Source organism: Bufo bufo, chromosome 6, assembly GCF_905171765.1.
Source record: "Bufo bufo chromosome 6, aBufBuf1.1, whole genome shotgun sequence".
In the NCBI taxonomy this organism is placed as follows: domain Eukaryota; kingdom Metazoa; phylum Chordata; class Amphibia; order Anura; family Bufonidae; genus Bufo; species Bufo bufo.
In genome coordinates, this window is record NC_053394.1 from 92,997,314 (window position 1) to 93,069,402 (window position 72,089).

The window sequence follows — 72,089 nt, forward strand, 5'->3', positions numbered from 1 at the left end:
CCCTGGCCGTGCTTACTGGTCCACGTATCTGTGGTTAGGTGGACCTTGCCACAGATGGCGTTGCGCAGTGCACACTTGATTTTATCGGATACTTGGTTGTGCAGGGAAGGCAAGGCTCTCTTGGAGAAGTAGTGGCGGCTGGGAACAACATACTGTGGGACAGCAGGCGACATGAGCTGTTTGAAGCTGTCTGTGTCCCCCAGCCTGAATGACAGCATTTCATAGGCCAGTAGTTTAGAAATGCTGGCATTCAGGGCCAGGGATCGAGGGTGGCTAGGTGGGAATTTACGCTTTCTCTCAAATGTTTGTGAGATGGAGAGCTGAACGCTGCCGTGTGACATGGTTGAGATGCTTGGTGAAGGAGGTGGTGGTGTTGGTGGTACATCCTGTGTTTGCTGGGCGGCAGGTGCCAACGTTCCTCCAGAGGCGGAGGAAGAGGCCGAGGCGGCGGCAGCAGCAGAAGAGGTAGCAGGGGGAGCCTGAGTGAGTTCCTTGTTTCTAAGGTGTTTACTCCACTGCAGTTCATGCTTTGCATGCAGGTGCCTGGTCATGCAGGTTGTGCTAAGGTTCAGAACGTTAATGCCTCGCTTCAGGCTCTGATGGCACAGCGTGCAAACCACTCGGGTCTTGTCGTCAGCGCATTGTTTGAAGAAGTGCCATGCCAGGGAACTCCTTGAAGCTGCCTTTGGGGTGCTCGGTCCCAGATGGCGGTGGCCAGTAGCAGACGGACTCTCTTGGCGGCGGGTGTTCTGCTTTTGCCCACTGCTCCCTCTTTTGCTACACTGTTGGCTCTGTCTCACCACTGCCTCTTCCTCCGAATTCTGAAAGTCAGTGGCACGACCTTCATTCCATGTGGGGTCTAGGACCTCATCGTCCCCTGCATCGTCTTCCACCCAGTCTTCCTCCCTGACCTCCTGTTCAGTCTGCACACTGCAGAAAGACGCAGCAGTTGGCACCTGTGTTTCGTCATCATCAGAGACGTGCTGAGGTGGTATTCCCATGTCCTCATCATCAGGAAACATAAGTGGTTGTGTGTCAGTGCATTCTATGTCTTCCACCGCTGGGGAAGGGCTAGGTGGATGCCCTTGGGAAACCCTGCCAGCAGAGTCTTCAAACAGCATAAGAGACTGCTGCATAACTTGAGGCTCAGATAGTTTCCCTGATATGCATGGGGGTGATGTGACAGACTGATGGGCTTGGTTTTCATGCGCCATCTGTGCGCTTTCTGCAGAAGACTGGGTGGGAGATAATGTGAACGTGCTGGATCCACTGTCGGCCACCCAATTGACTAATGCCTGTACCTGCTCATGCCTTACCATCCTTAGAACGGCATTGGGCCCCACCAAATATCGCTGTAAATTCTGCTGGCTACTGGGACCTAAGGTAGTTGGTTCACTAGGACGTGTGGCTGTGGCACCAGAGTAAAACTAACCCTAAAATGTTCTTCAATTATATAAATGTTAAAAAGTATAAATCTGAAGGTGTCGGCCCTTTAAAGAGTAATGAGGGGGGAGTCGCAGAGAGCGACGAGGAGAAAGCAAAGCTGTTAAATATTTTTTTCTCCAATGTATTCACTGAGGAAAATAAACTGTCAGATGAAATGCTGAATGTTGAAATAAATTTGCCATTAAAAGTGTCCTGTCTGACCCAGGAAGAAGTACAACAGCGACTTAAAAAGATCAAAATAGACAAATCGCCAGGACCGGATGGCATACACCCCCGTATCCTAAGGGAATTAAGTAATGTCAAAACCAGACCCTTATTTCTGATATTTGCGGACTCTGTACTGACAGGGAATGTCCCACAGGATTGGCGCATAGCAAATGTGGTGCCAATATTCAAAAAGGGTCCAAAAGCCTGGAAACTATAGGCCGGTAAGTTTAACATCTGTTGTGGGTAAACTGTTTGAAGGTTTTCTGAGAGATGCTATGTTAGAGCATCTTAACGGAAATAAGCAAATAACGCCATATCAGCATGGCTTCGTGAGGGATCGGTCATGTCAAACTAATTTAATCAGTTTCTATGAGGAGGTAAGTTCTAGACTTGACAGCGGCAAATCAATGGATGTCGTGTATCTGGACTTCTCCAAAGCATTTGACACTGTACCACATAAAAGGTTAGTATATAAAATGAGAATGCTCGGACTGGGAGAAAACGTCTGTAAGTGGGTAAGTAACTGGCTCAATGATAGAAAACAGAGGGTGGTTATTAACGGTACACACTCAGATTGGGTCACTGTCACTAGCGGAGTACCTCAGGGGTCAGTATTGGGCCCTATTCTCTTCAATATATTTATTAATGATCTTGTAGAAGGCTTGCATAGTAAAATATCAATTTTCGCAGATGACACTAAACTGTGTAAAGTAATTAACACTGAAGAGGACAGTATACTACTAAAGAGGGATATGGATAGATTGGAGGCTTGGGCAGATAAGTGGCAGATGAGGTTTAACACTGACAAATGTAAAGTTATGCACATGGGAAGGAATAATGCAAGTCACCTGTACATACTAAATGGTAAAACACTCGGTAACACTGACATGGAAAAGGATCTAGGAATTTTAATAAACAGCAAACTAAGCTGCAAAAAACAGTGTCAGGCAGCTGCTGCCAAGGCCAATAAGATAATGGGTTGCATCAAAAGGGGCATAGATGCCCGTGATGAGAACATATTCCTACTACTTTACAAATCGCTGGTCAGACCACACATGGAGTACTGTGTACAGTTCTGGGCTCCTGTGAACAAGGCAGACATAGCAGAGCTGGAGAGGGTCCAGAGGAGGGCAACTAAAGTAATAACTGGAATGGGGCAACTACAGTACCCTGAAAGATTATCAAAATTAGGGTTATTCACGTTAGAAAAAAGACGACTGAGGGGAGATCTAATTACTATGTATAAATATATCAGGGGGCAGTACAGAGATCTATCCCATCATCTATTTATCCCCAGGACTGTGACTGTGACGAGGGGACATCCTCTGCGTTTGGAGGAAAGAAGGTTTGTACACAAACATAGAAAAGGGTTCTTTACGGTAAGAGCAGTGAGACTATGGAGCTCTCTGCCTGAGGAGGTGGTGATGGTTAGTACAATAAAGGAATTCAAGAGGGGCCTGGATGTATTTCTGGAGTGTAATAATATTACAGGCTATAGCTACTAGAGAGGGGTCGTTGATCCAGGGAGTTATTCTGATTGCCTGATTGGAGTCGGGAAGGAATTTTTTATTCCCCTAAAGTGAGGAAAATTGGCTTCTACCTCACAGGGTTTTTTGCCTTCCTCTGCATCAACTTGCGGGATGACAGGCCGAACTGGATGGACAAATGTCTTTTTTCGGCCTTATGTACTATGTTACTATGTTACGACCATGTCCGCATCCGCGTCCCTTACTAGATGTTTTCCTCATTGTTACCGTTCACCACAATAAGTAAAAAATTATTTGGCCCAATGTATTGAATTCAAATTCAGGCCTTTTTTTACAGGCACCTAACACTATCTGGCTATCTATTTAGGTACCGTATTACACTAATACAGGCACAGCAGTAACGACAGATTTAGCTGAATATAAATTGTAGGCCTAGTATTTAGGCCCTGGATGACCGGTATCCCTTTTACGGACAGAATTATACTGGTAGCATGTGAAGTTATTGAGGATGACCCTATCCGCACCTTCAATCTTTTATGGATTTAACCTTGGCCTGATAGAGCAGAAACCACAAATTTAGGGAATTGCTAAGTTGGGAATTGTATTCAACCCAGAACAAAAACTGTGCTTCAGCAGACAGTATTGCAATTGGCTAGCCATAGCTGAAACACCAGACTTAGGGTACTGCTATTTTGGCAATTGTATTTTACCCCTCAATAAAATAGCAAGCACAGCCAAGCCCCTGATGTAGGATATAGCAAAAAAAAAAAAAACACTATTGATGGTTAAAAATTGACTTGGTGGCAGCTTGTGCTGGCGCACCACAAGACACAAAATGGCCGCCGATCACCCCAGAAAAAAGTGACTGAAAAACACTCTGGGCAGCCTTAAAACAGTGAGCAATTGAATAGCAGAGGCTGTATGATACACATCTGTATATCGATCACTTCAGTAAATAAATCCCTGCCTAATCTCGCCCTAACAGCAGCAGCTGCATCCTATCCCTACACTGATCAGAGCAGAGTGACGTGTGGCGCTACGTGACTCCAGCTTAAATAGAGGCTGGGTCACATGCTGCACTGGCCAATCACAGCCATGCCAATAGTAGGCATGGCTGTGATGGCCTCTTGGGGCAAGTAGTATGACGCTTGTTGATTGGCTGCTTTGCAGCCTTTCAAAAAGCGCCAAGAAAGCGCCGAACACCGAACCCGGACTTTTACGAAAATGTTCGGGTCCGTGTCACGGACAACCCAAAATTCGGTACGAACCCGAACTATACAGTTCGGGTTCGCTCATCCCTACTCAATACGTAGATTGCTTTGAGGGTAGAAGTATCTTTATTAGATGAAACTGTCGACATGCCAACAAAATATATTTCGTAGTGACATACAACGCCAGGCGCGTTTCGGAGCTCCAGGCTCGATCCACAGTGGCTGTATGACATGTGAATTACCTTGCTGATTTATATTTCATAATTACTCAAAGTCTGGACTGGAATCCTTTGCCAATAGGTTCACATAAAAAACCCGTAAATGTTAACCAGTTTCATCGTTTGAAACGCAACTGTACTCTAGATACCCAATTTGAAGAGGAAGCGAGACAGATGACTAGTGAGTTTAATAAATATTCTCCACAGAGTGTAATTCAAACATCTTTAGACCGGGTTAGAAAGATGAACAGAGATACATTCTTTACTACAAAAAGTTCTGATAAACAAGTAGATGAAATAGTGAGAAGGATTCTCCCATTTAACTCTCAATATACAGGGTGGGCCATTTATATGGATACACCTTAATAAAATGGGAAAGGTTGGTGATATTAACTTCCTGTTTGTGGCACATTAGTATATGTGAGGGGGGAAACTTTTCAAGTTGGGTGGTGACCATGGCGGCCATTTTGAAGTCGGCCATTTTGAATCCAACTTTAGTTTTTTCAATAGGAAGAGGATCATGTGACACATCAAACTTATTGGGAATTTCACAAGAAAAACAATGGTGTGCTTGGTTTTAGCGTAACTTTATTCTTTTATGAGTTATTTACAAGTTTCTGACCACTTATAAAATGTGTTCAATGTGCTGCCCATTGTGTTGGATTGTCAATGCAACCCTCTTCTCCCACTCTTCACACACTGATAGCAACACCGCAGGAGAAATGCTAGCATAGGCTTCCAGTATCCGTAGTTTCAGGTGCTGCACATCTCGTATCTTCACAGCATAGACAATTGCCTTCAGATGACCCCAAAGATAAAAGTCTAAGGGGGTCAGATCGGGAGACCTTGGGGGCCATACAACTGGCCCATGACGACCAATCCACTTTCCAGGAAACTTCATCTAGGAATGCTCGGACCTGAGACCCATAATGTGGTGGTGCACCAAGTTTGATGTGTCACATGACCCTCTTCCTATTGAAAAAACTAAAGTTGGATTCAAAATGGCCAACTTAAAAATGGCTGCCATGGTCACCACCCATCTTGAAAAGTTTCCCCCCTCACATATACTAATGTGCCACAAACAGGAAGTTAATATCACCAACCATTCCCATTTTATTAAGGTGTATCCATATAAATGGCCCACCCTGTAGAATGTTGGAAAAAATAATTAAAAAAAACACTGGCATTATTTACTTAAAGACAAAACAATCTTAAAGACAAAACAATTCTTTATTACCAAGAATTCCGAGTATTACTTACACTAGAGCCTCGTCAATAGGCATAAAAGTAACTCCAACTATAAAACTTCAGAATAGAACAATGATTCTCTCCAAATGGGTGAACCTGAAAGGTTTTTATAGGTGTGAAAGATGTGGGAACTGTAAAACAACTGCGGGCCCTAGGAAGGTGGATTTAGTATGGTTTTCAGAAAATTCTCATAAGTGGGAAATCAGAGAATTCCTAACCTGTAATACAACCAATGTAATTTATATGATTCAATGCAACTGCAATAAGCAATATAAAGGAAGAACAAAACGAACTCTAAAAAAAAGAATATCAGAGCATATAACTAATATCCGGAATGGTTGCGAAAAACATACTGTCTCTAAACACTTTAAAAAGTGTCATAGCAAAGACCCTAGGGGTCTAACTTTTACAGCAATAGAAAGCATTCAGCGGAATTGGAGAGGTGGCAATCATGTTGCAAGTATGTCTCGGGCTGTATCTAGGAGAATTTTTGATTTTGAAACATTAACTCCACAAGGATTGAATGCTGATATGGAACTCTTTGGCTTTTTGGGATAATGGGGTTTGGGCCCTGGACTGATGAGACATCAGGGTCCGGCTGCTTTATTTACCAGCACCCTGATCTCTGCTCGGGTTCGGGCTCTCGACCCCTTCTCATTATCTGAAGGTTAACCACATCAAGCAATCAATTCCATAAAGTTGAGCGACTATTGTGAATAGCTTTTTTAGATATAAGCACGTAGAGGGCATGAGAAGATAAAGTAATGATATGGATTTTTTCATTTATTGTATATAATTTCTGTATTGTTTGGTCCAAATTTATATTAAGGCAATGTTTGTTCTTAAATAACCACTGAGGAAGAAAAAGGGATCTATTTCGAAACACGTCAGGGACCTAAGGTTTATTCACAAAGAGTCCAGTATTTCAGCATGGCCATGCACTATTGAAAGAATATCTACGAAAAGACCTTCACGATAAAACGAGTGAAGACTCACTGTGGATCGAATTTACCTACGGCACTATACGAAAGTAAGGCAATTTCCTACTTCCGAGATTTTTAGCCTTTTACATAACTTACGAAAGAAAGGCAACAGTTCATCTCGCGAGAACAAGAGCAACTCATCGGGCTCCGATCCATGTTATCATTGAGCAACTATATTCTGCCGTATGTACCTGATCCATTCCACATCGAGGTAAGCGCTTTGACACGTGGGACGCCACAAGTACGCGCACTACCAAACAGTGAGTACCTAAGAGTCATATAATGTGATCGATTGCTACGAACTTTACCAAATAGGACTTACCAGCATAATAGGACTTACCAATATAGCGGGACGTCATCTTTATTCCTGCACATCATACTTGGTATATATCAAAGCAGCTGCAACAACGTACAGATTAGTATGTGGCATTGCGGATTCCATTTATGAGACAGCTCATCTACGATCCCATATAGGAGACTGCACATTTAGTATCCCACATTGATGTTAATGTATGTTTTATGCCAATGAGTTTTATTGAATAATAAATTGCATCGTATTTTTATTATATATCTGCTTGGTCTCTCACGTGAACCCATTTGTTTGAGTGCCGGTCTATTTTAGTATAATGATATGGATTTTTTTCATTTATTGTATATAATTTCTGTATTCTTTGGTCCAAATTTATATTAAGGCAATGTTTGTTCTTAAATGTGACTTGATACAATGTTTGGGAATAATAAAAGGGAAGCATTCCCTAAAAAATGCATGTGTAAAGAAAAAACACAAAGAAAAAACACATCAGAATCGCATATATAAAGAAATTGTAAAAAAACAACTTTTTTGCTATATATTTCAACTATATGATTTTAAACATGATCGATACAGAAGAATAAAAAAGAAAAAGAGATAAATATGGGAATATTAAAGGGGTTGTCCGAGTTATGAAAAAAATAATAATATAGCACTGAAAATTTTATATATAACTGAGCTAAGCAAGTTTTATGCAAAAAAATATATATATATTTCCTCATTTCCCTGGTTCTTTTCTGGCCCTTTGTTTACATGCAATAAAAACAATCTATGCCCCTCCCCCCTGCTCTGATATGGTAGTGGCTACAAGAGCTGCCCTGAGTGACATGTCTGCCTGCTGGGAGAATCAGCAGCATGTTGTATGTGTAGAACTACAAGTCCCACCTGTATAATGACACTGCTAAGGGAGTGGCTACAAGAGCTGCCCTGAGTGACATGTCTGCTTGCTGGGAGACTCTGCATCATGTTGTATGTGTAGGACTACAAGTCCCAGCTGTATAATGACACTGCTAAGGGAGTGAATACAAGATCTGCCCTGAGTGACATGTCTGCCTGCTGGGAGACTCTGCAGCATATTGTATGTGTAGGACTACAAGTCCCAGCTGTACAATGACACTGCTAAGGGAGTGAATACAAGTGCTGCCCTGAGTGACACATCTGCCTTCTGAGAGACTCTGCAGCATGTTGTATGTGTAGGACTACAAGTCCCAGCTGTATAATGACACTGCTAAGGGAGTGGATACAAGAGCTGCCCTGAGTGCTGGGAGAATCAACAGCAACTTGTAAGTGTAGAACTACAAGTCCCAGCTGTATAATGACACTGCTAATACACATAGGATCTTCCCCCTACCTTCTTGTGCAATGCTCTCTCTAGTATGTCAGCTCCAGTGCCCAGAATTGTCTCCTCACTGCCTGCAGAGCTACCCAGTCTGTGCAGCTGAAGGGGTTAAGAATCCTAGCAGAGAGTAGACGGCAGTGAAGGGGGGGGGGCGTGGCCAACACAGTGACTCTGGTTTACAGGCTTGTAAACGACCTTTATCAGAGCAGGGAGAGAAGCTGACATCAGAGGTCATGTGACCCTCAGTGAAATCTGATAAACCAGGCACTGGAGATAAAGTGAGTTAATTGGAAAGCTGTTACATTTGCTTAGTTAGGAACACAGAAAGAACAAAAAAATAACTCGGACAACCCCTTTAAGTAGAAAATCTGATCCATTTACGGGTTTTTTATGTGAACCTATTGGCAAAGGATTCCAGTCCAGACTTTGAGTAATTATGAAATATAAATCAGCAAGGTAATTCACATGACAAACAGCCACTGAGGAAGGAGCCTGGAGCTCCGAAACGCGCCTGGCGTTGTATGTCACTACGATATATATTTTGTTGGCATGTCGACAGTTTCATCTAATGAAAGATACTTCTACCCTCAAAGCAATCTACGTATTGAGCGCTGCAGCGCTGCAACCTTGGAACAAAGTATCCACCTGGTGAGCAGTAGGAGAAAGAGAGGGAAGATACTAAGTACCACCCATATGCTCACACATGTACTCATAGAAGAACGCCATGCGCCATTTATACCACTTACAAGTCCTTCCAAAGAGGATACCTAAAGGTAGAGGTAAGTGCACAGCCCCGGATACCTCAATTTGTGGTTCAGAAAGTAAGCGCTACAATGCGTTGCTGTTGGAATCTTTTACAACATTCAATTAAGCAGTGTATAATATAAGAGTGAAACTGGATCGCACATCCTCACACCTGTTCACATGGTGCAGGGCTGCGTGGCGGCCATTGTTGCTTTGGTGCTGTGCTGGTGGGGCCCAGTGCCAGGGTGGCTTTGCCAGACAGCGGGAGTGCTGTTTGACTGCTGGGTCCCGCTGCCTGCTGGAGCAGTGCTGCGGAGCCGGTGGTGCAAATTTAGAGTAGGTTCCCATTCAAAGAGGCAACCTTGTCGTGGTGAGTGGGCCTATGATTTTTGATCCAATTGTATACTAATGCCTCATGTACAGCATGCAGCATAGGGGTAGGTATATGATAAATTGCACTGAGAAGCGATGTTAATTATGCTGAGAAGCAGTTAGATAAAAGCATAGTATTGAGGATGTGCGATCCAGTTATATTTTACACATTCAATTACGCAGTGTCTGCAGTATTATGCACCTATAGACGTCATTGTTACTTGACAAATCGATAGAGTGGAGCTTTATTCATATTGAGTGACTCAAATTATATTATTTCGCTCCAAAGACTCTGAATTCACTAATCCCCATATCTGAACTATGTAATATATAATCATGAAGATCTATTACTAATTATGTTTACAAAGATCAAGTATCGATCATGTTTGTGGGAATTTAAATTTTTTATACATTTTTTTGAATAAACTTTTGGGACATTTTCATCTATTTTTCATCTGCTATATATATATATATATATATATATATATATATATATTGTAGGAAGGTGCAAGGGGCCATCATTGATGGAAGGTATGTGTCACTGACCTTGGTGAGTTAAGAGCCGGTAGTTTTAATTGTCAGCGGCAGCTAGTGCTGACTGACACTGTTTTGTTGTTAGTATGGCTTTAAAGCCAATCCGGGCCGGCTCTTACTGGGAGTAGCCAAAGTGCTGGGTGGGTGGCTTCTCCCCTTGCTCCAGGCTGGGTCTTTTTTGGCCTATATAAAACCCAGCCAGCAGTCTCAGCTGGGTGTGGTTTTTCCTCCATCTGACAGAGAAGCTGGGGAGTCTCTGTGTTTTGGGACCTTTGAATTTGTGCCGTGCTAAAGGGCTGAGAGACGCATGTCGGGAAACAGGCCCCTAAAGCCTGCTGTTGACTGCGGGTGGAAAACTGCTAACCAGGTGAAGAGTTTGTTCTATGGACATTGCATGGTGTGAATAAACACCAAGACTCTGAACGGTCATTTTGTTTTTCCTTATGTGTGAATAAACACCGAGCTGTTTAAGTTAAAGACTTTGTGATTGACTCTATACTGCGTCCGCTAGCCTGTCTACCAGAGCAAAACCCCACAATTGGTGTCGGATGTGGGTAAACGCAGTGAGGCAGGCCTGAAGGCCGAAAAGTTTTATCGTTTTTCCAGGGCACAGGTGCATGTCCTAGATTATGCTGTCAAGGTTACGACCCGTGTCCCCTGACAAAATGGAGGCGGTCGTGAAAGCCCTCATGGAGGCTAACTTGCAGCAGCGGGAGGCTAACAAGCAGCAGCAGGAAACTAACCAGCTGCTATTACAACATGTCATGGCGTTGCAAGCAGCAGGAGCGTCCCAGAACGTCCACGATGCCCGGAAAGCTGTCCGTGCGGCGATCCCTAAGATGTCCCCCTCGGATGACGTCGAGACCTATATGGCAATGTTCGAAAAGGTGGCCGTGAGGGAGAAGTTACCCCGAGACCAGTGGGCTGAGGTCGTCGCTCCGTTCCTGGCATCTGGGCCCCAGCAAGTGTTTTTTGATCTTCCCGATGATCAAGCGGCAGACTACCCGACCGTAAAAGGTGAGATCCTGGCAAGACTGGGGGTGAATGTATTGGTCCGGGCTCGGCGGGTGCACCACTGGGAATTTAACCACGGCTCAACCCGCCAGACCACAATATTATGACCTGCTACACCGGTTGCAGAAATGGCTGCAGCCTGACATATTGACTCCCACTGCTATGCTGAACCGTCTGTTGGCGGATGTGTTTTGGAGGGCTTTGCCATACCCTTTCCAGCACTGGATCAGCCAGGTGTTTCCTGGTAATGCCTTAGAGATGGTCGACCTGGTGGAGCGCTACGAGACCACCAGAAATCTGCAGGGGGGTTCTTTTGGGAGGGTGCCCGTCAAACCACGGAAATCTCCACCCCAGACCCGGTGCCAGCCAAACCCGCCCGGGACGCATCCCCTGCAGACCCAGCCCCGGTGGTTTGCTGGTGGTGTCACGAGCCTGGACACATAAGGGTCGACTGTCCCCATCGGGGTGAACCCATGGATACCAACTATGGCTACCGCCACTCGTATGCCAGGAAGCTGTGCCACAGGTACCTCGGAGACTGTAGACAATAGCCACCTGTGCCAGGTGGAAGTGGGGGGCACTCTGGCGGTGGCACTGCTGGATTCAGGGAGCCTGGTGTCCCTGGTAAGAGCTGCCCTGGTGGGGCCCGTCGAGTATACTGGCCAAAGGGTCGGCATGTGTGCATTCATGGGGACTTAAAGGACTATCCCACCGCCCTGGTCTCTATATTAACGGTGGCTGGCAGGAGGAATCATGAGGTGGCCGTCGCCACAAAATTACTGTATGAACTAATAATTGGGAGAGACTACCACGGTTTCCCGGCACTATTGCCGGACACGAAAGTTACCGATACCTGTGAGACAGATGTGAACCTAGCAGAGTGGCCCGGCTCAGGGGAGAGACCAGAACCCTGGGAACCTGGATGGGGTGACCGCCACTTCAGTGGAAGAGGGGGAGACATGAAGGACTTGCCGTCAGGTCCGGACCTTTAACCCAGGTGATAGGGTATTGGTTCTGGTACCAACCGTAGACAGTAAGTTCCTAGCTAGGTGGCAGGGGCCCTAAGAGGTGCTTGAAAAAATTGGAGAGGTAGATTACAAGCTACACCAGCCAGGGAGACGAAAGCCGGAGCAGGTGTACCATGTGAATCTGCTCAAACCCTGGAAAGATACCTGTACGGAAGACAGCCCACGACCAGGGTTCCTAGGGAAAGCGGTTTTGGCCCCTCTGTCTGAAGCAAGGGAAGCGGCTGCCACAGTGAAAATTGCTGACAGCCTCTCCTCTAAACAGGCTCAGGAAGCCAGGGAGTTTATTAGTCGGAACATGGATGTGTTCTTGGACCTCCCTGGACGCACTTCCATAGTCCGACATGACATTATCACTGAGCCTCAGGCAAAAGTCCGGTTAAAACCATACCGGGTACCCGAGGCTCGGCGACAAGCCATCGCAGAGGAAGTGCAGCTAATGTTCCAGCTAGGTGTCATCGAGGAGTCAAAAAGTAAATGAGCCAGTCCGATAGTTTTAATACCCAAGCCGGACGGGACATTGCTGTTCTATAACGACTTCCGCAAACTTTCCCATGCCCCGAGTGGATGAACTTATTGAGAAGTTGGGCCAAGCCCAGTATTTTTCTGTGTTGGACCTCACCAAAGGGTACTAGCAGGTGCCCTTGATGGAGGTTGCCAAGCAAAAAACGGCTTTCATCAGTCCAGAGGGGCTGTATCAGTACAAGGTATTTCCCTTTGGTCTACATGGCGCTCCCGCCACGTTTCAAAGGCTAATGGACATTGTACTCTGTCCACATAGTCTGTACGCTTCGGAGTACCTGGAAGATATCGTTATCCACAGCACCGACTGGGAAAGTCACCTACCTAAAGTACAGGCTATAGTGGACTCCCTTAGGAAGGCTGTCTCAGCTGGGTGTAGTTAAATTCTATAGTGCTATATATTCGTTTTTGACCCACGCCTTTATTGATTGCGTAATCTTCGCATATTACGCGATCATTACCTTGCTGATTTTTTGAGTAATTTTTTTTAGAATATAACGAATATGACCCCTGCCGCTCATCAGTAATATATGTGAATGAGAGCAATGCTTCAGTTACCAGCTCTGTCCAGTAGAAAATGCACAGAACTGTGTAGTTCTGGCGCTGAGTTCTGGAGCAGAACACCTGATTAGTGGGGGAGTGGGATAGGTCATCACTTGTAAAATCCTGGAAAACCCCTTTAAAGGGCACCTGTAAGCAGATTTGTACCCAGGGCCGTTTCTTGTACCCGGCGGGCTGGGCGGCCGCCCGGGGTGCTGTCAGAAGGGGGGCGCCAGCAGCGCCGAAAGCGAGGAGGCTCCTTGGCCGGTGTAGCGACTGCCACAAACACCACACACTGTAACGACATGCAGGACGGCGGCGGCCTTCTCTCACCTCCCGGCAGCGCCCTTACTACTTTATAGACGCCCTGCCTGTGTCACAACTTGCACGCTTCTCATTTATGAGACTTCTACTGTAGACTCTGTTATAGCTGGTTATAGCCAGTGGCTATGCAGCTCTTATAGCTGTGTGGTTAAGTGCCTTGCCTCTGATACAGAAGGTCATGGAACCCAGCAGGAACTTTTCTGAAATACAGGCTAAATTAGAATACACAAGCACTGACTCCATACAGCGCGGGAGACAGGAAGAGGCCTGCATCGCTGACATGGAGGTAAGTATAAGTGTTTTTTTGTTTTTTTTTAAATACCCGACTGTTACTGTCACATGGGGGAGCGGGAGGCACTTGATACTGGCACATGAGGGGAGGGGGGTTGTCACCTGATACTGGCACATGGGGGGGGGTTGGCACTATGATACTGGCACATGGGGGGGAAGGAGAGAGGCACTTGATAATGGCACATTGGGAGGGAGGGGAGATGGCACTATGATACTGGCACATGGGGGGGTGGGAAGGAGAGAGGCACTTGATACTGGCACATTGGGGGGCTACTGGCACATGATAGGAGGCTACTGGCACATAAGGGGGACTACTGGCACATAATGGGGGCTACTGGCACATAAGGGGGGCTACTGGCACATGATAGGAGGCTACTGGCACATAAGGGGGATGCTGGCACATAAGGGGGGCTACTGGCACATCATAGGAGGATACTGGCACATGATAGGGGGGGTGACTGGCACATAAGGGGAGCTACTGGCACATAAGGGGGATGCTGGCACATAAGGGGGGCTACTGGCACTTGATAGGGGGGCTACTGGCACATGATAGGGGGGTGACTGGCACATAAGGGTGCTACTAGCACATGATAGGGGGCACTCTGGCTACTGGCACATGATGGTGGGGGGCTCTTATTACTGGCACATGATTGGGGGCATCTATGGGGGCTCTTACTGGAACATGATTGGGGGCACATCTTACTGGCACATGATTGGGGGGCATCTATTGGGGCACTTATTACTGGCACATTATTGGGTGGCACTATAGGGGCATCTACTGAAGCTAAAAAAAGAGGTATTTTATATGGGGGGCTCTGTATAGGGGCATTTTATACTGGGACACATTATAGTGGGTACTATGGGGAAGGGGGAAGAGGACCACTATGGGGTCATCTACGGGGGGACTGAGAAGGGGTATTTTATATTGGCACATTATGGGAACATTAGCTCAACTGGGGGCATTACAAGGGGGTATGTTTTTCACATTATAAGGAGAATTATTTCTACTGGGGGGGCATTATGGTGGGCTTTATTACTCCCCCATGGTATGACCCCCTAGTAGCAGCACCAGCCTCTCCCTGCTCTGCCATCCCTCTGCCCTTTCTCCAAATCCTTATTATGAAATCTTTCTCATTAGGATAAAGCACAACATCAGCTCCACCGAGCCCCCGGCCAAAGTGTTGAAGTGGCGTCCGAGATCCCCAAGAGCCAAGCCAAGTAATTGTAAGTTTTCATGTGTAGTATGTTTCTGTTATACACATATAGCCTACACTGTGCCACACAATATACAGTATACCTCTACACTGTGTAGGGGTTATACTGTTTATTGTACAGCATGGCACAGAGGTTATATTGTCCGGCATGGTGTAACCTCCATACATTTTATGTACAGTATACAGTAATCCGCCTTGCCATCTATGCTTTGAATCTGGTTTTATATGTTATGGTTTTTGTGCATTTACTTGCGTGTGCTAGTGGAGACCTGCTGTGATTGGGTTTTAGTTAGTTATTAAATGCTAACATGACAGTTTTTTGGTTTTGCACATTAATAATGATTGTATTTCATGACTACTCTTCTAAGGGTATTGCCTTCCTTTATACTGCAGTTCTCCTATACCACTCTGCCTGCGACTTTTAGTAGTTTAAGCAGTAATTTATGATTTTCTTTTGCTCTCAATAAATCTTGTGTTAAGCATAAAAAAATAAAATAAATATGGTGAGACGGTTGCAAGTACTCTTCTGATATGATTTCATCGAGCAGTTTTGATGGGGGGATGGGGGGAGTTTTTTTGACACTCGCCCTGAGAAAATTTTACCTAGAAACTGCACTGTTTGTACCTATGACACTGGTTGACCTTTTGCATGTGGGCTTGGCAGCTGAAGGAACCTGTGTTGGTCCCATGTTCATATGTGCCCGCATTGCTGAGAAAAATGAAGTTTTAATATATGTAGATGAGCCTCTAGGAGCAACGGGGGCCTTGCTGTTACACCCAGAGGCTCTGCTCTCTCTACAACTGCTGTGCCCTTTGCACTTTATTTGACAGTGCCATGCAGTGTAAATATGATCACGCCTTTCCCTGACTTCACATAATCATGCCTGGCCTTGTGCCGTGTGCTTCACTATCCAGCGCTGTGCAGGAAAGTGGCTTGCCGTACAGAAGTGAACTGTTGGCGAGCCTCTGCTGTGCTTGTGCCAGATACTGAAACGCACGGCACTGTACAAGAGTTTAGGAGACGTCAGGACCTGGCGTGATCACCTTTACACTGCCTGGCTCATTTGCATTTATTAAAACTTAATTTCTGACAGCAATGGGACACATATGAACATGGAACCAACACAGATGTCTTCAGCTGCCAAGCGTTCATGCAACAGGTAGACAGTTTCATAGGTACAAATCTGCTGACAGGTGCCCTTTAACACACCTTATCCTGCAGAACAGTCATAATATATAGTTACTATGCTGTATAACTACCAATGTATTTACAGTAAGTTACCAAGGGGCACCTGAGACAACTGACAGTGACCATGTGGGAAATAATGCATAGGTATAAGCTCCAGCCTGAAGCCACCTGCCTCTGCTACGTATTGCTGCAAAATATGGAGTATGTGGTGTGCTTCAAGTTGAAGATTTCAAAGTGCTCTGGCGATGACAAATCATAAAATGCACCAAAAATGTCTAAAGAAGTACATAAGTCTGTTTCACAAAATATTGGCATACAGTTGCAAGAAAAAGTATGTGAACCCTTTGGAATGATATGGATTTCTGCACATAAAATGTGATCTGATCTTTATCTAAGTCACAACAATAGACAATCACAGTCTGCTTAAACTAATGACACACAAAGAATTAAATGTTACCATGTTTTTATTGAACACACCATGTAAACATTTACAGTGCAGGTGGAAAACGTATGTGAACCCCTAGACTAATGACATCTCCAAGAGCTAATTGGAGTGAGGTGTCAGCCAACTGGAGTCCAATCAATGAGATGAGATTGGAGGTGTTGGTTACAGCTGTCCTGCCCTATAAAAAACACACACCAGTTCTGGGTTTGCTTTTCACAAGAAGCATTGCCTGATGTGAATGATACCTCGCACAAAAGAGCTTTCAGAAGACCTACGATTAAGAATTGTTGACTTGCATAAAACTGGAAAGGGTTATAAAAGTATCTCCAAAAGCCTTGCAGACTGCTCAATGAGGTGAAGAAGAATCCTAGAGTGTCAGCTAAAAACTTACAAAAGTCTCTGGCATAGTGTATAGCGAATCTACGATACGTAAAACACTAAACAAGAATGGATTTCATGGGAGGATACAACAGAGGAAGCCACTGCTGTCCAAAAAAAACATTGCTGCACGTTTACAGTTTGCACAAGAGCACCTGGATGTTCCACAGCAGTACTGGCAAAATATTCTGTGGACAGATGAAACCAAAGTTGAGTTGTTTGGAAGAAACACACAACACTATGTGAGGAGAAAAAGAGGCACAGCACACCAACATCAAAACCTCATCCCAACTGTGAAGTATGGTGGTGGGGGCATCATGGTTTGGGGCTGCTTTGCTGCATCAGGGCCTGGACGGATTGCTATCATCGAAGGAAAAATTAATTCCCAAGTTTATCAAGACATTTTGCAGGAGAAATTAAGGCCATCTGTCCACCAGCTGAAGCTCAACAGAAGATGGGTGTTGCAACAGGACAACGACCCAAAGCATAGAAGTAAATCAACAAAAGAATGGCTTAAACAGAAGAAAATACACCTTCTGGAGTGGCCCAGTCAGAGTCCTGACCTCAACCCAATTGAGATGCTGTGGCATGACCTCAAGAAAGCGATTCACACCAGACATCCCAAGAATATTGCTGAACGGAAACAGTTCTGTAAAGAGGAATGGTCAAGAATTACTCCTGACCGTTGTGCACGTCTGATCTGCAACTACAGGAAACGTTTGGTTGAAGTTATTGCTGCCAAAAGAGGTTCAACCAGTTATTAAATCCAAGGGTTCACATACTTTTTCCACCTGCGCTGTGAATGTTTACATGGTGTATTCAATAAAAACATGGTAACATTTTATTATTTGTGTGTTATTAGTTTAAGCAGACTGTGGTTGTCTATTGATGAAGATCAGATCACATTTTATGACCAATTTGTGAAGGGTTCACATACTTTTTCTTGCAACTGTATATGTATAGCGCTCTGCAGCCATCCCATAGAGACGACTGGAGCACTTACAGTGCCTTGCAAAAGTATTCAACCCCCTGACTTTTTTCATATTTTGTTACATTACAGCCTTAAGTTCAAAGTTATGTTAATCTGAATTTTATGTGATGGATCAGAACACAATAGTCTAAGTTGGTGAAGTGAAATGAGAAAAATATATAAATAAAACTATTGTTTAGAAATAGAAAACAGAAAATTGGCATGTGCGTATGTTCCAATAAATAATAAGGTCTCTGTACAGGATATTTGTCCCCTCAAGCGCTGCAAATCCTAGGACAATGTGGGTAAAAAAGTCCACCAAATAAAGTCATAGAAAGAAGAATTGCGCTGCAGGAGAAGATTCTTTTCTGTTTAAGTAAATTCTCTTTCCTTTATATTCGAAAAGGTCTTCAGTTAATAGGACCACATACACACAACAACTCTCAACAGTGGCATGGAAACCTGAAATGTAGTGAAAAAATGCACTATGGTGTAGTATGCTCCAAACACCTATCGCGCCTTGTGAATGCTAAATACTCACAAGACTCCACTGTATGGAGATCTCATTCGTGTCTTCAATAGGAGAGCTCTGTTAGTAGAGCAGGCGTAAGCCGGGAGCCGTCGATTCAGCAGGTCTTGATCCAAACCGCGATCCCACCAGTGAAGTGCCACTTGTAGAGAATAACACCAGACTCCCACTTCCAAAGATCTCAAAGGAAGGAGGGCGCAAGAATAGTGAAGTACGTACCGATGTATCAGATAGAAATGATTTAATATACTCACAAAAGTACAGGTATAAAAGCGTGTTAAAAACAATCTGTGTTGCCAATGTGCGTATGTATTCACCCCCTTTGTTAGTAAGCCCATAAAAAGCTCTGGTGCAACCAATTACCTTCAGAAGTAACATAATTTGTGAAATGATGTCACCTGTGTGCAATTAAAGTGTCACATGATCTGTCATTATATATACACACCTTTTTTGAAAGGCCCCAAAGGCTGCAACACCTAAGCAAGAGGCATCACTAACCAAACACTGCCATGAAGACCAAGGAGCTCTCCAAACAAGTAAGGGACAATGTTGAGAAGTACAAGTCAGGGTTAGGTTATAAAAACATATCCAAATCTTTGATGATCCCCAGGGGCACCATCAAATCTATCATAACCAAATGGAAAGAACATGGCACAACAGCAAACCTGCCAGGAGACGGCCGCCCACCAAAACTTACGGACCGGGCAAGGAGTGCATTAATCAGAGAGGCAGCACAGAGACCTAAGGTAACCCTGGAGGAGCTGCAGAGTTCCACAGCAGAGACTGGAGTATCTATACATAGGACGACAATAAGCCATACGCTCCATAGAGATGGGCTTTATGGCAGAGTGGCCAAAAGAAAGCCATTACTTTCAGCTAAAATCAAAAAGGCACGTTGTGAGTTTGCGAAAAGGCATGTGGGAGACTCTCAAAATGTATGGAGGAAGGTTATCTGGTCTGATGAGACAAAAACTTTACTTTTCGGCCATCAAAGAAAACGCTATGTCTGGCACGAACCCAACACATCACATCACCCAAAAAACACCATCCCCACAGTGAAACATGGTGGTGGCAGCATCATGCTGGGCGGATGGGAAACTGGTCAGAGTTGAGGGAAAGATGGATGGTGCTAAATACAGGGATATTCTTGAGCAGAACCTGTATCACTCTGTGCGTGATTTGAGGCTAGGACAGAGGTCCATCTTCCAGCAGGACAATGACTCCAAACACACTGCTAAAGCAACACTTGAGTGGTTTAAGGGGAAACATGTAAATGTGTTGGAATGGCCTAGTCAAAGCCCAGATCTCAATCCAATAGAAAATCTGTGGTCAGACATAAAGATTGCTGTTCACAAGCGCAAACCATCCAACTTGAAGGAGCTGGAACAGTTTTGCAAGAAGGAATGGGCAAAAATCCCAGTAGTAAGATGTGGCAAGCTCATAGAGACTTATCCAAAGCAACTTGGAGGTTTGATTGCTGTAAAAGGTGGCTCTACAAAGTATTGACTTTAGGGGGGTGGATAGTTATGCACATTGACTTTTTCTGTTATTTTGTCCTATTTGTCGTTCGCTGCGAGCCGCTCTGAAACACATGCGGTCACCGGGAGCAGGCAGTTCCGAGAACAGCCTTCATCGGGCTGTTCTCGGAACTGCCTGCTCCCGGTGACCGCATGTGTTTCAGAGCGGCTCGCGGCACAGGTAAGGACTTACCTCTGCATCGCCAGACTTGGGAATAAAGATGGCAGATCGCATGTGTTCGTCGGCGAACACTGCGAACTGACCATCACTGGTTTTCTTCACAATAAAAATAAACAAACATCTTCAAAGTTGTGGGCATGTTCTGTAAATTAAATGATGCAAATCCTCAAACAATCCATATTAATTCCAGGTTGTGAGGCACCAAAATATGAAAAAAGTCAAGGGGGGTTGATACTTTTGCAAGGCACTGTATATATCGCTGACTTATTCCGCAGCGTTTTACAGACATTAGCATCCAACGGTCCCCAATGGAGCTCACAATCTAAGTTCTCTATCAGTATGTCTTTGGAGTGTGGGAGGAAACCAGAGCACCTGGAGGAAATCCAAGCAAACGTGAAGAGAACATACAAACTCCATGCAGATGTTGTCCTTACCGGACATTCTCGTAATTGGTGGGGTGCAAACGATTGAACCCCCACCGATCGGGCTCTTATCTTTTATCCTCGGATAAGGGATGAGTTTAAAACTTGGCGCACACCCTTTGTTGTCCTCCACTGCACTTAAAAGTGGCAGCCATAGCAATAACAAGCGTGCGTGGCTTACGAAAATTGACATTTCCTGCCGCTGTCCTGCAGAATTCAGGCCCCCAGCATGTATTTCATGGATGGACTGTCTCAAAATCCGTAAGCAATTCATGACAGGTTACAGGCTGGTGTCCAATATATGATCTCTGTATTCTAATGACGTCATCCAAACAGCGGTAAGGGTGAAGCTGATTTCTCCACAGCCATGAACACTGATTACAGTGTCAGAATTACATCTGCAGGTCCCAAGCCCAAGCGGAGATCTAAGGACCTAACTAACAGGATTAATCCCGACCACTGGTTTAATATGACCTGAACTAACAGGATCATAGATCCCTAGGATGTTGTTAGTTTAGGTAATTCTTGCTGGAAATTGCGGATTTAAAATGCAGCCATTGTTATGCAGTCTAAGGCCTCATGTTCGGCTGTTCCGTGCATTGGGGTCCGCAATTTGCGGTCCCCAATGCACGGGCAACATCAGTGCGGATTCTGCAGACGGATCCAGGCCCATTCAACTTGAATGGGTCTGTGATCCGTCCACACCGCAAAAAAATGGAGCATGTTCTATTTTTTTGCGGTGCAGAGGCACGAAGAGAAACCCCACGTAGTGCTTCCATGGGGTTCCATGCCTCAGTTCCGCACTGAACCTTCTAGATTGGGGAACCATTAAAGTGCTGTTTGTAGGCCGCAATACGGGAACAGCCGTGTGCATGAGCCCTAAAAGGAATTATAACCACTTGGAAGCAATTATGGGAACTGCTCATATTGCAGAAGACTAATATGATATTTAGAGTGGCACCAAACCAGAGCTTTTATATTGTGTATTACTGATAAATTGGTTGAGCTTCAGCAGTCAAATGTAGCATTTTCAGGTTACAGCACATCCAGGGTTTTTCATGGTATCCATTTATGCCTACTGTACAAGAAAACCAGAAACATGGCAACATCAGCGCTTTTATTGGTACTTCCATAGAAAACAGGCCAGCTGCTGAAATCGAGAACTTTTTGATGGCTTTGCTCCTTTACATCAAACATGAGATGGCTTCTGAAAAGGTTTGTTAATTTTGTGTTCTCATCATCCCAGTTACTATTTTTTTGTGCTTTCCTATATTCAGAATTCACAAGAGCTTAACACCCACACACTGCCACAGGCTCAGGAGCTTTCACAGTGCCTCACATTTCCATTTCTTTTGTCTGCTCGCCGCTAGTCGAAGCCCCGCAATTCAAGCCAGAATTATGTTGTTCACCATGAAAAGGCTGCCAAATATAAATGATAGGTTTCTTTATGTTAAACAGCTGTAACATATATATTAAATGGTTGCCCGTGATTTCAATAATGATGACTATCCTCTGCTGATCAGCTGTTGAAATCACATCATTCAGTCATATGGCCTTTGTAAGATTCAGTCCCATTCACGTGAATGGGATACAGCTGCAATACAATGCTCGGTATAGTATGAAGAGGCCCCTTCAAGCAGCTGATCGTCAGGAGTACCAGAAGTCAGACCCCATTGATCAGATATAGATGACCTGCCCTGAAGATAGGTCATTAATATTTAATTCTTGGAAAATACCATTAATGTATTGCATCTAATACATATTGTGATATTTTGGCCCAATACAATAATTGGACCAAGTCAAACTGTGTAACTATTTTGTGTACAGTACAGACCAAAAGTTTGGACACACCTTCTCATTCAAAGAGTTTTCTTTATTTTCATGACTATGAAGGCATCAAAACTATGAATTAACACATGTGGAATTATATACATAACAAACAAGTATGAAACAACTGAAAATATGTAATATTCTAGGTTCTTCAAAGTAGCCACCTTTTGCTTTGATTACTGCTTTGCACACTCTTGGCATTCTCTTGATGAGCTTCAAGAGGTAGACCCCTGAAATGGTTTTCACTTCACAGGTGTGCCCTGTCAGGTTTAATAAGTGGTATTTCTTGCCTTATAAATGGGGTTGGGACCATCAGTTGCGTTGAGGAGAAGTCAGGTGGATACACAGCTGATAGTCCTACTGAATAGACTGTTAGAATTTGTATTATGGCAAGAAAAAAGCAGCTAAGTAAAGAAAAACGAGTGGCCATCATTACTTTAAGAAATGATGGTCAGTCAGTCAGCCGAAAAATTGGGAAAACTTTCAAAGTAAGGGCTATTTGACATATAATGGTAAAAGTCCAGCTCACCTGCATCTGCAGTTTAGAAGGTGCACGGAAGGGATGAGACCCCGATTTGACAAACTTGAAGTAAAAGAAAAACCAGCAAAGATAAGAGGTGCTGGTTTTTCTTTTACTTTAAGGGCTATTTGACCATGAAGGAGAGTGATGGGGTGCTGCGCCAGAGGACCTGGCCTCCACAGTCACCGGACCTGAACCCAATCGAGATGGTTTGGGGTGAGCTGGACCACAGAGTGAAGGCAAAAGGGCCAACAAGTGCTAAGCATCTCTGGGAACTGCTTCAAGACTGTTGGAAGACCATTTCAGGGGACTACCTCTCAAAGCTCATCAAGAGAATGCCAAGAGTGTGCAAAGCAGTAATCAAAGCAAAAGGTGGCTACTTTGAAGAACCTAGAATATGACATATTTTCAGTTGTTTCACACTTGTTATGTATATAATTCCACATGTGTTAATTCATAGTTTTGATGCCTTCATAGTCATAAAAATAAAGAAAACTCTTTGAATGAGAAGGTGTGTCCAAACTTTTGGTCTGTACTGTATGTTCCCAAATTCCAATTTCCCACACCAAATTAAGACCATAATACATGGCAAAAATTTGGCGTAAGCCACACCTTAACTTAACGTTACAGCTCAGTGAAATGTCTAACCATGGCACCCCACATACCGAGCGGTGGCTCATCTAGCTCCAGTTATTCATATATCCATAACCATGCAGACCTGGGTCAGATGGCCATTAAGAGACTCAGTGGTGCCCACAGGAGCTCCACTGCCTTGCTTGTTTATACATGCCCAACTTCCAAGGCTGCCAGGGGCAGACCGACTGGGGACACAATAAACAGTCATCACTGAACTGATTAGGAACCCTGCCATAAGACTCTATGTTTTTGTTTGCTAACCATACTTCAGAAGACCTTTGTAAAGTGCCCCTGATCCTTCCCTACTCCATCACAAGTGATAATGCCTGATTTCCCTAGCATTGTGCCGACCATTTATCTGTATACAACACCTCCAGACAGCACATTGCCACCAGCCATATGATCAGATGTAACCCCACCTTCTTATCACAAACTCCTGTGTCCCTAAAACTATTCTATAAGTTAGTGCCCTGGTGGTTCCCCTGCAGTGCAGTTCAGATCCCTGTTTAGTGGGAAAAGGGTGAAGACCTGGGGGCTGCTTAGATAATGCACTTAGGAGCAGGGGTGTAGCTATAGGGTGTGCAGAGGTAGCAGTCGTTACCGGGCCCATACACTGGAACCTGGATACCGCTGACCCTAACGGTCCCTTGCATAGGGGTCAGCAATAGGAGACAACCGGTTCCTCAAGGACACAGACTAACCAGAGTCTCCAGTGGCCTAGTAACAGATGGAAGAAAGATAGATAGAGCAGCAACTGAACGGCAAGTAAGCACCAGGTAAAACAACAACACACCATGCAAACAAACACTTACCTGCCACAGCAAAGATGGAACAACGACAACCAAACAACCTGGAACCTCCTACGAACACCGGAAGCAAGCTGGCTCCAGGCTGCTCCTAAACTTTAGGTTCACCCCTCCGGGAAACCAATGGAGCCCCCTTCCGGACAGACAAGGGGATGTCTAGCAACCATGCCATGCATAACACCAAACATGCCAGACATAGTACACCAAACAAGACATCACCACACACCCATAACATAAACCCACATCAAACACAACAACAGGTAAGGGTAGGGGATAGAACATAGAAACAAGTGGGTGATATTAATGTTCAACTAGGATGGCCCTAAGACTGGACAGATAGAATCCAGGAACATCAACACTCCAACACACACCAAGGCTGGAGACAAATCTAGATCTCAGGCTCAAAACACAAGGATAAATAGAGCTTAGAGACCACACCCAATTCCACATCAAGGAAGACATTAACCCCACGACCACCAGACAGGAGGAGGAAACAACTTAAAGGGGAAGTGCACACACAAGCATAACAAGCAACACATTACCACAGGCAACAGCATGCGTGGCAACCATGTCACGGCGCACACAACAACTGGCCTGCCCTTTTACCCACCCATGCCATGCACCCTTTTTTATCTTGGCGTGAGCAGCAGAAAAGAGGAAAAAGTCGCAGATTGTGGCGTAAATAACCTTTGTGCTGTAACCTGCGACAGACATACACCAAAAAGTGGCATATATCTGTTCATAAATGACCCCCTTTGTGTTAATACCTGAGTATTCCGGTATTAACACAAGGTGCCCGCTGGCAGTTATACACGGAGGGCCTAGCTGGTGAAATGGGAGAATACCGGTCATACATATATATTTGGAAGTGGTTAATTTTTAACTGTGGCCTTACGCAGAGAGGTTCTTGGAGAATTCCTTTAAGTACTGATATTATAAAAAATATTCCAAGATTCAACTGATTAGACAGAACTCAGGAGCAATAGATGTTAATTATTCTGAGAACCCAGAGTACACAGGAATGAATTGTCAGGTAGAAGATGAAGCTAAAATGTTATGAAGATGATGATGGTCTGAAGATGAGGTTTCTCCTGAATCCCAGTAAACTTCTCCTCTTGATGACATTTCTAGATCTGGTGAGAGAATAGATAGAATATGTTACTTTATGTACAGTATTTACAGGAGAACAGGTCTGATCCATTTAGAAGGGATGCACCTGTGGAGTATCTCTCATATAGCCCGTCAGTAAGATACAGGGAAACTGGCAAGTCGTCACAATACAGTATATCTAAGTTTTATCTGTTAATATCTTATACTAAAAGTTCCCATATGTTCATGTTCTGTGTCTGTATCGAAGAGTCATAATTCCTCTATTTGTTCTACTGAGTTACCATTTATAGACCATGGCCCCATTACAAGTACAAAATGCCATAACTGACCATAACAAGAATCAATTAGGGCATCAGGAAACAAGTCATGAGTCTTGATATCCATTGTCATCTAAATATAAAGGTGGTTGGGACAATGTCTGGTTAGGTAATGTTCTCTTACCTGGGAACAGGCGACTAGAGCACTGAAAATAATGAGTATGCATAGACTCTAAGCCCCAAGGTCAGTAATGATCCTTAACTCCTGTAACATAACGTGAATTCCAAAGATTTGAGAATGAATAAACTTACGCAGGCTAAGTGAATAAATATATTTAGTAAGTGATTAAATATACGATAACACAAACAAATCACATATTGAATAAAGTAAATAGATATCACTAGCCTAAATATACAAAATGCACATGGACGACACCCCAGGGTAAACAAAAAATACAGCAAATCAATACATACATACCTAGAATGAAGTCTTCAATGGAGTGCCCTGAGTGAATGTGTGTCACAGTGTTTAAACATTTTAGCCCCTCCTTCAGTGTGCAGCATGCATGTTTCTGAGATCACTCAGGAATGTGGGTCTTATCAGCACAATGGGGGATGGGTACTAGATTACAAGGCATCTCATTACACAGAATGGTAATAATGAAAGGGAACAGAGTTAAAGGGACAGAACCAATCAGTACTTAAAAAATACCCTTAGCACCCCTGGTTCTTCCACTTTAATTAATTTTCACCAACCCACATTAGGACCTATTCTACATACAGGGAGTGCAGAATTATTAGGCAAGTTGTATTTTTGAGGATTAATTTTATTATTGAACAACAACCATGTTCTCAATGAACCCAAAAAACTCATTAATATCAAAGCTGAATATTTTTGGAAGTAGTTTTTAGTTTGTTTTTAGTTTTAGCTATTTTAGGGGGATATCTGTGTGTGCAGGTGACTATTACTGTGCATAATTATTAGGCAACTTAACAAAAAACAAATATATACCCATTTCAATTATTTATTTTTACCAGTGAAACCAATATAACATCTCAACATTCACAAATATACATTTTTGACATTCAAAAACAAAACAAAAACAAATCAGTGACCAATATAGCCACCTTTCTTTGCAAGGACACTCAAAAGCCTGCCATCCATGGATTCTGTCAGTGTTTTGATCTGTTCACCATCAACATTGCGTGCAGCAGCAACCACAGCCTCCCAGACACTGTTCAGAGAGGTGTACTGTTTTCCCTCCTTGTAAATCTCACATTTGATGATGGACCACAGGTTCTCAATGGGGTTCAGATCAGGTGAACAAGGAGGCCATGTCATTAGATTTTCTTCTTTTATACCCTTTCTTGCCAGCCACGCTGTGGAGTACTTGGACGCGTGTGATGGAGCATTGTCCTGCATGAAAATCATGTTTTTCTTGAAGGATGCAGACTTCTTCCTGTACCACTGCTTGAAGAAGGTGTCTTCCAGAAACTGGCAGTAGGACTGGGAGTTGATCTTGACTCCATCCTCAACCCGAAAAAAGGCCCCACAAGCTCATCTTTGATGATACCAGCCCAAACCAGTACTCCACCTCCACCTTGCTGGCGTCTGAGTCGGACTGGAGCTCTCTGCCCTTTACCAATCCAGCCACGGGCCCATCCATCTGGCCCATCAAGACTCACTCTCATTTCATCAGTCCATAAAACCTTAAAAAAATCAGTCTTGACGTTTCAGCTTGTGTGTCTTGTTCAGTGGTGGTCGTCTTTCAGCCTTTCTTACCTTGGCCATGTCTCTGAGTATTGCACACCTTGTGCTTTTGGGCACTCCAGTGATGTTGCAGCTCTGAAATATGGCCAAACTGGTGGCAAGTGGCATCTTGGCAGCTGCACGCTTGACTTTTCTCAGTTCATGGGCAGTTATTTTGCGCCTTGGTTTTTCCACACGCTTCTTGCGACCCTGTTGACTATTTTGAATGAAACGCTTGATTGTTCGATGATCACGCTTCAGAAGCTTTGCAATTTTAAGAGTGCTGCATCCCTCTGCAAGATATCTCACTATTTTTGACTTTTCTGAGCCTGTCAAGTCCTTCTTTTGACCCATTTTGCCAAAGGAAAGGAAGTTGCCTAATAATTATGCACACCTAATATAGGGTGTTGATGTCATTAGACCACACCCCTTCTCATTACAGAGATGCACATCACCTAATATGCTTAATTGGTAGTAGGCTTTCGAGCCTATGCAGCTTGGAGTAAGACAACATGCATAAAGAGGATGATGTGGTCAAAATACTCATTTGCCTAATAATTCTGCACGCAGTGTATATACCCTAGTCATTTGACAGAAAACTACTTTGGAACCATTGGATCTCTAAAAAAATAAATAAAAATGTGTTAGACTAACAAGAAGTGTCTCACTGGGGTTTTCTTCACTTCTGATCTTCTTGGATATCAAAGTCTGGTGTAAAGTCAATTGTCCATTTCTTGATGTTCTGTGCACCTGCGTGGCCCTTTTTTGTGTTGTTTCAAAGTTCAGTCTATTACTCCTCCTTATTTATGTGAAAGGGGTTTTGCAGGTGTAATGACAGTGCAGGTCTCACAGCCTCTTATTAGTGGGTGTTAGACAGTCCATTACCTTGTCTGTGGGAAGAGCCTTGACACTAAGGCATCCTCCCCTCAGTGGTCTGCAGATCTTTGCATCAGCCCTGCTGGTTGGTTGGGAAGTCTTGGGCAGACGATTACCTTTGAGGTCCACTCCTGGACAGCCGTAGTATGAGCAGCAAAGCCTTGGTCAGCATGGCAGACCAGTGGTTAATATCTTTTGTTGGGTGACAGTCAGGTTAGGCTACTTTCACACTGGCGTTTCTGGGTCCGCTTGTGAGATCCGTTTCAGGGCTCTCACAAGTGGCCCAAAATGGATCAGTTTAGCCCCAATGCATTCTGAATGGATAAGGATCAGTTTGCCTCTGTTCATCCTCCATTCCGCTCTGGAGACGGACACCAAAACGCTGCTTGCAGCATTTTGATGTCCGCCTGACGATGCGGAGCCAAACGGATCCGTCCTGACTTACAATGTAAGTCAATGGGGACGGATCAGTTTTCCCTGACACAATATGGTGCAATTGAAAACTGATCCACCTCCCATTGACTTTCAGTGTAAGTCAAAACAGATCTGTTTGCATTATCATGGTAACGGATCCATTCTGAATAGATACAAGCGCTTGCATTATCGGTGCGGATCCGTCTGTGCAGATACAAGACGGATCCGCACCTAACGCAGGTGTGAAAGTAGTGTAGTGTCCCACTAGGTAGGCGTGGGCACTACACAAGGGTCAATTGGTTCACGTGTTACTTCTACTCCTAAAGGACAGTGACATTATATTTAACTGTGCATTTTAATGTATTTTCTATGTGCTTTTGTATGCAATGTTTCCCCTGTTTCATGCATAGCAGGCCTATTAGGGTGTAGTTAGGCATCCTAGACACTAGAGGGAGATAGGGAGCCCCTAGTATAAATGTTCAGGCCCAGACAGGGAGAAGTCTGGGAAATGTATAGCATGCCCAAATATGGAGAGGGCTACCTCCTTCAATGACACGGCCAATACAAAAACCTTTAAAATCACACAATGCCTCACATGCACGAGCACGGCAGTCGTGTATTATGCGAAATGTTCTTGCCCAAAAATGTATGTGGGTTTAACCACGAGAGAATTGAGGGTGAGAGTACGAGAACATGTCAGAGATATAATGGCAGCAAAAGAGGAAGAAGATTTGTGTAATCTAAAACCAGTTGCAAGACATTTTAAGACATATCACGACTGTAATCCCGTGCATTTGAAGGTACGGGCAATTGACTGTGTCATGAAAAATATCAGAGGAGGTAATATCACTAAAAGATTGGGACAGCTCGAGTGCAAGTGGATTTGGAAATTGAATACACTGTACCCGGGCGGTTTGAATGAATCCACTGGCTTCTCCACTTTTCTATAGGCATTATGGTTCACATGGGTCTCCACACCCAAAAGGGGTTTAGTTATGGATTTTAATTTTGTTTTAATCACTTTGTTGCCCCTGATCTTCTAGGGTCATCGCTGAGTGGACTCAGTGTCCCCGCCTTGCATTCCCCAGTTCACATGTGTCCGTGTGTGCTGGGGAGTGTGATGCGGTGACCAATATATGGACGGACTATGCAATCATCTAGCGGATTGATGTAGTACAGCATTGGCTTTGAGTCGTGCCCCCACCTTGCATCTCCCGTTCTGTCTCCTTTTAGACACTTCGGGGAATATGATGTGGTGACCGATATCGAAGCGAATGATGGAATACTATAATTGATATATTGGATATATTTATTGTATTACATATAGCACAGTGAGTTGGTAGGGTACAACCAACATTCATATGGCTGAAGGATTTTGCTTCAGTTTTTTTATTTTATTGATAATTTTCTGTTTCACACAATTTCCCTTTCCTCCTTCCCTTCCCTCCCCCTCCCCTCCTTCTCCCCCCTCTCCCCCTTCCCTTTCCCCTCCCCCTTTTCTCCCCCCCCCTTTCCCCCTCCCCTCCCCCCCTTTCCCCCCTCCCCCTCTCCCCCTTTTCCCTCTTCCCTTCCTTTTTGTCCCTTCCCTTCCCTTTTCCTAAGGTATCAGTGGTCCATAGGACACTATATGAATTTGTACACGTATCTGAGTTGATACATTTACTATTAGGCACTCTGCACTTTCTTCACAATCACTGGTCAAACAGTGAAGGCACACGTATATATATAAGTGTTGATCTATTTCACATAACCTGGTTTATGCTTTCCTTATATATATATATTTTTTCACCTGATATATTACCCATCAGTGGTATTCATACTGCGGGTCACACATATAATATATATATATATATAGATGTTTTATGGATTAGTATATATATATATTTTTAAACTGTCCATGCACTTTGCACTTTCTTATTATCACTTTGTATATATTTTCTATAGATGTAATGGATAGGTATGAGCCTTATATGATAGATGTAACATCTGTTACTATAACAATGAGAGATAGGGTGTTTTTATCCATTGGTCTATTGATACTGTTGTGGAACAATCTGGCATATGACATGTGTATGTGTGAGGAATTTCGTGTATTAACTTTCTTACATCAATTTGTATGTCCACATCAAATGATTAATGTATGTTTTGTCCGATATATTTTGATTGCGTATGTACGTCCGTTCGGCCTGTCAAATACAGGGATATACCAATATGATGGATCCGAATCATGTAGTAAGGTTGGATGACGTTACTGAGCTGCGACTAGCTTGTGCGCGCTCAAGTGACGTCATTCGGATCACGTGACCAGAAGCGGATCACATGTTTCCGGGTGGTCACGTGTTCCTTTAGATGCCGGCATCCAGGAAGTCCATCTGATAAAAAATCCGGCGCAGTCCGGTGATGCATGAACTGATGATTACCGGTATGTTGATTGGCTGATATTTGTATTTAAACCATGTCCTCCAGTGATGACGCTACCCCCAAACGAAGGTACGCGGAAACGCGCGTTGGGGTTGGCGCCATCCTGGAGGAGACTTTGTATGGGTAAATGTCCCTTTTCCCCACTATGTATGATTTCATGTATGCATAACAATCTCTTCTGAATAATCATGTTTAACCACCTCAGCCCCCAGTGCTTAAACACCCTGAAAGACCAGGCCACTTTTTACACTTCTGACCTACACTACTTTCACCGTTTATTGCTCGGTCATGCAACTTACCACCCAAATGAATTTTGCCTCCTTTTCTTCTCACTAATAGAGCTTTCATTTGGTGGTATTTCATTGCTGCTGACATTTTTACTTTTTTTGTTATTAATCGAAATTTAACGATTTTTTTGCAAAAAAATGACATTTTTCACTTTCAGTTGTAAAATTTTGCAAAAAAAACAAGATCCATATATAAATTTTGCTCTAAATTTATTGTCCTACATGTCTTTGATAAAAAAAAAATGTTTGGGTAAAAAAAAAATGGTTTGGGTAAAAGTTATAGCGTTTACAAACTATGGTACAAAAATGTGAATTTCCGCTTTTTGAAGCAGCTCTGACTTTCTGAGCACCTGTCATGTTTCCTGAGGTTCTACAATGGCCAGACAGTACAAACACCCCACAAATGACCCCATTTCGGAAAGTACACACCCTAAGGTATTCACTGATGGGCATAGTGAGTTCATAGAACTTTTTATTTTTTGTCACAAGTTAGCGGAAAATGATGATTTTTTTATTTTTATTTTTTTTATTACAAAGTCTCATATTCCACTAACTTGTGACAAAAAATAAAAAGTTCTATGAACTCACTATGCCCATCAGCGAATACCTTGGAGTCTCTTCTTTCCAAAATGGGGTCACTTGTGGGGTAGTTATACTGCCCTGGCATTCTAGGGGCCCAAATGTGTGGTAAGGAGTTTGAAATCAAATTCTGTAAAAAATGACGAGTGAAATCCGAAAGGTGCTCTTTGGAATATGGGCCCCTTTGCCCACCTAGGCTGCAAAAAAGTGTCACACATCTGGTATCTCCTTATTCAGTAGAAGTTGGGGAATGTGTTTTGGGGTGTCTTTTTACATATACCCATGCTGGGTGAGATAAATATCTTGGTCAAATGCCAACTTTGTATAAAAAAAATGGGAAAAGTTGTCTTTTGCCAAGATATTTCTCTCACCCAGCATGGGTATATGTAAAATGACACCCCAAAACACATTCCCCAACTTCTACTGAGTACGGAGATACCAGATGTGTGACACTTTTTTGCAGCCTAGGTGGGCAAAGGGGCCCATATTCCAAAGAGCACCTTTCGGATTTCACTCGTCATTTTTTACAGAATTTGATTTCAAACTCCTTACCACACATTTGGGCCCCTAGAATGCCAGGGCAGTATAACTACCCCGCAAGTGACCCCATTTTGGAAAGAAGACACCCCAAGGTATTCCGGGAGGGGTATGGCGAGTTCCTAGAATTTTTTATTTTATGTCACAAGTTAGTGGAAAATGATGATTTTTTTTTTTTTTTTTTTTTTCATACAAAGTCTCATATTTCACTAACTTGTGACAAAAAATAAAAACTTCCATGAACTCGCCATGCCCATCAGCGAATACCTTGGGGTCTCTTCTTTCCAAAATGGGGTCACTTGTGGGGTAGTTATACTGCCCTGGCATTCTAGGGGCCCAAATGTGTGGTAAGGAGTTTGAAATCAAATTCTGTAAAAAATGACGAGTGAAATCCGAAAGGTGCTCTTTGGAATATGGGCCCCTTTGCCCACCTAGGCTTCAAAAAAGTGTCACACATCTGGTATCTCCGTATCCAGTAGAAGTTGGGGAATGTGTTTTGGGGTGTCATTTTACATATACCCATGCTGGGTGAGAGAAATATCTTGGCAAAAGACAACTTTTCCCATTTTTTGATACAAAGTTGGCATTTGACCAAGATATTTATCTCACCCAGCATAGGTATATGTAAAAAGACACCCCAAAACACATTCCCCAACTTCTACTGAATACGGAGATACCAGATGTGTGACACTTTTTTGCAGCCTAGGTGGGCAAAGGGGCCCATATTCCAAAGAGCACCTTTCGGATTTCACTCGTCATTTTTTACAGAATTTGATTTCAAACTCCTTACCACACATTTGGGCCCCTAGAATGCCAGGGCAGTATAACTACCCCACAAGTGACCCCATTTTGGAAAGAAGAGACCCCAAGGTATTCGCTGATGGGCATAGTGAGTTCATGGAAGTTTTTATTTTTTGTCACAAGTTAGTGGAATATGAGACTTTGTATGTAAAAAAAAAAAAAAAATCATAATTTTCCACTAACTTGTGACAAAAAATAAAAAATTCTAGGAACTCGCCATGCCCCTCACGGAATACCTTGGGGTGTCTTCTTTCCAAAATAGGGTCACTTGTGGGGTAGTTATACTGCCCTGGCATTTTCCAGGGGCCCTAATGTGTGGTAAGTAGGTAAATGACCTGTGAAATCCGAAAGGTGCTCTTTGGAATGTGGGCCCCTTTGCCCACCTAGGCTGCAAAAAAGTGTCACACATCTGGTATCGCCGTACTCGGGAGAAGTTGGGGAATGTGTTTTGTGGTGTCATTTTACATATACCCATGCTGGGTGAGAGAAATATCTTGACAAAAGACAACTTTTCCCATTTTTTTATACAAAGTTGGCATTTGACCAAGATATTTATCTCACCCCGCATGGGTATATGTAAAATGACACCCCAAAACACATTCACCAACTTCTACTGAATACGGAGATACCACATGTGTGACACTTTTTTGCAGCCTAGGTGGGCAAAGGGGCCCAAATTCCTTTTAGGAGGGCATTTTTAGACATTTGGATACCAGACTTCTTCTCACGCTTTGGGGCCCCTAAAATGCCAGGGCAGTATAAATACCCCACATGTGACCCCATTTTGGAAAGAAGACACCCCAAGGTATTCAATGAGGGGCATGGCGAGTTCATAGAAAAAAAAAAATTTTGGCACAAGTTAGCGGAAATTGATTTTTTTATTTTTTTTTCTCACAAAGTCTCCCTTTCCGCTAACTTGGGACAAAAATTTCAATCTTTCATGGACTCAATATGCCCCTCAGCGAATACCTTGGGGTGTCTTCTTTCCAAAATGGTGTTATTTGTGGGGTGTTTGTACTGCCCTGGCATTTGAGGGTCTCCGCAATCATTACATGTATGCCCAGCATTAGGAGTTTCTGCTATTCTCCTTATATTGAGCATACAGGTAATGAGATTTTTTTTTTCCGTTCAGCCGCTGGGCTGAAAGAAAAAAATGAACGGCACAGATTTCTTCATTCGCATCAATCAATGTGGATGAAAAAATCTCTGCCAAAAAAAGAAAAAGGAGGGGAAAGGCGTCTGCCAGGACATAGGAGCTCCGCCCAACATCCATGCCCACTTAGCTCGTATGCCCTGGCAAACCTGATTTCTCCATTCACATCAATCGATGTGGATGAATAAATCATTGCCGGGATTTTTTTTTTTATATATACAAAGTGTTTGCCAAAGTATATGAACACCGCCACCTCCTCAGCTCATATGCCTCGGCAAACGTATCTTTTACTGCAGAGGAGAAATCTCGTCTTGCAGCGCCGCATACACCGACTTGCGTGTAATCTGACAGCAGCGCAATGCTTCTGTCCGAATGCACATCAGTGCTGCAGCTAGTCGATCGGTTGGTCCACCTGAAAGGTAAAAAAAACAAAACAAAAAAGAAAAAACCAGGCCGCAAAGCAATAACTTTATTAACTTTAGAACAGAACATATTAACTTTTTTTAACTTTTGTAACTTTTTTACTTACCGGTAATTTTTTTTTTGTTTAGTTTTTTTTACCTTTATAGAACAAACCTCTCCTTCCCCATGGGACAATGTGCAAAGCGCAAATCGCCCAAAGATGTGGCGAAGTACGTTATGCACTTTATCCCAGGTGAAAGGAGAGGTTTGCAGCAGCTGTGAGTAAAAGGGCCCTAATAGCCCTGTGTGCCTGTCCTGTGAGATGCAATCCCTATGCTAGGTGTACCTGGGTGTGGTACTTCCGGAAACACTCACCTAAGCATAGGGCAGGGTGGTCAGGGCAGTCAGGACAGAAATAGCGGGTGTCACGCCTTATTCCACTCCTGCTACAGACACGACATTTTTTTCGGGGTGGCGGTTGGGTTGAGGTACCAGCAACGACACTGGGGAAATGTCGCTCGTGTAGACGGCTAACTACACTGGTGGATGGGGCCACGGAACCTCCTGGGTAAAGGAGGTTCGCGATGATCTCTTCCTGGAATTTGAGGAAGGATCCTGTTCTCCCAGCCTTACTGTAGAGAACAAAACTATTGTACAGCGCCAATTGAATTAAATATACAGACACCTTCTTATACCAGCGTCTGGTTCTGCGGGAAACTAAATAGGGAGCCAACATCTGGTCATTGAAGTCCACCCCTCCCATGAGCGCATTATAGTCGTGGACTGAGAGGGGCTTTTCAATGACACGGGTTGCCCTTTCAATTTGGATTGTCTTGTCTGCGTGAATGGAGGAGAGCATGTAAACGTCACGCTTGTCTCTCCATTTCACCGCGAGCAGTTCTTCGTTACACAAGGCAGCCCTCTCCCCCCTTGCAAGACGGGTGGTTACAAGCCGTTGGGGGAAGCCCACGCGACTAGTTCGCGCGGTGCCACAGGCGCAAATCCGTTCTAGAAACAAATGCCTAAAGAGGGCCACACTTGTGTAAAAATTGTCCACATAAAGATGGTACCCCTTGCCGAATAAGGGTGACACCAAGTCCCAGACTGTCTTCCCACTGCTCCCCAGGTAGTCAGGGCAACCGACCGGCTCCAGGGTCTGATCTTTTCCCTCATAGATCCGAAATTTGTGGGTATAGCCTGTGGCCCTTTCACAGAGCTTATACAATTTGACCCCATACCGGGCACGCTTGCTTGGGATGTATTGTTTGAAGCCAAGGCGCCCGGTAAAATGTATTAGGGACTCGTCTACGCAGATGTTTTGCTCAGGGGTATACAAATCTGCAAATTTCTGGTTGAAATGGTCTATGAGGGGCCGAATTTTGTGGAGCCGGTCAAAAGCTGGGTGGCCTCTGGGACGGGAGGTGGTGTTGTCGCTAAAATGCAGAAAACGCAGGATGGTCTCAAATCGTGTCTTGGACATAGCAGCAGAGAACATGGGCATGTGATGAATTGGGTTCGTGGACCAATATGACCGCAATTCATGCTTTTTTGTCAGGCCCATGTTGAGGAGAAGGCCCAGAAAAATTTTAAGTTCGGAAACTTGGACTGGTTTCCACCGGAAAGGCTGGGCATAATAGCTTTCCGGGTTTGCGGTTAGAAATTGTGTGGCATATTGGTTGGTCTCTGCCACGACTAAGTCCAAGAGCTCCGCAGTCAAGAACAGCTCAAAAAATCCCAGGGCCGAAGCGATTTGAGCCGTCTCAACCCGAACTCCAGACTGGGCGGTGAAAGGGGGAACTACAGGTGCGGATGAAGTTGGTGACTGCCAATCAGGGTTTGCCAGCACCTCAGGGACTCTAGGGGGTCTACGGGCCTGTCTGCGCGGTGGCTGCGACGGGGTAACTACTGCACGTGCCACCGTACCAGCTTCAACTGCCCTTCTGGTGCTCGCTACTTCACCAGGTTGTACGGCAGTGCTGGTACTAGGTCCAGGAAGGGCTGCGCTGCTGGTGTATGCCTCACCACGTGATCCGGCAGCGACAGCCCCACTCTGCTGCTCTTGAAGCGGATCCTGCGTAACCTGTGGTCTAGCGACACGGGGCCGGGTACGCCTGGTGCTGCCAGGGACCTCAACCTCCTCGTCCGAACTTTGGGTCAGAGAGCCACTGCTTTCTACAGGTTCATATTCTGACCCGCTAGATTCGTCAGATGAGGGTTCCCACTCCTCATCCGACTGGGTCAGAATCCTGTAGGCCTCTTCAGAAGAATACCCCCTGTTTGACATTTTGGACTACTAAATTTAGGGGTATTCCCTGAGACTACCCAAGAAAAAAAGCAAACCTGTCTTACAAAGGGGAGGCTAGCGAAGTACCTGAGGCCGCTGCGGTTGATAAAAAATATCAAAACAGATTTTTTTATCGCCGCAGTGCGTGTAAAGTGAATGTGCAGTGATCAAAAAATAATAATTTTTTGTCACTGCGGTGGGGCGGGCGTGGGTGAACGCACGTGTGGGCGACCGATCAGGCCTGATCGGGCAAACACTGCGTTTTGGGTGGAGGGCGAACTAAAGTGACACTAATACTATTATAGATCTGACCGTGATCAGTTTTGATCACTTACAGATACTATAAAAGTACAAATGCTGATTAGCGATACGCTAATCAGCGAATAAAAGTGACTGCGGTGCGGTGGGGTGGGCGCTAACTGACGCTAACTACCTAACCAAGGGGCCTAAACTATCCCTAAAACCTAACAGCCAATACCAGTGAAAAAAAAAAAAGTGACAGTTTACACTGATCACTTTTTTTCCTTTCACTAGTGATTGACAGGGGCGATCAAAGGGGTGATCAAAGGGTTAATTGGGGTGCAGGGGGGTGATCTGGGGCTAAGGTGTGCTGTTTGGTGTACTCACTGTGAAGTCTGCTCCTGTGCTGGATCCAACCGACGAAAAGGACCAGCACAGGAGCAGAGAAGCCATATAACAGATCATATTTACTAATATGATCTGTTATCTGGTTTGTGATTCGATTTTTTAAAAATCAGCAACCTGCCAGCGACGATCATTGGCTGGCAGGTTGCTGATGCAACTCTCCTCGAACTTTTGCCGGCCCGCGATGCACATGCGCGGGCCGGCTGTGACCGAAATCTCGCGTCTCGCGAGAAGACGCGCCGGCGCGTCCACTCGGAATGAAACAACCACCTCCAGGACGCGTCTGTGCGTACAGCGGTCCGGAGGTGGTTAAGGATAGGGACTCCGTTCATTGTATGTCTCCTCCAGTGATGTTGCTTTTTATCTCCTGCACTGATTCTTTTAATCATGTATCTTGTCTAATGTGATTTTGTAATAAAGATTAATTTAGTACCAGCGGTCTGGCATTTTCTATGTAGGTTATTTATATATATTTATTGCCACAGGCTTGGGCATTACTTGAATGTTGATTCAATTAACGGTCGAGGTATTTATTTCGGTTAGTCTGTGGAGACAGAAGTGAGAAGGCACCAGCCAGAGATATGCTGAGGGCCTCCTCCTGACATGCAGCTTGATAGCCCTGGCTGCTAGCCACTACCAGGAGTCTAGTGAAGAACTCTAGCCTGCCTGTAGATAAAGTGAGCCGCAGTTAGCTCAGAAGACACCCCAGTAGTAGGAGTGCACCTCCTGGGAGAAACCTGCAGTCACCTATCTAATCCAGCAGAGAATCCAGCTCATAAGCAAAGGTACTGTAATAATTAAAGCAAGTGCCAATACTGGAGGAAGGAATTGATATACCAAGGATTCAAGCCAGCAATTAGGCATCCGGGCCTTGTGATCCAGCCAGCTAGAATAGCTGTGGGGATAGAGCAGCATTGTACTGCAAAGCATTAACTGTATACCCTCCAAGTATCTTGCAAGATTGAAACCTGCTGTGCTGTGAAGTAAACCTGCTGTGCATTTGTATCATAAAGAACTGCATTATTATCACCTACTGCAACTGTCTGTATAAAGTTGGACTGTTTCCTAAAGTAAAGCAACGTTTGGTTTACCACCTGTGTACTCCATTAATCCTCCTGCAAATCGGTGTGCCACCGTTACAGGCACTGGCGTCACGATTCTTAAAGGGACCTTGCCTCAGGCACTCAAAACACCTGCAACATCCAGGGCACCTCACCCAACATCAGGCCAGGTCTCTCCATACAGAGTGTGCCCCAGAGGAACTTGTGTCTACCTCTCATTCACTGCCGCATGCCTGCCCAGGGTTCTCCTCCAAAAAGTGAGTAACCCTCGATTGCCCATAACCGTGACCTCACTGTCGCTATACCCTGCAGGTCTGGCGTGCTGCAGTAGCCTTACCTAAAACTGTGTCTTACCACACCTGGTGTCGTTGACTTGGGCAGCCCGTGGACTTTTCTGAGATTTTTTGATACAACCTGCACTTAGGGAAGATATACTTGGAACAGTTCCAAAAAACTCAGTCCATAATTTTAAACTCAGTTTATGTCAGGGAAAGTAATTGAAGGGATGGTTTCCTCTCCACCCCTGTATCAAATGGATCAAATAAAACAAACAAAAGTCCTTGACTAGATCGCGCAGGGCACAGGCTCTTTTGTTAATCATAACACACTGCTGGGCAGAAGCTTCCGCCCGGCAGTGTGTTCGGTGACATCACCGGCTCTGATGGGCGGGCTTTAGTGCTGCCCTAGCTGTTTTACTGGCTAGGGCAGCGCTAAAGCCTGCCCATCAGTGCCGGTGACGTCACCGGGCTTCCTGGCAGCCCCATGAGAGCCCCGATACGTCACCAGAACTCCTAAAAATGCTTTTGACCTGCGCGATTTAGCGCAGGGCAAAGGAGAGCATCGGAGCATGAACTGCTCCGATGCTCAAGTCAGGGGGGCTGCCGGGGGGAAAATGGGGATATGTCCGGGTTCAGCTCTGAAACCGGACAACCCCTTTAAATGACACAGTCCCTGATGTACACACTTACCATTCTTTCCTATTTGGACACACACACAGCATTAGGGTAAAAAACACAAACTGTTTATTTCTGAACATTTAATACAAGTGCCATTCTGATATCTGTAGACACTTAGGCGCTTTCCGTCTTGCTGGTGCCATAAATTAACATTGTGACACTGCTCTTTTTTCCAACTCATCAGAACCCCCCTTCAACATCACAGGAGCTCTGATGTCCATAACCTCAACCTCTAACTTCACAGAGTCTTACAGATTTTCATTTCAATCTGCTCAGTTCTACAACTTTCAAAAGAACCTTGCTACATTCTACTAAACCATCTACAGCTCCACTCACAGCTCATAGCAGATTTGCGGGAGAACCGGCAGCCACCAACGATGTCCCTGAACAACACAACCTCCACACAACCGTAAGCCTCGACGTGGAGGAAATAGTGGCCAACGGGGAAACCACCGACCCGATAAAGCTCCAGAGATCCATAGAAGAAATCGAAGCCCAGTTCGCGCTGTTGCAGAAGCAACCCACAGACAGCGGGCAAGAAGAAGAGAAGCCGTCGGACGTCCTGAGTGATAACTAAGCTGTATAGTTTCCACTAACCTCTTTCTTTCTCTTACATGATGGCAAATTTTAACCATCAATGTTAGGAGCATCAGGGACAGGTTCAGACGTCAGATGGTACTAACCTTTCTTACTTCACAGGTCGCCGACGTGTTTATGTTGCAGGAGTGTGCTTTGCCCCCCACCAGGTCCTACAGCCATCTGGCCAGGAAATGGTCCCATGGCCCCTCCTACTGCTCCAGTGGTGGCGACTGTAAGTCAGCCGGGGTTGCCATCCTCCTCAGGGGAAACGCATTCACACTTCGTATGCGGCAGGCTTCTTGTCGTATATGGCTCCTGGGCGGGAGAGCCTTTTAGGCTCAGCAACGTGTACGCCTCCCCTGACAAGGGTGAGCGACTGGAGCTTTTCCAGGCCCTCCGACTGTAGCTCGCTACCGCTAGGCCCGTGGTGATGGCCGGGGACTTAAACTGCCCAATCGAGGAGGAAGGACACAGCTCCGGGACTTCAAGCAAGCTAGACGTCACTTCCAAACTGCTTATTGAGTTGGTGACCGAAGCGTCCTTGCAGGACGTGGGTGGCTCCATGGGAAAAGGCTCCATTAATTATACGTGGTGCTGACCCGATGGCTCACTCCGTTCTCAGATTGACTTTGTGTTTACCTCTCGAGCAGTCAGGCGGTGCAGAAACTCTATGGTCCCTTGCTTCTTCTCCGATCACAGCGCAGGTCCAGTGCACCCTAGGCACCGGGTTCCCCTCCCAGCCGCAGGTCCTGGAAGCTGAACTGCGCCCTGCTGAATCACGAGGATGTGTTTGCGGAACTTAGAGAGGTCTACATAGCCTGGCGGAATGACAAATGCTTGTTTAAACGGACTAGTGATTGGTGGGAGTATGTTAAAGTCCAGTTTCATTGTTTCTTTTAGGCCAAGCAACAACATCAGGTGTGTGAGAAGAAGAGGGCCTTTAGAGCGCTGCAGCGTGAGTTGCGGTCCCCGCAAGCGGAGCTCTATGTAGCGCTGGGGGACTTGATCTGTCCGGACCTGCTGGAACTCTATGAGGAGATGGTGGTGGAGGGTAGAATGCCCCCATCGTTGAGAGAAGGAATGATCACGATCCTGTATAAGCGGAAGGGGGAGAGATGTGACTTGAAAAACTGGCGTCCCATCTCTCTCCTGAACGTGGACTACAAGATCCTCGCCAAGGTGCTAGCCAACCGGCTGAAGGTTGTCATCGTCCACCCGGACCAGACCTGCGGCATTCCTGGCCACAGGATCGCAGACAGCCTCGCCCTCATGAGAGACACGGTACAATACATCAAAGACCGCCGTGTACACGTGGCCCTGGTCAGCCTTGATCAGGAGAAGGCCTTTGACTGAGTGTCTCATGAATTCATGGGCAGGGCTTTGCCCAGGCTGGGTCTAGGCAGGGGGTTCTGTTCATTTGTTAACCTGATGTACCTTGGCATTTTCAGCACGGTGTTGGTGAATGGCAGGAAGACTGACCCCTTTCCCGTCCTCTCTGGTGTCAGACAAGGCTGCCCTCTTTCAGCTCTCCTTTTTGTTTGCGTTATAGAATCCTTCGCGGAGGCTATCCGGCAGAACGGAGAGATCAGAGAGATCACCGCACCAGGACTTGGACACTACGAGGTCAAGTGCTCGCTGTACATGGACAACGTGACCGTCTTCTACGCTGACCGGCGTTCAGTGACTGCACTCGTCCAGACCTGCGAGGAGTTCGGACAAGCTTCAAGGGCCAAAGTCAACTGCGGCAAGTCAGAAGCCATGCTCTTTGTGGACTGGCAACTGGCTTCTTCTGCCCCCTTCCCATTTACCATCAAATCAGACTTCATCAAGGTTCTGGGATTCTGGTTCGGGAAGGAAGGCGCAGCCTTCAAGTCTTGGGAAGAACGCTTGGCCAAAGTCAATCAAAGAATCGGACTATGGAGCCTCAAACAACTCACGATTGAGGGCAAAGGGCGAAATGAAGTTTTGCCTGTGTTACAGTACACCGCACAGGCATGGACCTCTCTTGCCACTGTTTCCAGGGCCATCACCAGGATAGTGTTTTGCTTTGTCTGGGGATCCAAGATGGACAGAGTGAAGCGACCCATCATGTACAAAGAGCCCCGCAAGGGCGGAAAGGGCATTCTGGACCTGCCCACTTTACTGCGGATCTCCTTTGTTTGTGACAGAGTTCGTTGGACTCTGAGGACAGCAAACGGCTCTGCGGGCAAGGCTATGTCTTGCTTCTTCCTCCTACTCCTCTGGAGGGGCCTGGGCTGGGACAAGTGGGACAGCTCCATCCCTTACAACTGGCACGCTCCGACTTGTGGAAACCGAAGACCATCGACAAGCTCATCAGAGTAAAGGACGCGGTGGAGTCAATTCCAGGGATCCATGACGACACCATAGAGACAGTTTGGACTAATGTGTCGTCAGACAGGTTAAGCAACGGGCACAAGGACTGCCAATTCGGTCATTCATGCACGCCCGCAACCTGTGCAAAACCCGGTACTGCCCCAGGTGCCCCTTCATGGAGGAAACATCGTACCACCTGTTTTGGGAGTGCCCCTTTGCACAGGGCCTGATGGATGCCCTGGAACAGCTTGCAATGCACTTCGGTGCCGTACAGACTATTTCCTGAGTTTCATACTGTTGGAGCCATCCAGGAGGCCTGGCGCCTCATGAACTGCTTTGGATGCTATTTGGTTTGCCAGGAATCGGCTCATTCTCAGGAGGGAGAACAAGTCCGTCCTGGACTGCCGCAGACTTATCCACAGTCTGCTGCGGGATTACAACATCTTGGACGTCGACGACGAAGAAGAGGACTAAACCCCTTTCCTTCCCCCTCTCCCCCCGTTTGTTTCTGTCTTCTCAATAAAGCTGAGGGCATGTGATTTTCCCTCACTACCCCCTCCTTCCCACCCCCCCTCATCACTGTCTAAATGCTTTGTTGGAAGGTTTTGTGATTGAATAGGTATGCTAGTGTAGCATTCATTGTGAAGTAAAGTGTAGGTTAGCCTGTACGTTGCATAACAATGCCATGCTCGCAAAGATGACTGTATGTAATTTATTGAGTGCGGTCTACAGTAGCACTAAAGCATGTATGTATATTGATTGATTGTAATAAAGGTGTTTTCAATCAAAAAATTACATGCTGAATATGATTGGCACTTTCACTGTACAGGACCTCAAGTACTGGCAGACCTTTACAGCTTGCCACAAATATTGGTGCAGTTTCCTGGACTAACATATGAAGCCCCCCAACACCTGCTGATGTATGAAAATTAATTACTGGTCTATAGGAATGTAATCCTAATTCCATGGTCTTCAACATAAAACCAAAATTTATGTAGGCATAAACTTACAGAACTAGTGTAGAATTGGTAGGCTGCGGATGATGCCCTCTGATACTGTAGAAGTGTATATTTGCCATTCCCTTCTGCCCTCCACACATTGATATTGGCAGAAGTAAGATGTGGCATTATTGTGAGATACATCTTTATGAACCCAATGTAATTAGCAATCTAAAGTCATGTTCACAGAGCCAGCCACATACTGCACAGTAGAAAAGCTGAAGCAGAGAGTTTTAGGGATGATTATAAGCAGTTAGATATCCGCCTTCATTATAATTATCTTATACAGATGTCTTTGAGTACTGGAGAAAGAGGACGCTCAGTAACTGGCTGAACCTGGAATCCCTGTAGTCAGGTAATAGAGCTACTTATAACTTGGTGTCAGGGAAGTCCTGCTCCCTACACCTTGTATTCCTCTACAGGTTTATGTTAAAGGTTTGGTCACATTCTCACGACTTCTGACCAATGTGTAGGTAAGTTGACTATATGACACTAGGGCGTGTCAAATTTTTTTACTTTGTTTTTCAAAAAATGAGGGTGGTCAAAAAGTTGTGTTTTGGTTAGCAATTCACAATAATATTTACAAGAAATGGCAATTACATTGTTTTGCTTGGTAAATAGCTACTTCAATTTTGTGATATTTTGAGGTTTAATGTCTTATTATGATACAAATATATCCTTTGTTGATATTCTGTACCGTTTGCTATATTTCATAAACCATGCCTCCTTGTTAGGCAAATCTTGTGCTGTCCACATGGAGGTCCTGTCCATAAGATGGCCATTGATGGAGGATCATGTGACCAGGCAAATCACCTCCATGCGATGTCTCCTCTGTTCAAACACACTGCATCTGCACTGAACAGCGCAAGTGCAGATGGCAGGTGTGGTGCAATTGAATGGAGGAACATCACATGGAGGTGATTTGCCTGGTCACATGACTCTCCATCAGCAGCCATTTTATGGACAGGACCTCTGTGTGGACAGCACTAAAGACTTGGCAAACAAGGGGGTAAACCTAATGAAATATACACTGAACAAAAATATAAACGCAACACTTTCGGTTTTGCTCCCATTTTGCATGAGCTGAACTCAAAGATCTGAAACATTTTCTACATACACAAAAGACCCATTACTCTCAAATATTGTTCACAAATCTGTCTAATTCTGTGTTAGTGAGCACTTCTCCTTTGCCGAGATAATCCATCCCACCTCACAGGTGTGACATATCAAAGTGCTGATTAGACAGCATGAATATTGCACAGGTGGGAGCAAAACCAAAAGTGTTGCGTTTATATTTTTGTTCAGTGTAGAAAATGGTACAGAATATCAACAGAGACTATATCAGTAAGTGCCATATAGTCAATATACATACACATAGGTCAAACGTCACCAGAAAGTGGCCAACCCCTTTAAGAATTTGCTTGCTGTATGCCTCGAAGAATAAGAAAATAAGAAATAATGTTTATGGATCTATCTGAAAAATAACAGAATGGTCCCACCTGAATCGGCTATTTTTACAAATATATTTCCTCTGTGCTGGGTGTACAGGACTATTGCTTTGTAACGAATACTCAATATGAAATATGTATGATTCACTAAGGCTACTTTCACACTAGCGTTCGGGGCTCCGCTTGTGAGCTCCGTTTGAAGGGGCTCACAAGCGGCCCTGAACGCATCCTGTCCGCCTGGCCGTGTGGAGGCAAACGGATCAGTCCAGACTTACAATGTAAGTCAATGGGGATGGATCAGTTTGAAGATGACACAGTATGGCTCAATCTTCAAACGGATCCGTCCCCCATTGACTTTCAATGTAAAGTCTGGACGGATCCGTCTGAAGCTACTTTCACACTTAGAATTTTTTCTACAATATAATGCAGACGGATCTGTTCTGAACGGATCCAAACGTCTGCATTATAGGAGCGGATCCGTCTGTGCAGATACCAGACGGACCCGCTCTGAACGCAAGTGTGAAAGTAGCCTTATACTGTACATAACCAATCTAAAAAATTGGAGAAGTTTACTGGGATTTAGGAGAAACCTTATCTTCAGACCATCATAACATCTTAACTGTATCGTCTACCTGCCAAATAATTCCTGTGTACTCCGACTGCTCACAATAAATACAGGGAGTGCAGAATTATTAGGCAAGTTGTATTTTTGAGGATTAATTTTATTATTGAACAACAACCATGTTCTCAATGAACCCAAAAAACTCATTAATATCAAAGCTGAATATTTTTGGAAGTAGTTTTTAGTTTGTTTTTAGTTTTAGCTATTTTAGGGGGATATCTGTGTGTGCAGGTGACTATTACTGTGTATAATTATTAGGCAACTTAACAAAAAACAAATATATACCCATTTCAATTGTTTATTTTTACCAGTAAAACCAATATAACATCTCAACATTCACAAATATACATTTCTGACATTCAAAAACAAAACAAAAACAAATCAGTGACCAATATAGCCACCTTTCTTTGCAAGGACACTCAAAAGCCTGCCATCCATGGATTCTGTCAGTGTTTTGATCTGTTCACCATCAAAATTGCGTGCAGCAGCAACCACAGCCTCCCAGACACTGTTCAGAGAGGTGTACTGTTTTCCCTCCTTGTAAATCTCACATTTGATGATGGACCACAGGTTCTCAATGGGGTTCAGATCAGGTGAACAAGGAGGCCATGTCATTAGATTTTCTTCTTTTATACCCTTTCTTGCCAGCCACGCTGTGGAGTACTTGGACGCGTGTGATGGAGCATTGTCCTGAATGAAAATCATGTTTTTCTTGAAGGATGCAGACTTCTTCCTGTACCACTGCTTGAAGAAGGTGTCTTCCAGAAACTGGCAGTAGGACTGGGAGTTGAGCTTGACTCTATCCTCAACCCGAAAAGGCCCCACAAGCTCATCTTTGATGATACCAGCCCAAACCAGTACTCCACCTCCAGCTTGCTGGCGTCTGAGTCGGACTGGAGCTCTCTGCCCTTTACCAATCCAGCCACGGGCCCATCCATCTGGCCCATCAAGACTCACTCTCATTTCATCAGTCCATAAAACCTTAGAAAAATCAGTCTTGAGATATTTCTTGGCCCAGTCTTGACGTTTCAGCTTGTGTGTCTTGTTCAGTGGTGGTCGTCTTTCAGCCTTTCTTACCTTGGCCATGTCTCTGAGTATTGCACACCTTGTGCTTTTGGGCACTCCAGTGATGTTGCAGCTCTGAAATATGGCCAAACTGGTGGCAAGTGGCATCTTGGCAGCTGCACGCTTGACTTTTCTCAGTTCATGGGCAGTTATTTTGCGCCTTGGTTTTTCCACACGCTTCTTGCGACCCTGTTGACTATTTTGAATGAAACGCTTGATTGTTCGATGATCACGCTTCAGAAGCTTTGCAATTTTAAGAGTGCTGCATCCCTCTGCAAGATATCTCACTATTTTTGACTTTTCTGAGCCTGTCAAGTCCTTCTTTTGACCCATTTTGCCAAAGGAAAGGAAGTTGCCTAATAATTATGCACACCTAATATAGGGTGTTGATGTCATTAGACCACACCCCTTCTCATTACAGAGATGCACATCACCTAATATGCTTAATTGGTAGTAGGCTTTCGAGCCTATACAGCTTGGAGTAAGACAACATGCATAAAGAGGATGATGTGGGCAAAATACTAATTTGCCTAATAATTCTGCACGCAGTGTAATATCCATTGCTCCTGTGCTGTCATTTGAATCTCTGATTATAGTTCATTTATTATATCAAAATTTTATATTAATTAAAGGTTGCAGACACCTTTGAACTACATTTTTCTAAACTTTCTAAATAGTCTTCATTATACATTTCCTACCATTTTGCTCCCACAAAGCGTGTGTAAGACCCTCACCTAGTTGCTGGTGCTGCCCAATCTTCCGCTCCCTTATCTTAATGTTGTAGGTATGGCACAAGTTTGTACACAGCAGATGTCTGTGGAGAGTAAGAATCCAAGTTTATACAAGCTGTATAATAGAAGAGGATAGCACTCACAGGACAGTTTGACCAGGAAAGTCAGCATCATTCTGGACACACAGATCCTGCATGTACAGATGTTACTGGGAGGGACATTTCCATATGAGAAACTTATGAAAGTAAGAGCAGGTTGCATTCAGGGAGTCGCAAATGAAAGAATAAAGACCGCAGGCTAAAGTTTGGTGCAATAACGACCCACCATATACAATTATCATGTCATTTATTCTACAAGGTGAACGCCATAAAATAAAAAAAAACATGAAAACAATGTCAGAATTAATGTTTTTTGCTTATTTGCCACCAAAAAAAACGTAATCAAAAAGTGTTATGTACCCCAAAATCATACGAATGAAAAGTACAAGTCCCACAAAAATCAAGCCCTTACACAGATCCATAGAAAGAAAAGTACAGAAGTTCTGGGTGTTGGAATGCGGTGATAAGAAAAACTATTTTCTTTTCATCCTAGATCCAAAGTCGCTTCACTAAAAACTTTGGTCCGTCTCCGTATAGCATTAAAATGTATGGGCTCCGACGAGGAAAATTTGTTATTCCCAAAGTCTTGTGGGACTTCGGTAAATAACTTTGGGATTTGATTGTTCAACTTAAAACCCATTTTAACCTTGGTTCCAAAGTCAGCTTCGGTTCTGAGGTACCAAAGCCAACTTTGGATACCTGTCTTAAAATGTTTTTTAAGTTTAATAATCAAATACCAAAGTTATAATTCACTTCGCTGGAGGCCATACATTTTAATGCTGCACAGAGACAGATCTCCATACAGTATTTATCCGAAGTTTTGACTGAATCGACTTCAGATCTAGGATCCGAAGCTCGATTTGCTCAACACTAATGGCCACCTTTAGGCCTCATGCATCCGCGTCCGTTCCGTCATTTTTCACAGTTTAGCGGAGGTCCCATTCATTTCTATGGAGCTGTGAAAAAAAAATGATAGTCCTCCGTTTTTTCTCCGCGTCCGTGATCCGTGATTCTAGTCCGTCAAAAAAATATAACCTGTCCTATTCTTGTCAATGGAAAACGGAGGACGGACCCATTCAAGTCAATGGGTCCGTCAAAAAAACTGATGCACAACTGGTATTTCATCCGTGTCCACGTCCGTGTCCGTTTTTTTCTACAAGACCTTGGTGCAATAAAATTACACTTTTCATTAACCTTCCTTTTTTTTCCCCTGTCAGACAAAAAAAATGGGAAGACAAAAGGAAACACAACTGAAGCAAAATCGGACACGGCCCACTGAAGCCAAATCACTGACAGTGAAAAAACACTGTCGTGTGCATGAGGCCTAAATCATACATTAGGTCTCGCAGGGCTGTCTGCAGGAGTCACAGCCTAATGGTGGATTTACACGTTGGACATATTCGGGCAGATTATCAGGGACAAACGTTCCTACAACTGCTTGTTCCCGACAATCTGCCTGTCTAAAGGTGCAACGCTCGTTTATCGGGTGAAATTGTTCTAAATGATTGTTGCTGGGCAGCAGATTTGCTGTCTAAAAAGATCTGCTGCCCAGATTCCTCATCCTCATACTGTGAAGGAGATCGCTGCTTGTAAATGCAGTGCTTCTCCCCTACTGAACGAGCAGCATTCCTTCCGATAATTGGCTGCTCCTTGGCAGGTGAAAATCCACCATTAGACCTCTTTGACATGTCAGTGTTTTGATCAGTGATTTTCATCAGCCAGGTGCAGGTCAAAATCACAGAACAATCAATGACGGAAATCACTAATCAAAACAATACAGGTCGCCCTCTCACTCTAATTTAACTTTCAAATTATCTGCTAATTCTAAAGGCCCGTTCACATGTCAAAATTTGCCGCATATACCGCGGCACAAACCAGTTTGGATGCCACAACCTCCTTATTTGACTTGCGGTGCAGGATATTCATAGGGAAAGGGACCTGTGATGACATCATTGCCATGTGACGAGTAACATATGGATGTTGCTGGTCACATGGTGATGACATCATCACAGGTCCTTTGTCCTATCAACAACCAGGGGGACTGCTGCTAAAGTTTTATGTGGGGACTACATCAGGAGAAAGTGACAGAGGGTGTTAGGCCTCTTGCACACAAACGTGTGCGCTCCGTGGTCGTATTGCGGACCGCATTCGCCGTTGCGTGGGCATTCCACATCACAGATGCGGACCCATTCACTTGAATAGGTCCGCAAATCCGAAGGTGTGGAACGGAAGCACGGAACGGAACCCTATGGAAGCACTACAGAGTGCTTCCGTGGGGTTTCGTCTCGTACTCCCGTTCCGCCAAAAGATAGAACATGTCCTATCTTTTTGCGGAATGGCAGGATCGCGGACCCATTACAGTGAATGGGTCCGCGATCCGCTGCGGCTGCCCCACGATTGGTGTTTGTTCATTGCGGCCCACAATTTGCGGGCCGCAGCACGGCCACGGGGCGCACACGTTCGTGTGCAAGAGACCTTATACTGAGCCACTGTGAAAAATCTGGTGCAGATCTAGGCCGCCTGTCTAACCTTACATTATCTTTAGGATTAGTAAATCTGGGCTTATGTTTTTCTTTAGAAGTATACGATTTCAATATTTTTTTTTCTATCCTAAGCCCCTATTACTCCGCTCTTGTGTATAATTATGATACGGGAGCAATGTCTAAGATGACACAATCTCTTTAAGGAGGTCCTGTTATTTATCTAGCAATCCTGCAATGGTAATATATTAATCCCTGCTTTTATGTTACAAAGACAGTTTTTAATATTGGCTTTTAATATATACCAATAAAGATTTATAATTTTTTTTTCATCTTCTGTTCAGTGAAACGTATACGACTCTAATGACAATGAATAGTTCATGTAAGATGTCTTCCGTGGGAATGCAGCCTGTTCCAGACGTGTATATGAAATCCAAACAGTTCATCATTCCGTGTGTATATGACTATGTTACATTCTATTAATCAAGAATATCAACAATTTGGTGTCCAAGTAATTTGTTAATAAATGTTTGTGTATCTGAAATGCTGCCCTATTTGGTATAAAATGTCCTTCACAAAGTGCACTTTGCTTGTGCCGGAGGCTCTGTGGAATCACAAACTCTGCACACGCAAATGTGGAGTCAGCTCTGGAGCGATATTAGGGGGCAGCACTCCAGCTCTTGTGAAAATACAACTCCCAACATGCTCAATTCACTCAATATGGAGTTCCAGGAATAGCCAAGCGAGTGTGCATGCTGAGAGCAGTAGTTTCATAACAGCTGGAGTGCCATTTTACTGTAAAAAAAAAAAAAAAGCAATAGGTATTGTGAAAAATACGAAGTGCTGTGTGCTCCAGATTATGCAGTAGGAGTTAGCCCAGAGACAGAAGTAAAGCGTTATTGGTCCACGCTCTGTAGAACTGACTGCAGAAAACCTCCCTGTATAACCACTGCAATAAAGAGAACTCTCCAGCAACCATGACCTGTCTGTTAGTAAATAGATGCTTACCCTCGAACAGTTGTTCACAGAACTTTGCATTGTGCCATTCTTCTGTTATTCCTCCTGGAAATCTCTGAATACATTAAAAACTGGGTGTTCTCATTCCTATAGGAGTGTGTCTTACTCTGGCCTATCAAAGTTGACAATATCAGACCCTGGAAAAATACACGGTCAGTAAGGGTTATGGTGAAAGACAGTAAGTAATGTATTAATGCATTTCCATGAAATGGGTTATCCCATGACTAATGTAAAAAATAAAAATCAGACATCATTTAGAACATGACAACCTCCTTCTAACAAAGCTAGAACCAGCGCTGTACCTCACATGGATCCAGAGATCTCCCCATTCATTGCTCTGCTAGATTTATATCAAGCTGACAACTCAGGGGGCGTGTCTCGGCTCTCCCTATCACAGCTCAGGAGGAGTGTCTTTTCTGCTGCAAATAGGGGGGGCGTGTCTCAGCTCTCCCTATCACAGCTCAGGAGGCAGTTGAAGAATAAAACTGAGCATGTGCGGCCATCTCAGTGAGCAGGACAAAGAAATAAGAAAAAAACAAACTCAGTGGCTATGCAAAATTTTTAATTACATGTAATTACAAAAGTATTTAGATCCAGGCGCTGGTTTGAAAACTGTAGAATATTTTTTGTGGGACAACCGCTTTAAGAACATCACAAGGCAGATGCTCCAGAAATGTTAATTCTTGAGGGAGTTATCACTAAAACTGAAATGTCAGGATAGCTGACAGCAGTGTCGGACTGGGGTGCCTAGGGCCCACCAGTGGAATTGATTTTGGGGGCCCACCCTAGAGCTGGAGATATTAGGTATGCATTTATACGTTCATGTGTGCGCAAGTAATACCTCCAGCTCTAGGGTGGGCCCCCAAAATCAATTCCACTGGTGGGCCCTAGGCACCCCAGTCCAACACTGTTCTTTAACCCAACAAATTTACACATACAGAGGCTTATCTCCCTTAACCCCTTAAGGACTCAGGGCATATCGGTACGTCCTAACTTTAAATAGATATTAATCGCAACGGGATGCCGGCAGAAATCATTCAGCCGGCATCCCGTCACAACGCCAGGGGGGGTCATGTGACCCCCCCCGTATCGGCGATCGCCGCAAACCGCAGGTCAATTCAGACCTGCGGTTTGCTGCGATTTCTGCAGTTTAGGGACCGCGGGGATCAGAAACTTTAAAATGCCCAAAATGACGATTTGCACCGCCCCCTTGCACCCCTGCATGATTTATGTGGGTGGGAGGTGCAGGGGGGGGGTCGCAGGCGGTGCGGGTGTTGCGGGAGGCGGGCGGTGCGGCAGGCGGGATCGCGATCCCCCGCCCGCCTCCCCTTGAAAATTCGTTGGCGTCTAGTGGTTATACCAGGGTGTCAGCACATTGCTGACACCCTGGTATAAACAGCTGACATCGGTGCAGATGTCAGCCGTTTAACCCTTTCCATACCGCGGTCCGTACGGACCGCTGTATGGAAAAGGTTAACTGTCATCGGTCAGGGAGCTCCCTTCCTCTCCCATCGGGGGGCTGCTGTGCCTTTGCAGCCCCCCGATGGAGAGGGAGAGAGCCCCCCGACAGCCCCCTGCCAGCCCCGTGCTCACCCTTCCCCGTCTGCGAAGTTGTGGCAGACGGGGAAGGTTCCCATGGCAACAGGACGCCTTCTCAGGCGTCCTGCTGTCCATGGTGCTGAACAGATCTGTGCTAAAGGCATAGATCTGTTCAGTGTAAGTAAAATACAGTACAGAACCCTATATGGTATACTGTACTGTATTATACAGACATCAGACCCACTGGATCTTCAAGAACCAAGTGGGTCTGGGTCAAAAAAATGCAAAAAGTAAGTGAAATAAGTTAAGAAAAAAAATCACATTTATCACTGAATAAAAAAAAATAAAAAAAAAATACACTACACATATTAGGTATCGCCGCGTCCGTAACGACCTGATCTATAAAACGGTCATGTTACTTTCCCCGCACGGTGAACGCCATAAAAATAAAAAAATAAAAACTATGAGAAAATTTAAATTTTGCCCACCTTACTTCCCAAAAAAGGTAATAAAAGTGATCAAAAAAGTCGCATGTACGCCAAAATGGTACCAATCAAACCGTCATCTCATCCCGCAAAAATCATACCCTACCCAAGATAATCGCCGAAAAACTGAAAAAACTATGGCTCTTAGACTATGGAAACACTAAAACATGATTTTTTTTTGTTTCAAAAATGAAATCATTGTGTAAAACTTACATAAATAAAAATAAAGTATGCATATTAGGTATCGCCGCGTCCGTATCAACCGGCTCTATAAAAATATCACATGACCTAACCCCTCAGATGACCACCGTAAAAAAATAAAATAAAAATGGTGTAAAAAAAGCAATTGTTGTCATCTTACGTCACAAAAAGTGTAATAGCAAGCGATCAAAAAGTCATCTGCACTCCAAAATAGTGCCAATCAAACCGTCATCTCATCCCACAAAATATGAGACCCTACTTAAGATAATCGCCCAAAAACTGAAAAAACTATGGCTCTTAGACTATGGAGACACTAAAACATTTTTTTGGTTTTAAAAATGAAGTCATTGTATAAAACTTACATAAATAAAAAAAATTGTATACATATTAGGTATCAACGCGTCCGTGACAACCTGCTCTATAAAAATACCACATGATCTAACCTGTCAGATGAATGTTGTAAATAACAAAAAAGAAAACGTGCCAAAAAAGCTATTACCTTGCCGCACTAAAAGTGTAATATAGAGCAACCGAAAATCATATGTACCCTAAACTAGTACCAACAAAACTGCCACCCTATCCCGTAGTTTCTAAAATGGGGTCACTTTTTTGGAGTTTCTACTCTAGGGGTGCATCAGGGGGCTTCAAATGGGACATGGTGTCCAAAAAAAAAAGTCCAGCAAAATCTGCCTTCCAAAAACCGTATGGCATTCCTTTCCTTCTGCCGTGTGCTCGTACAGCAGTTTACGACCACATATGGGGTGTTTCTGTAAACTACAGAATTAGGGCCATAAATAATGAGTTTTGTTTGGCTGTTAACCCTTGCTTTGTAACTGGAAAAAAAATATTAAAATGGAAAATCTGCCAAAAAAGTTAAATTTTGAAATTGTATCTCTATTTTCCATTAAAAATTGTGCAACACCTAAAGTTTGTAAAATCTGTTTTGAATACCTTGAGGGGTGTAGTTTCTTAGATGGGGTCACTTTTATGGAGTTTCTACTCTAGGGGTGCATCAGGGGGCTTCAAATGGGACATGGTGTCCAAAAAAAAAAGTCCAGCAAAATCTGCCTTCCAAAAACCGTATGGCATTCCTTTCCTTCTGCCGTGTGCTCGTACAGCAGTTTACGACCACATATGGGGTGTTTCTGTAAACTACAGAATTAGGGCCATAAATAATGAGTTTTGTTTGGCTGTTAACCCTTGCTTTGTAACTGGAAAAAAAATATTAAAATGGAAAATCTGCCAAAAAAGTTAAATTTTGAAATTGTATCTCTATTTTCCATTAAAAATTGTGCAACACCTAAAGTTTGTAAAATCTGTTTTGAATACCTTGAGGGGTGTAGTTTCTTAGATGGGGTCACTTTTATGGAGTTTCTACTCTAGGGGTGCATCAGGGGGCTTCAAATGGGACATGGTGTCAAAAAACCAGTCCAGCAAAATCTGGCTTCCAAAAACCATACGGCGCACCTTTCACTCTACGCCCCGCTGTGTGGCCGTACAGTAGTTTACGGCCACATATGGGGTGTTTCTGTAAACGGCAGAGTCAGGGCAATAAAGATACAGTCTTGTTTGGCTGTTAACCCTTGCTTTGTTAGTGGAAAAAATGGGTTAAAATGGAAAATTAGGCAAAAAAATGAAATTCTCAAATTTCATCCCCATTTGCCAATAACTCTTGTGCAACACCTAAAGGGTTAACAAACTTTGTAAAATCAGTTTTGAATACCTTGAGGGGTGTAGTTTATAGAATGGGGTCATTTTTTGGCGGTTTCTATTATGTAAGCCTCGCAAAGTGACTTCAGACCTGTAGTGGTCCCTAAAAATTGGGTTTTTGTAAATTTCTGAAAAATTTCAAGATTTGCTTCTAAACTTCTAAGCCTTGTAACATCCCCAAAAAATAAAATATCATTCCCAAAATAATTCAAACATGAAGTAGACATATGGGGAATGTAAAGTCATCACAATTTTTGGGGGTATTACTATGTATTACAGAAGTAGAGAAACTGAAACTTTGAAATTTGCTAATTTTTCCAAATTTATGGTAAATTAGGTATTTTTTATGCAAAATTTTTTATTTTTTTGACTTCATTTTACCAGTGTCATAAAGTACAATATGTGACGAAAAAACATTCTCAGAACGGCCTGGATAAGTCAGTGTTTTAAAGTTATGAGCACTTAAAGTGACACGGGTCAGATTTGCAAAAAATGGCCACGTCCTTAAGGTGAAACAATGGATACACATTAGATGTTCAGCCAGTACTTCAGAAATTGGTGAATTTGGCCACACTAGACTAATGTGCATGCTCAGCCTAACTCAAAGCCATCTCCTGTCAAATTCTGCCAGTCCCCTGCCATTAAAGAGCACATGTCAGCAGGATCAACCCAATTAAACCTGGCATATGGCTTTCCCAAGAAAAAATACTTTTATACTTTATGCAAATAAGGGATTGAGTGCACCTAGGGGCGGGGCCTAGTCCTTTTGGGCATCTCAGCTCCTTAGCTTTTCAGTGCTGGTCACTGCCATTGGTGCACTGAAGCCCTCAGAAAGAATAAAAGTCTGTTTCTTCAGGAATGCTGCAAATGATTTTCACAAAACAGGCAGCAGGCACAGGTGACAGGTAAGTCCCTTGTTATCAAGTCCTGACAGTGTGACGTCTGATTACTTCCCCTTTGTTGTCACCTGTAACTAACTGTATGGCTGTCTCCTGTGTATAATGTCCCATCATTCTTCTGTACCCCCAGACTGACAATTTTGGATTAGCTGCTAGTCCTAATAAATCCATGTAAAATGAATTAACAAATACAAGGAATACACTGACAGTATCATAGGGGAGAGATCTGCATCTGACATTACTAAAAGGGTTAAATGTTCCCACCATTAGAAACAGGCATGTCACCTCGTGTGAGACATTTATGCAGGATACACCGGATCCCTCGCCTTAACCATTAAAAATAGATTAAATTCCGAATTATAGTTATCCATACAGTACAGGATTCAATGTAAACTTCTCATTCTCAGCCACAAAGCTCTCCATAGTGCTGCACCCCCTACATCTCCTCCTTCATCTCTGTCTACCTCCCCACCCGTGCCCTACGCTCTGCAAATAATTTATGACTGACATTCACCCTATTCAGAACCTCTCACTTCCATCTCCACAACTTCTCCAGAGCTGCACCAGTTCTCTGGAACGCCCTACCCCAAGAAATTAGCTTAATTCACAACATCCAAAGTTTTAGGCGCACCTTTGTGGGTTGGCCTATCACATCCTCTAATCTAACTCTTCTCCATTTACCCCCCTTCATCATCATTCTTCTGAACCTCATCTGTCATCCAACACTATCCACCACACCTCATGCACTATGAAGGTCTACAGATCTCGGCTGGTGGCGGCTCATGCAGCCTTTTATCTACTCCACTATTGTGCTAAGATGGCCGGACCATTGTGCAAAACCTTCTGTGTCTCTTTCTATCTCCTTATAGATTGTAAGCTCTTGTGACCAGAGCCCTCGCTCTTGTTTTAATTGCTGATGTGTTTGTTGCTATGTTATTTATGACTCTGTTTGTGCATGAACCCCCTGATTATACAGCGTTGCGGAATATGTTGGTGCTATATAAATAAAGATTATTATAATTATAGTCAGTGGGATCTGTTCAGCTCTGTTTTGGTCAGTTAAAGGGGTTTTCCGATATGTTAATACTAATGACCGTTCCTCTTGATAGGTCATCAGTATCTGATCGGTGAGGGTCCAACGCCCGGGACCCCCGCGATCAGCTGTTTGAGAAGGCAGCAGCGCTCGCAGCTTTCCCTAGGCAGAGTGACAACACGTTCATCGTTCACATGGCCTAGGCACAGCTCAGCCTGAAGTGAAAGGGGCTGAGCTGCAATACCAAGCACAGCCACTGTACAATGTACGGCACTGTGCTTGGTGAGCTGAGAGAAGGAGTAGCCCTCACAGGAGTGCCGATACCTTCTCAAACAGCTGATCAGCAGGGGTCTCAGGTGTCGGACCCCACCGATCAGATACTGATTACCTATCCTGAGGATAGGTCATTAGTAAAAATATCTCAGAAAACCCTTTTAAGTGCTGAATCTGTCACTTCCATTATTTTCATTGTTCTGCTCCTCTAACAACACTGGTGTGAACTCAGCCTAATTTTTTTTATTTGACGAACAAACTTTTCAAACATGCCTATTTCTGACTCATTGGCCGTGCAAAACCATGTAAGTAAAATACACTGCTCAAAAAAATAAAGGGAACACAAAAATAACACATCCTAGATCTGAATTAATTAAATATTCTTCTGAAATACTTTGTTCTTTACATAGTTTAATGTGCTGACAACAAAATCACACAAAAATTAAAAAATGGAAATCAAATTTTTCAACCCATGGAGGTCTGGGATTTGGAGTCACACTCAAAATTAAAGTGGAAAAACACACTACAGGCTGATCCAACTTTGATGTAATGTCCTTAAAACAAGTCAAAATGAGGCTCAGTAGTGTGTGTGGCCTCCACGTGCCTGTATGACCTCCCTACAACGCCTATGCATGCTCCTGATGAGGTGGCGGACGGTCTCCTGAGGGATCTCCTCCCAGACCTGGACTAAAGCATCTGCCAACTCCTGGACAGTCTGTGGTGCAACTTGACGTTGGTGGATAGAGCGAGACATGATGTCCCAGATGTGCTCAATTGGATTCAGGTCTGGGGAACGGGCGGGCCAGTCCATAGCATCAATGCCTTCGTCTTGCAGGAACTTCTGACACACTCCAGCCACATGAGGTCTAGCATTGTCTTGCATTAGGAGGAACCCAGGGCCAACCGCACCAGCATATGGTCTCACAAGGGGTCTGAGGATCTCATCTCGGTACCTAATGGCAGTCAGGCTACCTCTGGCGAGCACATGGAGGGCTGTGCGGCCCTCCAAAGAAATGCCACCCCACACCATTACTGACCCAATGCCAAACCGGTCATGCTGGAGGATGTTGCAGGCAGCAGAACGTTCTCCACGGCGTCTCAAGACTCTGTCACGTCTGTCACATGTGCTCAGTGTGAGCTTTCATCTGTGAAGAGCACAGGGCGCCAGTGGCGAATTTGCCAATCTTGGTGTTCTCTGGCAAAGGCCAAACGTCCTGCACGGTGTTGGGCTGTAAGCACAACCCCCACCTGTGGACGTCGGGCCATCATATCACCCTCATGGAGTCTGTTTCTGACCGTTTGAGCAGACACATGCACATTTGTGCCCTGCTGGAGGTCATTTTGCAGGGCTCTGGCAGTGCTCCTCCTGTTCCTCCTTGCATGAAGGCGGAGGTAACGGTCCTGCTGCTGGGTTGTTGCCCTCCTACGGCCTCCTCCACGTCTCCTGATGTACTGGCCTGTCTCCTGGTAGTGCCTCCATGCTCTGGACACTACGCTGACAGACACAGCAAACCTTCTTGCCACAGCTCGCATTGCTGTGCCATCCTGGATAAGCTGCACTACCTGAGCCACTTGTGTGGGTTGTAGACCACTAGAGTGAAAGCACCGCCACCATTCAAAAGTGACCAAAACATCAGCCAGGAAGCATAGGAACTGAGAAGTGGTCTGTGGTCACCACCTGCAGAACCACTCCTTTATTGGGGGTGTCTTGCTAATTGCCTATAATTTCCACCTGTTGTCTATCCCATTTGCACAACAGCATGTGAAATTGATTGTCACTCAGTGTTGCTTCCTAAGTGGACAGTTTGATTTCACAGAAGTGTGATTGACTTGGAGTTACATTGTGTTGTTTAAGTGTTCCCTTTATTTTTTTGAGCAGTGTAAATTCAGAAGTGATCAGCATGTTCTAGACACATTTCTCTTGTGATAGATCCATCCAGCAGCCTCAGAACTTGGCACCTCTGATCTTCAGAAGTATAAATGAAGTAATGATTAAAGATAAGATTTTACCCCTATAACCTAAACATATGCTCTGATGCGCATGCGCACTTTGCTCAACGAAGCCGCTGCCAGGAGTCCGCGGCGCATCAGGCTGAGCCTAGTGCGCAGGTGCGGGATCTGGCAGAGGGACGGGTAGGATTGCGGAGGCAGCGCTGAGCTGTAGAAGGCGGCGCAGAAGACAGGGAAGGCGGTGCTGGGCACCGGACGGCGAGGGGTGCGGCCGGGCACCCTGTATTAACGGACCTCCCTTGGGCACCTTAAGTGAGTAATTGACAGGTTATAAAAACCTGTTTTTTGGGCAAATAGAGCCACAGTGAAGTTTAATAAGGCCAGCTTAGGATTATTCTTATTACTTCGGACATGAGCATATGTTTAGGTTATAGGGGTAAAATCTCATGACAGAATCCCTTTAAATATTGCACTTAAAGGGGTTGTCTCATAACAGAGTACTCCTTTTAGATTGAAGTAATAAATAATTGTAATAAAAATATGTGTAATACGTCCTCCAGAGGTGTGTGCAGACCCCCTGCAACCTGGCAGTGAAGTCTAAAGGATCTGGACTTCAGTGCATGGAATCCCCAAAACACATAGCTCCTGGAGAAGTGTCTGACGTGGCACAGATACCACCAGGACACGGTGCAAAGTTAGAAGGAGGAGGAGGGTAATTGTGGCAGGCAGCCGAGTCAACAATGGTAGGCAGTGGTCAGGGAAGACAAATGGATGTGGTCATAAATAAGCCAGGTCATGGTATGTGGTGTAGACAAGCAGCAAGCACCTTTGCAGATCACTGGAACCTTTGTTTAGGCCCAGTGGATGGAGACGGCCCTTAATGAGCCTGAGGCAGCAGGGTATAGGCCAAAGCAGAAATTCATTTTTGCATGCTGACCCATAAGGAGTCAGAAGGTCCAAGCATGAGGGCAGCAGCAGCAGTGAGCCCAAGGTGCAGAGGAAAGCTGGAAAGCACAGACCAGAGATACTGACCCTGACAATACACATACGGTATATACTGCAGCATATGTAGCTGCAGGGCAGGTTTCCCTCTGTTCGATGCTACTGATAATATCCATGGTGAGGTTTAATCTCATTGTGGTCTCTGTACTATGTCCCTGGATCTCATTGTCTAGTTAACTGAGATATCGTCGTGTGTCACGTAGAAAAGAGAACAATATTGCTTTCACTGATTTCTGCTAAATGATTGACCTAATTTCAGCTTCCTAACCCCTGATAAGCTGGATAATTAAAGTTCTGTTTCCTGATGATAGACACATTTAAATTAAGGTCACCCGCAAACAGCATTTCTTATGCTGAGTAATATTCAATTAAATGCACTTTCTAGAATACATCTGTTTTCGTGCATTCAATTAGCTGTAATAAATATATTGTCATCTTAGTGTAAACTTACACATTGACAATAGATGAAATTTGGCCTAAGGCCGAGTTCACATCAGCGTTCAGCCTTTCCATTCTCCTGCTTCGTTATAAGAGCAGGAGAACGGAAAGGACGAATTCGGCACATAACTGAGCCGAACGGAGCCTACGGACCCCATAGACTATAATGGCGTCCGTTAGGTTTTCGCTCAGAGGAAGGTTTTTGAAGCTGAGACAAAAGTTGTGCATGCAAGAATGGCTCAGCCGATTCTGCATGTGTATAGTAGAGTCAGGAGAAATATAACTGTTAGCCAAGCAGGCGTACGGTCAATATTAGGGCTCATGCAGTTCTAATTTTTTGCGTTGAGGAGGCACGGAGAGAAACCCCACGGAAGCACTCTGTAGTCCGTGGGGTTCCGTGCCTCCGTTCCACACTGCACCTTCCGGATTGCAGACCCATTCAAGTGAATGGGTCCGCATCCGTGATGCGGTGCAAAAACTGCCAGGGCCCGTATATTGCAGACGAGCGCCGGCCAGGAAACGAACATCTTCATGAGCCCTTAATTTGATGTGCATGGCTACATTAAAGGGGTATATCCATCTTAAAGATTTATGGCATATTCACAGGAAATGCCATAAACATCTGAATGTTGCATGTCCCACCTCTGAAACAGGGGTCCCCAAAACCCTCACCCGCGGCTGTTGTGAATGAAGAAGTGAAGGATTTCTGGAAAACGGCCAAGCATGATTTTAACTATTAAAAATCATTTTATAATCTGGTAGAAAGAAATTCTCTTGACTATGCTTTTAACAGGCCCACAGAGTTTTGGCATACGTTTGGCTGGTACACATCAATATAATTTTGTATCAACTGTATACTTATATTACTTTATTACTGTATACTATAATCAAATCTGTCACCTGAATACAGTTCTCCCTCCCCACCCTTATCACAGTGATTGATGACTGATTAGTACGTTTCCAGATACACAGCAGCCCCTCAATCATTACTGAGAGGGGATTGAGGAGGCGGGGAGAGGTAGGGAGGATTGCTCCCCAAATGAATACTATGTCGTTTGAGCTGACATAGGTGACAGATCCACTTTCACGACAGATATATGTATGCAAATGGTTCATGTGTTTGACAAAATGTTTAAAAACAGACCCCTGAATGTCAACCTATACTTAGATATTCATTTATGCTAATTATTTTGGCCAAAATAAAAAGTAACAATGAGCTAAGGCTAGGTTCACACTAGCGCGAGACAGCTAGATTCTCTGCATATTTGCCGGGTCAAGGCCGGATCTCCGCCTGACCCCATTATAGTTAATGGGTCCAGCGGGTATTAGGCAGTGCCAGATCCTGGCATCTCCAGCAGGCTGCTGCGTGCTGGAATAGCCCTTTCGGAGATGTTTAGCGCTAGTGTGAAACTAACCTAAGAAAGGTTTTTTTTGTTCTTAATCCATATGCATGATCCTAGGTTGCACATATTTTGGAATGAGATAATAAAGGAGATTTATTCTGCCCTGTACTCCAAAATTCTGGCTTAAAAAGTCACAAAAATAGGGGCTTTGTAATTTTTTGGGCTTATTTGTGCACAAATGTTGGGAGATTTTGCATTTGTACACCACTCGCTTCAGATTTGAAAACTGGGTGGTAAAGTTATCTAGTGGTTAGTGGAAGAAAAAGTTGTTAGTCTGTCAGGCTGAATTAAGCCAGATAGATTAACCACAGTATCATTAAAAGATGTACCAAATTTATCACAGATTTTAAAAATTCCACTCATGATAAATCTCCCTAATATACTCAGTCAAGTCACACTATTATGACCACCACCAAATATCCAGAGTAACAGCACGGACAGCAGCTAGAAAGGCTGGGAGTGACTCAATAAGGTCTTGGTAGGTTGTCACAGGTATATGGAGCCATGCTGACTGCAGTGCATCCTACAGCAGCTGGAGGGTGCGTGGGGGAGTGAACATGACCATCGAGGTGGTCTCACAGATTCAAGTCTGGGGAATTAGGGTGCCAAGGTAGTACTTGGAAGTCTTCATCATGCTCTATCATCCAATTTCGGACATTTCTAGCCATGTGGCATGTCTCATTGTCTTGCTGGAAGATCTGATCCACCCAGGGAAGAAAATCAGCATGTATGACTGTACATGATCTGCAAGGATGGGTTCACACCAAAATCGTTCGAGAGTCCCTTGCACATGGATGAGTGTGCCCAGAGAATGCCATGAAAACATTCTCCAGACCATAACACTGCCACCACCAGCTTGTGTTCTTCCACCAATGGTTGCAGGGTGTTTGTTCTCTGCTGTCTCTTGCTTGACATGTCAATTTCCATCCATTCGATGAAATAGAAAACGTGACTCATCGGAGAAGGCAAACCTTCAGTTGAATCAGCGGAGGTCTAATTTCAATACTGCAACCAAAACTAAAGCCTTTTCTGCCTATGCAACTTTGTTAGCAGAGGTGCAGTGACCGTCCATCTGCTTCGACTCTGTATTTAGTAACTACTGAGCAATCATGTAAGTCCTTAGGCTGTGAAAGTCCCATTACTATAAACGCTTAGAATGTATGCCATTTTTTTTATGTCATTACATTCTAAAGACATCAGCCGTTTGTAATGTCTCATTAACTGTATTACACAATTTTTATGGTGTGAAAGTAATTTATAACTCATTTACATGGTTTTTGTGGCTTTATAGTTTCTTCAAAATGGTTTTTCAAAATTCCTCCTGCAGAAAGTACAAAATGTACAGTGCAAGTGTACTGTTAAAAGTCTTTACATGTGAGGCAGTGGGGTCTGGAACATGGAGGACTTGGGGCCAGCTCACATAGAGTTTTATGGTGCTGATTTTGGAGCGTTTCTGCCACAAAATAACATAGTAACATAGTTTATAAGGCTGAAAAAAGACAATTGTCCATCCAGTTCGGCCTGTTATCCTGAAAGTTTATCCAGAGGAAGGCAAATAAACCCCTCTGAGGTAGAAGCCAATTTTCCGCACTTTAGGGGAAAAAAATCCTTCCCGACTCCAATCAGAATAACTCCCTGGATCAACGACCCCTATCTAGTAGCTATAGCCTGTAATATTATTACACTCCAGAAATACATCCAGGCCCCTCTTGAATTCCTTTATTGTACTCACCATCACCACCTCCTCAGGCAGAGAGCTCCATAGTCTCACTGCTCTTACCGTAAAGAATCCTTTTCTATGTTTGTGTACAAACCTTCTTTCCTCCAGACGCAGAGGATGTCCCCCCATCACAGTCGTAGCGTGGGTTTCCAGCACCCGGGGCAAACCTAGTATTGCGTCCTCTAAATTTCGGACATGTCCCTTTTTGTATAACGACACCCCACAGCATACCAAGACCAATATTATTAATAATACTATTCAAGAGACAAATACTGCAAATATCATTAACATGTATTACCAGTTCTTTTTTTCAAAATTGCATTCCAAGAGCTATAACTTTTGTTTTTTCATCAATATACCTTTATGAGGCTTTATTTTTCCATGACAAGTTATAGTTGAAGTGAGACAACCTTTTAAAACATGGCATCCTAACTAGGACACATTGGCTTTACATACCATCTTTTGGTAAGCTCTGAATAATGGACACTGATATCCAATTTCATCTTAATCTGTTCCCATGAGTCCAGAACACAGCTCTGCACAATCCCCGACTGCAGCGTAGAAAGTTTCTGTGCTTAGATTGGTACTGCCAGTTACTGCCATGGCACTGCTCTACTGTGCAACATCCTGATAACAGATGAACTCTGATCTGCCGCGGAATTGGTTTGTAGTAAAACAAGAAGCAGGCCAGAACCTGCAAAAAACAAAATCATGCTTGAAATCTAGTAGACAACATTAAAGTTAATGTTCAGTCAATTCTAAATCCACTTACCTCCATTTAAAATCGCCTGCTTTTGATTTTTGCAAATTTTTCAATAACGGTATTGAACTCTATTTTGACATCTTTCTCAATTGAAAGCATTGCTAGGTTAGTCAGTCTTTCCTGGCTCGTTGTAGATCTTAGATATGTTTTGATTAATTTCAGTTTTGAGAAACTTCTTTCACAACTGGCCGTTGAAACAGAGATAGTTAAAAAGATTGTAATGCCACAACAAGGTTAGTCAAACTCTCCTGCAGCTTCCACTTATACACCCACCGAAGCAAATCTAAAGCGGTCCAGTTAGCAGGCTGCTCATCGGTGTTGACTTCCTTATACAAGACAATGGGCCAGATTTATCATTAGCTCAGGTCAGAATAATGGAGTGAAAAAGTCCCAAAAAAGTCCCAAACGCTAAAACTGCGCACAAATTTGCAACTTTTTTCTGCTCTGCACTATGCTCGCCAGTTTTCTGAAAGTGGGCGTGTTTTCTTATGTAAATGAATCTCTAGACAGATTTACTATTGGGATTATTAAAAAAGTCGCAAAAAAGTCGCATTTTCACTCCAGTGAGGACCATGCTTATCTTATGAGACTTTTTAATAGAACATGCAACTTTTTCATAAAAACGTGCAACTTTTTCGTAAAGATGTGCGACTTTTGTAAAGCTGCTTACTGACGGATAAACTGCTACCGTCAAACCACATTTATTACAGTCTTAAAGGGCCGATCATAAATCTGACTTGGCTAAAACTGACTTTAGCCATATGTGAAAGTGGAGTGAGCTGTCAGAGTCATGATAAATTTGGCCCTATGTGTTTCCGAAGGCGATTTATTTCTTTGAACAGCGTGTGCTGAATTTGTTCATTGATAAAATCATCTTTTTCAATATCCAGCAAAGTCTGGATTTGCAGGAATGCAAATCACTGATGAAGCATATTCATCTGTGTTGTACGTTTTGTGATTTCTCCCTTAAGCCGATCAACTGCTTCTAGTTGTTCTCTTTTTGTTTCTTGCATTAAGGTCAAGCCAGCATCACAACTTAGCTCACCGGGCACCTTCTTACGTCTTCCAACTCTTCTCTCTGTAGAAATGTTGTATATTTGGCATATCTGCAGAGCTTTCTCAGTTGCCTCTAACACTACACAGTCTCGTTTTTCCTGGCAAAATAGAACCAGGGCTTTAAGCTTTTGCACACATGATCAAGTGCAAGTCCTTTTTGCTGCAGGTAGATCTGAGCATCGTTCACTTCGTTTAGTACTGGGCTACAAAAATGAAAAAATGAAAAAAAGGATGTCAACTCATGATACAAACTAATAGACTTCCTGCATCCCCTTTGGTTTCAGGGGTTTCTTCTGGCCTATCTCGCAACTCTTCCAAAGCATCTATTATTTTCTCAGTGTGTTCAGCGAGTACACATACAGCTTCATGCTTTGAACTCCATCTTGTGTCACATGATCGCTTTAAGTGAATTGGTACATGTTCCTTAAGAATATCCCATCTATGGGTGGAGCTTGAGAAGAAAGTATACAATTTTTCTACAGTGCTAAAGAAAGTCATAGACTTTGTTCCAACACCAACTGCATGCACACCGGCAAGATTGAGCGAGTGATTGTTACATGGGATTGATATCCAAAATGCGTTTCTGTACACCACTAATGTGTCCAGCCATAGTTGCTGCGTTGACGTATCCTTGGCCATAGCAGTGCTCCAACTTAAGGCCATCTGCTTGTAACTTGTCACAAATCTGTTTTGTGATATCAGCTGACTTCCCATATAACTAAATAAAATCAATGAAAGATTCCACCACGTTGACTTCAATCTGAACATATCGAATCACTTGTGACATTTGGTCAGTGTGAGAAATATCTGGAGTGCTATCAAACATGATAGCAAAATACTTGGCCTTAGTAATTCTTTAAAAGATGGCTGTTCTGACATAATCACCAAGGAAGCTGATGAACTCTGTGGAGAGAGGTAGGACACAGAGTACCCATGTGCCAGCTGAACTTTGAGAAGATGCCGTTTAGCAACTGGGTCATATTTTGCTACTAACTTGAAAGTTTCTATGAAGTTTCCACAGTTATCATCAATGCTTAGATTGACCACGTGAGGGTAAGGATTGCCTTGCTAGATACAGCACACAGTCAACTATTCTAGCTAGGATTGCCTTCCACTTTTCAAATGACCTCTGTTGTGCAAGCTGGGCAGCAGCATCAATAGTCTCTTGTTTTTGTAGCCGCATTTCAAATTCTTTCCACATTGTAAATGCACAAAGGTGGTAAGAACTGCGCTCATGTTCTAGCAACCTGGGGTTTAGTTTTCTCCATGCATTAAATCCATTTGACTTTCCAAAATAACTTTTCCCTTTGGCCTTCTAGAAAAGCAATATGCAGCATATTTTATAGGTGAAAACACTAACCATGTCTTTAACATAGTCTCGCCATTCTCCAAATTCATGTAGAACCAGTCCTTAGAAAATGACCTGCCATCACTATCTTTTGGAAGCAATGCATCCTTATTCTGCAGTTCCGCTGTTCCTATCTTGACAAGTTCAGTTTTCAAAGTTTCATCCACAATTTCAGGCCAAAAGCCAATATCGATGAAGACTTTGAGGTCGATTCTCTCTGGCATAATATTTGGCTGAGCAGAAGTAGGAGCATCTTCACATAAAGCTGTCTCTTCTGTTTCTAAAGTAACAAAAGAAATGTCCACAGGCACTTGTTCGAGTTCGTGAGGCTCTTGTAGTGCAACTGGTGATGGTGATCCTAATGTACTTTCAGCTGTGATTACAAGAAACCTGTCAAGGCTTCCAGCTAGTTTAGTTTGCTGCTTCTGCAATATCTTCCTCCTCTTTCTGCCTTGTGCACCTGATTCTTTTTTGACTACACCTCAGCAGAGGTGTAGTCTTCTGCCCAAAAAATAAAATCTAACTAAAATATTTATTCAAGTCCACTCAATGGGCCAGCATACACATGACAAGATCGTGGTCAGGCATTTGTGTCCATGCAATCACTTACCTTGTGTCTTTGTGATGATGTTAAAGGGTTTCTACCACCAGAAATACTGTTATGTAGCGGACTGATATAGCGATGCGCTAATGTCAGCACTACATAACAGTATGTTTCTAACGTTAGTCCCTGCAGCCGTTTTTGTTAAAAAAGCACTTTTATTATATGCTAATGAGCCTCTAGGTGCTATGTTGGCGTAAAATCAGCACCTAGAGTCTCCGTCCACTCACCCATTATCCCGCCCAGGTCCAGTGTTGTGCCCGCCCAGCTCCTCTTGATTGATGGCACGGTCCGCCGCATCGCTGCCGAAATCCCACGCCTGCGCCGTTCACTTCTGTCTTCGGCGCAGTGAGTGAATGATGCGATCCTGGTGCCGGATTCCTCACTGCACCTGGGCCGACTACGTCACAGTGAGGAAGCCGGCATCAGGAGAGCGGCCTTCACTCACTGCGCCTGCGCCGAAGACAGAAGTGAACGGCGTAGGCGCGGGATATCGGCAGCGATGCGGCGGACCGTGCCATCAATCAAGAGGAGCTGGGCGGGCACAACACTGGATCTGGGCGGGATAATGGGTGAGTGGACGGAGCCTCTAGGTGCTGATTTTACGCCCACATAGCACCTAGAGGCTCATTAGCATATAATAAAAGTGCTTTTTTAACAAAAACGGCTGCAGGGACTAACGTTAGAAACATACTGTTATAGCGATGTGCTAATGTCAGCACTACATATAAGTCAGCTACATAACAGTATTTCTGGTGGTAGAAACCCTTTAAGTCCTTCTTTCTCCTGGTAGCAGTGATGTTATACTTAAAGTGGGTAAGGAGTTTCTCTTTACTGTTGACCACGTTGGTCTCCAAATGGCAAGAGCTGGAATGACACAGGAAGGCATCTAGCTAATTCAGCCATGCTCACTATCAGCCAAGCATTTGTGTCCATGCGTTCAATTACTTAGCATTTGTATTGAGCTGCAGAATAAGGACTTCAGGTCATTTTAGTGCACAGTAAACTCCAAGATATCAAACCCCCAAAAACCTAGGTGGCAGTCATATGAACAGAGAAATAAAAAGGTCATGGTTATTAGCATGTGGGTGTCATGTTCTAACTCAAGGCAAGGTAGGAAGACCGGGTGACCTCGATGACATAGTAGGTGGCCACACAAACAGGGCAGATGGCATCACCCAGGTGAGGTGCATGGCCCCTGCACCCAGCAAGGCTGGAGACAGACTGCCCCTAAACCCAGGCATATAGGTATATAAAGAGCACCTAGTGACCACACCTAGACCAAGACCATTAACCCCACCAGAACCAAACAGGGAGGGGAGCCTGCATGAACACAGAAGTGAAAGCACAGACTGCAGTACTGGACATAGCCCCTGCAACCAGCATACACAGAGTCCACTGCAGCCACTACGCCAGAGCACAGACAACCCGTGTCACAGTGACCACACTGTGACACCACCAGAACCGAGACAATGGGGAGGGGAGCAAGCATACACTAGGAGCAGTTTACACACAGGCTGCCGCAACTATACGTAGGCCATAGCAACCAGCCTACACGGACTCCCATGTCACAGTGAACTACACTGTCACAGCGTGGAGGAAAAATCTAGAATGCTAAAATTAAAATAAACCCTGTCTTACGTGTGGTCTCACATCAGCAAATAGCATGTATCATGTAGGGGAAGTAAATACAAGGCGCTTACTAATGTATTGTAATTGTTCATATTGCTTTCTTTGATGGCTGGATCAATTCTTCCATCACATTCTACACAGCCTGTATCCATGGTTACGACCACCCTGCAATCCAGCAGTGGTGGTCATGTTTGCACACTATAGCGAAAAGCACCAACTTTTCTGGTGGCTGGGACTGTGGGAGCGCACCTAGGCTGGCACCTTTTTCCGCTATAGTATACAACTACGACCACCAATGATTGATTGCAGGGTGGTCGTAACCGTAGAAATATAATGTATAATGTATAATGTGATGACAAAATGAATCCAGCTATCAAAGGAGGTAACATGGCGACAATACATTTGTAAGTGTCTTGTATTAACTTTCTATACATGATAAATGCCATTTGCTGAAGTGAGAGAACCCCTTTATTGTTTTTGTGTGAGCTGTGTGAGTGTTGTTTTTTGTGGGGTCACTGGGGAAATGTAATTATTTTGGTGGACATAATTTTTAGCAAAATTTTTTGGGAGGGTTAAAAACGATGAATCACACATTTTTGTTAAAAAAAATTTTTTCTCGTTACAGCATTCAGCAAGCAGGAAATGCATTTTCTATTTAAACCTTTAATTGTTCGGATATTTTTACATGTGGCAAAACAAAACCTCAGATGCTGTAGTTGCTATTGTTGAACACAGCATCTGAGGGGTTAAATGACTGTTGGGTCGCTGGCGTGGCTATATTTCACTATTACGTCAGTAGGCCCTGTCAGGGGTTCAAGAGGGTTAATTAATCCATTGCTAATTCCCATTTTGGCTACATGCATGCCTCAACCTAACCAGCACTACTGAAAGCAATACAATTAAATTGCCCTCTGAGATTCTCAGTGAGGCCCGGCTGGGGCATGGGGCCTAAATGAGGACTAACAATCTAATATATAAAGCTGAGTGTATGTGAGTGTGTGTGTGTATGTCCGCTAAAGTAATCCGCACCGTCGCATTTACAATCACAAAATTTGGCACACAGGTACATCAGGTGTCCGGGAAGGTTTTAGACCAGGTCTCAGCTTTCTAGGACGTACCGTTCCTGAGATATTCCCAAAAAAATGCATTAGCCAATAGAAGCTTGGTCACATGACCCTTATCAGCCAATAGAAGCTCACAGGTGCTCCAGTCTCCACATACACAGTTTTACTCCAGGTTTCCATAAAAACCCAGCCATTTATCTTCACTGCTTTAGGAGAGCTTTAAAGGAAATCTGTCACCAGGATAATCACTATTGAAGTAAAGCCATGGCCTAACACCACGTAGTACCTTATTTCAAGATGTGCCCTTGTTCTAGCAATAGATGTTTTTATCCTATGAAAATCCAGTTTATTTGGTATGCAAATGAGCCAATAAGGTGCTCAGAGGGGCGTCACTCTTGCAAGAAGGAGCCCAGACACCCCCCTGCCACAATGTGTCCACCCTCAAAAGACTTAAAACCCTGCCCCCATGCCCCGCTACGTCACGCCCTTATCTGGTTAGGCCACGCCCCTCCTACTCCCGAGCCGACGAGGATTGAAAAAATGAAGGTAAAAATCAACTTCTGTCAGCCGCAGGGGTGGGAGAGAGGGTGACTTTCTCCCTGCAGCTCACACTCAGACAGCTCAGTGCTGCTGTCTTAGAGTGAGCTGTTCAAAAGGACACGCCTCCGATCCAGTAAAGGCCACTGTTAAGGGGGCGGGCCCCTGTCAAGGGGGTGGTATGCTGTGAAAGTCACTGTTAAAGGGGAAGGCTGCTGTAAAGGTCAAAGTTAAGGGGGTGGGCTGCTGTGGAGGTCCAATTTTAAGGGATGGGGCACTGTGGGGGGGTCAGTGTTAAGGGGTGGGGGGCTGTGGAGGTCACTGTTTTGGGGGCGGGATGCTGTAGATGTCACTTATAGTGGATAGTGTTGATATCTTTTAACGACACACACAAACATTAAGTGAAATAGATTAAATATACCCAAGCGAAGCCGGATCTTTCAGCTAGTGGATTAATAAAAAGGATTATTACTGTGGAGGCCTAAGTGGAATTTGCTGCACAATAGGCCTATGAGAAAGAATATTACTAGTGTGCATATATCACCTAGGCCCCCACAATAATAATCCTCCATTATTAATCCTGGTCCAGTAATGACTCTTCCTGAGACTCAGCCTGAGACACATTTCCCCCCAAAAAATTAACCCTCTGGGCAGCAGCAATAGTTAAACTGAAGAAATACAGTCAGTCACCTACTACTGTCTGCTGCCTTCACTCCCTAACTGGTCTGAGTGGTGTTGCAGCAAGCAGCCGCCACTGAGGCACTGCTTAGTTTGTTAAAATTGTGCCTTATGGGCTAAGCATCAGGCCAGGGGGACTTAACTTGGTCAGTGTGCTGTGTGAGTAACTGTCTGTGACACTAACTGTGTCACAGTCACTGACCGCTGAGTCACAGACAGGCTGTGCTCGGTCCTGAAGCGGCAGCCATCTTCTCCTAGGTCTTCTTGCTCTGCAGTGTCTGGAAGGTGGGTAGGAAAATATATGAGTGTGAGTGCGTACAAGCAGAGAAGCAGAGCGAAAACATTAGTGTTTTTGCGCCAGCGGCCAGCCAGTGCCCCCCTGCAGTCTGGTGCCCGGGGT